We start from the raw sequence: 72,089 nt of genomic DNA on the forward strand, positions 1-72,089 counted from the left end.
TCTTTGATTGGTTCCTAAACTGCTTCTTTTTTAAATTTGATTTAATGATAGATTGCACCCTGCTCCTTTAACTTTGTCATCTGTTTTGTATATTTATCTATGTTATTTAAATCATTTTCCCCCATACATCTTTAATTTATTTCCAGTTAATATAAATTTGATGCTTATTCATAGGATCACAGGAAAGTAGGACTAGAAGGAACTTCACAAGGTCATCTAGTCTAGCCTCCATGTTGAAGATCATGTAGGAATAAAAAACTGAAAAATAGAAGTAGAATAGACCTCCTGTATTAGTGAGTCCAGTCCCCTTCTGTTTTAGACAACCACATAATATCCCTTAGAAATTAATCCCTCTAAAAAACTGAGTTACTATTAAAGCTGTTGGTATTTGTTATGAAAGCCAGGAGGTGTACTCACATATTCTTTCCATATAGGTACTCTGGGGTGGAAGACGGGGAGCTTTAATTAAAGTATCTCTGAGAGCCACTCTAATTAAAGCACTGTCAGTGTCCCATGCTTCAAAATGGTAGCAGGGGCATTTTAACTACAGCTTGTTCAATGAGCTTTAGTTATAGCCCCCCCCCCCCCCCCCCTTTTGAAATGCAGGGACGCTGAACACACATGACACAGAGGCTGCTGAAGCATGCTAATTAGCATGCTCAGCAGACTAACAGGAGACTTGATTGAGTCTGCTCTGGTGCTGCATGTGTCAAAGCAGAGCTCCATCACATGTATAGGTGCCCATAAATGCTCAGCAAAGTAAAGGCTCTCCTTTATTTTTACCTATTTCACATACTTTGTCGTCTATTATTTCTGCTGTTATAATCATTTTCCTTTACTTAGAATAGAAAGAAAATATCATTGCCAACATTTTTTTTCACCAACTATACCATTTCTGTAACTTTTTCTTCCAGGTACTGTCACACGTTGCTTAAATAGATTGATAAATTCTAATTCTTTATCATGTTTCCTCCAACTGGGCTATGCATTTTCCATGATAACATGAGCAAGTACAGGGAGTCTGAACTGTCTGCATAACCATGTATTTCTCCTGTTCTTTCAATGGAAAGCTAGAATGTCTCTGGCTCTGGAAGAACATTCTGCTTTACCCTGCAGAGTCACAGGATTCTCCCATTCATTTTGACGGGTGGAAATTAGATGTCTCCAGAAAAAAGATCTTGTTGTGACCATTTCAGGCTCCTAAGAAATATCCATATGGTTGGAATTCTGCTTTCTCTGACCATGTAAGACATAGATGTTGCATGAAATGGGCAGCTAGACATTTACATGAAGGACTGAATTTGCTGAACAGGCAATATGAGCTTCATTATACATTTTCTCCTCTATAAATAGTCTAGTGGCTTCAGTAAATAGGAGACCTAGGTTCTAGGCCATCCTCAATCTAAATAATTTGAATCCACATTTCTACTAAAGTGCTCTAACCACTGAGTTAAGAGCAGATAGGGCTAAGATATCTTGTTCTCTCCTACTGAGCCATGAACATTGCACAGCCAAGAGGGCAAAAGCGTTGAAGTCAGAAAGAGAGTAAGCAAAAAACCCCCAAAACAACCAGCCCCCCCCCCCCCCCAAGATAATGGAGAGTAATTGTGTGGCCTAGAAATGTGGTCACTACCTTAGAAAGAAAGGGGTATGGAGTGCTCCCAAGGTTGTGCATCATTAGGCTAATGCCATTGTAAGGAATTATATTATCCTGGATTGCATTCAGTGACTAGAGGGTAAGATTTGGCTCAATGAAACTGTATCAGTGTAAGAAAGATGAATACTTTGAGAGCATGTGTAGTACAACTAAGTTATGTAGGGCAAAAATGCAGACGTGTAAGAAATGGAGATTTGTAAGAAATTGTTTGGAGAATTCAGACTGTTAATGTAGGGTATAGAGCAATGTGGTTTCATGAATCTGGCACTGGAAAAAACTGGGACTTAAATATTATAGGGCCTTGTGACACCTTACATGGTGAGCTTCACAAATGTTGATCAGTGTTAGTGCTAGCTCAAGTTTGGAGCAGTCATACATTCAGGACAGTAGGGGCCTAGAGGACTGAAAGGTAAGAATCATCCCCTCCCAATCTGTGCTTCTCCCCCCCGTTCTCTACTCCTGGAGGTTCCCTGGTTTCCATCCCCCACACTCCCAGGGTTCCCTCACTTCCCCTTGGGGTTACCCCTTACTCCATTATGCCTGTCTGCAGCTCCCCCTGTCCCTCCCCTTCTCCTCTGCCCTTACTTGTGGCTGCCTGCATTATCTGTCCTGGGGAAGTAGGCAGGGAAGGGCTAACATGTGTGCCTGGCTGACACTGCTCAGCTTCTGTTTTTCTCTGGGCTGAACCCACCCAGAGAGCAGCAGCAATGATGGTGGCAGAGGCTGGGCAAGCAAGTTAACACTTCAGTGCCTGCTCCCCTGAGACAGACAGCATGGGTAGCCACAAATAAAGTGGGGCAGTGACTGGGAATCTGTGGTGCTGGGAGGAGAGGGGGTAGTGGGCCCAAACTGGGTCAGCAGGGGACGGGGTGGGTGGGGAGTTTTGTAAGGTGTAGCCTAGAATGGCTACACCTTAGTGTAAGATGAGCTAGATAACACGGATCAGAGATAATCATGCCCTGGAGTGGCACAAATTTTAGTCATATACCAAGTGCTTAAAACTGGTTTAAGCTGTTAAGAGCTCCACAAACTGCCCAATATTACCATGTAAAAAGCCTTTAGAAGCAAAGTACAATTTAGCCTGGAGTCTCCCCTTCAGCTTATGTTTTGCTCTTAGATTCTATCTTCCAGTATTGCTTCTTATTTACTAAGAGCTTTTTTTATAATCCTTACAGAAAAAAATAGATATCCTTGAACAAGGGCTTTACTAACTGCTCCATTATAAAAAACTCTAAAATCTCATGAATAGTCCATTGGGAAGATTTAATGCTCGGGAAAAGAACCTTTCACAAAGACTGAAAGATCTGTCTCAAATTGTCTATTCTAGTTTCGTTTCATATTAGAGTTTTAGCTGAGATAGATTTTTTTTTCCTTAATCCAAGAGCTCATCAAAATGGCCTCTTGTAAAAAATAAGTTCCAATCATTATTACCATGACAGCACACGTATCTTCTGCTTTTACTCATAGGGAACAAGCATATATTCCATATAGAAAAGGAATAATTAAGAAGTTAACTTATACTATGAAACATATACCTTTTAAATTCAGGAAATGTAAATGTCAAGAGTAGTCATGTAGCATCATACTTGATGATAACTTTTCACTGACATACACTTCACTCTGCAATTATTGGTATGTGAGGTTTGGTAGGAGAAATTGATTATTAAGTTCCCAGGTTATCAGTAATTTTGATAAAACATGCTCTCTACTTGCATATATGAACAAAGCTGAACTGTGTATTTTTTTCAGATGTCTAGTGTTCCTCTGATGTAGTGACTTCCTAGCTACAGAATTAATGAATTCCAACCTCTTCAAATTATATGCCTTTATTTCTCCATAAAGGTTCTTTTCTGGTGGCATAAAATAAAAGACTGCAAGTTTTCCAAGTCTTCCATATAAAGTCTCACTTACTCATAACATTTCTTCTGCTATTTATGTTGAAAAAAGAGTTAAGTTATATATATAGCTTCATTAAGCTTTTTTATGAGACACACAGGGTCTACCTCTCGATTCTTTTGCAATCATTTCATCCAAATTAACCCCTGACTTCCATCAATATATTATAATGCGTCATTATCTGAAAATACTAGACTACCACTGGAGAATGGAAGTATAAATAATGTACTTATTGACAGATTTATTCCACATTTCATGCAGAAGTATTCATTTCTGCTAAAGAGATAATGAGTGGGGAGGAATGTGATTAGTTAAAATTTAGAAACAGATTTTACAGTGAATTTAGCCAACAAAGTAGGTAAATTGGTGCCATTAGTTGCTCAGCAGAAATAGAAATAGGAAATGTGTTGCATGCTCAAATGAATCAAAAGATATATTAATCTCATGTCCAAAGATACCCTTATTCATACTTTCTTGTTTTACATTATATTGAACCTTGAGGGAATACCTTATCAAATGTAATAGAAAATTGTAACTTCACTCTAGGTAAGATTTTCTCAATGTATGTAATGATTTAGGAAGACCACAAGTGTCATTAACTTGAAACACTAATGGGCCTTGTTCTTCTAGAACACAAAATAGCTGATCTTTATATTTTGGGCCATTTTATAGACTTCAGTATTAAAAATATTTATCTAGAATAGAGTTTTTGAGCGGTTGCAAAACAAATTAAAAAGAATATTGTAATCTTTTACCTCCCATATGCTTTTAGCAAAATGTATGTAAAACATCCTACAAAGACTTTCCTTAATGAGAAAATAATGAAAAATTTAAATAAATCCTCCACTTGCTCTATCCTGAATTACTTTTTTCATTTTCAAATTTTTAGAAGTATCTTAAAATTATACAGCCTCTTCTGAGCCTGAGAGGATATAAAAATGGAGATAGAAAAAAACTCAACCCAGAACTGATCATTCTTATAGAATGAAGAGAAAAATCCCAGTAGTATCCTTGGAATATAATGCTACAAAAAATAAAGAGTATATTGCTCGAGGTGTGCAATCAGAATGAAGAATTTCCTAGCACCTGTGGAAGGCAGCTCTTCCTCTGAAAGGACTGTCTGGGAAGCTCGCTTTATCTTGATCTAAAACCCACAAATTCATGTTTCATAATTGTCATATTAAGTGTCTAAATACAAAATTAAGAATCTCAGAGTCCCTGTTATCAGCCACGTCACAAATAATCCAGCTAAAATCTGTGGGCATTCGGTTTCTGACATCAAGCTTCTGTAGGCACTTATGATTGAACTTATAGGTATACAAGGAAGCAACTCAGTTTTGTAACTGTTTGTAACTGAAATTCAACTATTTAAAGTGTAATTCCAGCAAGAGTCACAAATAAAGGATTTCTGCACCCATTTCTCCTCCAGGCATGATCTACTAGACATTCTCAGACCACAACTTTTGAATTGGATTCGGTAATAATAAATAAATTAAAAAAATAGAAGGAATTAGGTGACAAAAGTCATTGAGAAGTACAGGACTGATAACTTGTCCCTAGTCTCTGTATTCCTTGTGGTTAAGGCTTAGATGCAAAGATAATTTTGCTGCCTGAGGGGTCTTTATGTGTTCCTATTAGCACGTGCTAAATTTGGGGAATGTTAGGTCTGTGTTAAAGTTAGCACGTGTTATAAGCTAACACATTCAGAGTTAAAACCCTAAGGTAATGTGCACAGCTCTTACCTGATGCTAGACAGCTGGCAAGCAGAGGTGTACCTAGGAACCTACAAGACTACTCTATGCCTACCCAGCTAACCCCAGCTCTCTAGCAGCAACACACACATGCACGCACACAGAGTATATCAGTATATGCACAAACATATATACACTATCCCCAGCCTTTCCTTTGACTACGGTCACCACCAAGCAGCACAGCCAGGGCTCGGGGGTGACAGCAGCAGTGGAAGCATCCCTCAGTGCATGGAGTCTGGGAGCAGAAGGAGCTCCTCTGTTGGGTTGGGGGGGGGTGCGGGGGTGGAGTGCACATGCATGCTCTTGCTGCCACTGCTAGCCAAAAGGTAAGGGGAGGTCCCTGTGTGCTCCTGGGCTCTGCACAGCCCCATGTTGTCAGAGATGGCACCCCTGCTACCACCACTCGTACCCTTGAAGTACTGTTAGGCAGAGGCCACAGCCAAAAGCACCGTGTGTGTCCTGGAGCTGGGGGGTTGTGTGTATATTTACTGCTGATGTGTGGGTGTGTCTATATTCCACTGGGCTACCCTTCAGCCAGGCAGGCTCCCTGCCCCCTTGTCCCCCCTCCTTTCCTTACTTACCAGCTGCTGCTCTGCTGTCCAGCCTGTCATCAAAGTCCAAGAGGCTGGACAGTGGAGTCCAAGAGAACAGCTAGTCGACCGAGAAGCATTACCTCCTGGGATACTGTAGACCACAAACTGTTTGTTTTATGTCCATGGAACATTTAAGTTAAGCTAAATTAAGCTGTCTAGCACAGCTCAAAGATAATCCTTGCCTCAAGTGGGGTATGCTTACACATTGTAATTAGCACTGCTAACTTTAAGGAATGTTAGGTCTTGCTTGCTTGGAGCAGTGGCATGCTCAGTGTTAACATCCTTTGTAATGTGCACAGCTCTGAGCTGTGGCCAGAGGGCTGACAAGCAGGGACATAGTGAGGAGCTGATAAATCCGCTCAGTGCCTGCCCTGCTTGTCAGCTCTCTAGGAGGGGAAGTGGACAGAGAGAAAGACGAGGACAGAGATGCAACTGCACCTGGAGACAGTGAGAAGGACTACAACAGGGTCAGCAGCAATGGAAATGACAGCGACAAGGACAGTGAATGAACTGAGAATGTAAACCCCAAATCAGGGTTTGAACTAAAGGACTGTGATTTGGGTAGGTGAGGGTGGAGGGAGGGTGCTCAGGGGTGCAGGGGATTGGGTGAGTTTATTGTAAAGGGAAGTGCAGGTTTCTTAATGTGGATTCAAGATGTGTGATGGAAAGCTTATGATACAGGATGTATATATATAAGTCTCTCTATATAGAAATATATATATTTTTAAAGTCAGCTCTCTCGGAGCAACACCCTCCCCCAGCACAGCATAGCACAGTATAGTATGACCCCCCTAGTGCACTCCCTGCACATACACCTGCACACACATGTACACACACAGAGCACACGTATGCACAGACTTCAGCACACACATCCCCACCCCCAAACTTGCCTTTGGCTGCCACTAAGGAGCAGTGCTGGGGGATGGGGGCAGCAGCAGGGGAGGGGTAGCTGCTGACTGTCTGGCTTGTGTGGAGACCAGAAGAATGCAGAGAGCTGATGTCTAGAAACTGGTATTTAGAGGTTTGCTTTTGGGAACTGGCTTGTAGGTAAAGTAGATATTGTATTAGAACAAAGGTCCAGGGGAATGGCAAGGGTTAATTGATTTTAAAAATCCTGTTTGTCACAAAGTTTCCTTCAAGGACCAGCAGACACCATTCTGAAGCCAACGGACAAGTGGGCACACACAGGCAGGGAAGCTGAAAACATGTATCACCTTGTTCCATAACATGAACCTGTACCCAAACAGATACAAAGGTCTCTGCAGCATTGGTGCCAGGTCACAGTGCAAAGGAACAATTTTAAGGGAAAATGGAATAATTCCTTTAATTTTATTTCAGGTGTTTGTGTGAAATACTGGTCCCCACAGAATTAATAGAAAATTTGTTATTGACTTCAGTGGAGCCATGGTTTCACCTATGATAGTAAACATTTTTGGTAATTCAATTAAGGAAAATATTCAACTAAAAAAATAATGGTCTTGAAACTTGAGACTCCAAATATACGATAGGCTGCATCTATATTTTTTTATTTCTTTATGTTTTTTAAATACATCTGCTATAGGAAAACGTATTATTTAAAATAAGCATGTTAGTACTCTTTACATAAGATGTTAAATGTTAGGTAGTCCTGTTGGAAGAATATTCACTATAAAATTATTCCTAGATAGAATCGAAGGCTTATATTAAGCCTTTAGTTGATAACAGTTTTAGATTAAACTCCAGATATTGAAGAGCCAATTATCCCAGTTACTAAATATTATATTAAAGAAAAACAATATAAATTGATCCAAGCATCCTGAAAACCGTATTCAGGAGAGTAAGGCTTCTCTGTTCTAGCTCTATTGGAAGGGAGTACTATGCCTGAAACCTTGCGGTTCTGTCAGGCTTAGGTTCAAATCAAAACCTCATGTTAATCATCATACATATGGTTTTTTCATCTTAATTGTTACTGCCTTTTACAAAATGTCATTTTGCTGAGCCCTTGTAAAACAATGGATCACCTATAAATGACTCAAATTTTTGTTTAAGTTTCTTAAACTGAATACTTTTAAGGAAAATGTTTATGAACAAAAGCGATTAAAATGTCATATGAACATGAAAGAATTGTGTAACAAATAGGGATCCTGGTTTTCTGTGATTTAAAAAAAATCCCAGATTTTCAGATGAAAAAAAAATAACTCCAAATCCACATTTTTCCGTGATTAAAATGAAAGAGCACTATATCTATAAATTAGTGCAATTTCATTTTAATCACGGAAAAATATGGGTTTTGGGTTTCTTTTTCTTTTCGTCTGAAATTTGGGGATTTTTAAAAAATCAGATCCCTAATAATAAGTCCACATTCCTTCTAAACACATCAAGTTCAAGTTACCTACATTAATAGAATTTGCAGTTCTTTCACTGCTCAGTCATGGTCCCTTTGCATTAATGTGATATTGGCATGTCTGTTTAATTTGAAATTTCTATCACAGTGATGCATCGATAGACACAAATATCTAATTATGCACTTTAAAAAACAACAGCAATGGAGGCTCAGTATTTTTAATGTGCTGATGTGCTATTTTCTACGATGTCAGGAGATAATATGATCCCATTCCTGCTGATCAGCATAAATTATTGCTAGAACGTTGAAACTTGGTTCTGTGTAAACTCTATGGAGATTTCTGTTTGACTATGCCCCATTCTATGTAGACATTTCATATATGAGAATGTAGGAAAATGACTGCACACTATTTCATATGGGCTGAAAGAAGGAATTCAGTGTGGGTTTCATACTGGGTTTTTTTTTTTTAGGTTTTTCTCCTCCAGAAAATTCTAACATCTCCTTGTGCTATGTAGCCTGCACATGGTGACATTTAGGTCTGTTCATGGGACTATGTGGCATCTACAGTATTAGAAGGGCCCTTGAGAAACTGCTGATGCCTTGTGCATCTCAAAAGCATGAAAAGAGAAAATCCTTTTTGTTCCATCAGCCAAATATACCACGAACTCCAAAACTTGTGGATCTGAAACAGGAAAGGTTCAAGATCTATCCTCAGCCAACAAGGCAGAGAGGAGAGGTAGAAGGAGAACTTTGCTGGCTCTGAGCCATGCAGTGCCATACTCTTATTCAAAGAAGCAGGAACAGGATCCAGTAATGAATGTAGTATGGCAGCTTCCTTACTCTGTGCTTGGTGAAAAGGTGATGGGAGGTTTATGTCAGAGGAATCTGTTCAGAAGTAGAGATGGGTGCCTTGAGTTGATGTTAAGTGGCAAACAGGAATGATTTAGAAGATCAGTGCAGGAAAAGGACTTAAAATTAAAACCATACTGAAATCCAGGTGTCAGATGACTGACAGTCTTGGAAGTAGTTTTAGCTCTTCAGCACTTTACTACTTCCCTCTCTGGTCCTTGCTGCATTAAGTTAATGTATTATTATAAGTCTTATCTCACATATTTTGCACCCTAACACCCAGCCCCTTAAAATAAGAATTTGTTACTCTCTGGATGCTAGTAAATGGTGCACCTATGTGACATACAGGCAGTCCAGGACTTATGACACACTTGGTTCCTGAAAACCGCATCTTAAGTTGAAACGTTGTAACTTGGAACCAATTTTTTCATAAGAAACAATTTTATAAATGGGGGATTAGTTCCTGAGCCAAGGCCCGATACCCTATTTTCACCAAAAATACCCCAGAATTTTGTACTCTATCAATTATAGATGAGTAATATAGCTACATTAATGTATTTATATTGTAAATAGCAATCATATTGATTTGGAAGGACTTCTTTGAGGTGACTGCTGGACTTTTTTAAAGGCTTTTGGTTGGACTTTTTGAAGGGTTCTTGCCTGAAGTCTTCTCAGGAATCTTGGTTGAAGGTTTTTCTGGAATCTTGTCTGCTTTCTTAAAGAACGTGTCCCAGGAAGTTTAGACAGATGTTCCCTAGGGAGATGAGCAACGCAGTGAACTTGTTCACTGGTATGGCATAGATCAAGTATTGTAAAGTCAAAACTGGCTTCATAAAGTTGAAACAGAGTGTCAATTTATAAACACTGTAAGTGTGAAATGTTGTAACTTAAAACTTTGTAAGATGAGGACTGCCTGTATATGCTGAACACTAGTATTGAAATGGGTAATGGACTGCTTAAGTATAAAATTTAACAATAGCATTAATTAAATGGCTGGAAATTCAGGAATATAAAGAATGTTGTAACTGTCTATTGACCTTTTGATACATTACCCATTTGATATATGCCTCAAGGTGGAAAAAATAGGAAACATTGAAGAAACATTTTGACAAAACTAGAGGTAATTTAGGAAAGCTTTATTTATATTTTTTGTCAGTGCTTTATAAGATAATTCTCAGTGGCTACACATATTAATTTATATTCAGGCTGAGTTCTTATTGTGGAACATAAGAACTGCTATATATTGGGTCCAACCATAGGTCCATCTTGCCCATTATCCTGTGGCAGACAGTGGATGCTGCAAATATTGGGAATATGGTATGATAAGGGTTTTTTCTGATGTTCCTCCCTGACTTGCAGCCTCCAGCATTTAAGGTCTAGGAAGTTCTGACTCAGAGACTGTACCTTTAACTCCTGTGATAAATAGCTATTGATGTACCTTTCTCCCAAGAATTTATCCAGTCCCTTTCTGAATCTGGTTAAACTATTAGCATCTACAACATCTTGTGACAATGATTTGCATACTTTAATTATACAGTGTGTGGAAAAAAAACTTTCTTCTGTTATTTCTAAACTTACTACCTACTAGTTTTGTTTTATGACACCTAGTTCTTGTTCTATGAGAGACAGTGGACATGTCTACAATAGCTGCATTTCTATGAAGCTGACTCATTAGCTGTGCAATAAGGCATCATCATCTACACTTGAGATGCTATTAGGCTGCAGTAAATAATTAACTCCACTGTAGTACTGCCTGATAGTACTGACACAAGTACTATCCTACAACAGAGTTGTTATGTGTGGCAAAATGTATGTATAAATGGTGTAGATGGTGATGGGGCTGGCTGGGGCATGAAGGTGCTACATTGCGGGGGCTGCCTGCTGGCTAGCCTGGCACTGTCGCAACCTTGTGGCCCAGGCAGCTCCTCTGCAGCATGTTGAGCTGGGTTGGAGCAGCCCTGGGCTGGCAGGCTGAACTGCTCACCAGTCCAGCTTTTTATACTGTTGGAGCCAGCACCTGTGCTTCAGTCCCACCAGCCTTCAGTTCGCCCTGCGTGCAGATCAGGGAGGAGCTGGACAGGGTCAGTTTGGCCCAAGTGGCACAATTTGCCTCACACCAAAGAGCAGGTTCAAGCATGTATGCTAAGGCACAAATCTCTGGCACAAATTTTGCTGCTGCTATTTGAGCTGCTGGAAGCCCACGTGCCTGCATGTGTGGATGCAGCCCTTATATCTAACATGCAGTGTACAAACACCCTTGCTGCAATCATCATATGCTCTAAATTTAACTTTCTTATTTTCATAGTATACAGGTTTAGTTTTCTTTTTTTTTAATAATGCATTTTGGTATTATTGACCTGTGCCCTGATATCTAATTTAATAGTTACCTTTAGTCCATTGGTGTCCAGGTTGATTGTCCAATCCTCAGAAAAATGAACTTCTTCTTCAATTGTGCCAATGAGGATTTCTTCCTTTTTCCTGGTTGCATAGCACATGTGCCTGTTGTTTCTCATGTGGTGCATCCTGCTCCTTTCTGCAAACTCTTCTACAGTGATTGAACCTTTTGCATTTGCTGCAGTGCTTACCAAATGCAGGGCATTGCATGGGTTTGTGGTAACCCCCACAGCATCTGCAACTGACCATTGTTTCTTCAAGCAATTCTCTTTGGCCTCCAGTTGCCTGCTTCATAATGAAGTCTTCTTTTCTGTATAGTTTGCGTGTTGCCTTAGGTTTTTGCAGTCTTGTAATCCTGTCTTGTTCAGCTTGTTCTGTGTTTTTTCTCCAGCTTCTGCAGCCTAGCATTTGTTCTCTCATCCCCTTGGCACATTCTAACTGCCTTTTTGAAATTAAGCTCAGGATCCTCTAGCAGTCTTTTCCTGAGGCTTGTATCCTGTATACCCAATACTATTTGGTCTCTGATCATGGACTCTTTTAGGTCTCAAAAGTTGTATGTTTGTCTCTGCGGTCTGAGGTCTTTAGCAAACTCTTCTATTGTTTCACATTCTTTCTGCTGTCTCATGTTGAAATTATACTGTTCAAAGGTTTCATTTTGTTTGGATATACAATATTCCTCAAACTTTTTTATTATTGTGCCATAGCTTTTATGTTCTGCTTCTGAAAGCTGTAGGCTGTTACAAAGAGACAGATCTTCTGGGCCTGTTATTTGTTTAAAAAATAGCTACCTTGAATGGATCTTCCTTCTCTGTAGCTCCACTGGCCATCATATACATGGTGAAGCTCTGCTTAAATTTCTTCAAGTTTTCTGCTGCATTGCCAGACAGCTTTAACTCCTATGGAATTCTGAGATGCTCCATTTTTCTGCCTTTCTTTGCACCCCACTCCTGGTACCATGTGTTGTTCTCAAAATAACAAGGAGTTAAACTCATAGAATGATAAAGCTTGTTTATTCAGAGCAGAGCCAGTCTCAGTTCTCAGTTCCCTCCAGTTCCTTCCTGCAATCCTGGGGCAAATGTAATAATTTATACTCAACACACCTAAAGGTATCCACACAGTACTCATCCTTAACAGCCGACACTGTCTTCTTTGTTCCATATCCTTCACCATCTCATAACCCTGAACACCTAGCTCTGCAAGGCAATGACTGTGTATAAATTCATAGAAATGATGGAAGTTCTGAAGGTCCTGATTATGTCACTGGTGGCAAGCAGGACAAGTACATTGTAAATTCAGGCAGGTAGTGGAGGACCCAAACTGCATTGGGAATTACATTATGATCCCACCCACAAAAATTTGACCATCCATCAACAAATTGACCATCCACTGGGTGTTAGGGACCACTTCTCTGCCCTCCCCCGCATTCCAGGCAGGGAAGGTTTTGTAAGTGAAAGAATTGCCAGATTAATTGAAATTCCCATAGTATCTGGCCTTCATGGCATCTGGCCTTGAGTTTGAGGCCTATTCCCAGGGATTTCACAGCCCATTATGGCCTAAGTCCCTAAACACCAGCAAAAGGGCTCTCCTCAAGGCAGCTTGCACTGAAAAGCTAGCTGGCCTTGTCTTCTGGAGGGCTGAGCAGCAAAGCCCAAAGCTCCCATCCTTCTTCCCACACACACAAGGATGGACAGCCCTGCCTCGCAACCATGGAAGTCAGGTGCCTGTATTTCTTCCCATCCCACCCACTTACTGTATTTCTGGAGAATCCAGCCATCTAGGAAACACACTCCATCTCCTCAAGTTTTCAATCCCTACCCATCACTTAAAGAATCCAGGTGTCTGGGCTCCCAAAATTGTCCCTGTCCCAACCAAAAATGCACATGCTTTCTCCTATGCCTGCATAGAAGACTTATAAGTTAAAACTGGGGGAACTAGAAGCCTAGACAAGGTTCTCCCCAGCTTAGGGAAGGGAGCAGGGAATAGAAGGCTGGAGCAGTAGTGGGGTGAGAGGCCTGTATACCTGGATTCCTGAGAAGAGAATGGGGGATAATGAGATGGACCAGGGTGCTGGCTCTGAGATCCCAGATCTGAATACCCTATTCTTTCCCTTTCACCCTAAATTCTTTTCCCCTCTTGGCCCCTCCCACTTCCAGATGTAAGGTGGACCTAGTGGCACAAAAAGTAACACAAGGCCTGCAGTGAGAAACTACTGCCCAGATCTTTCTGCCTAGTGTAGGCTCAGCCAGCTCTATATGGTTCAAAGGTGTTGGGCATCCAAGGCCTTCTCCCCCAACCCTATCAGGGCAGAGAACAGGAACAGAGAAACACAGCCCTGTGGCTCCCCTGAAGATATTTTCCAGATATAGTTTTTTCGTGGTACTTAATGCTAAGGTAAAATCACTTGGATTAAATGCACTAAATCAATTGCTTACCTGCTTGTTCGCACCAATTAAAAAACTCCTTTGATTTAAAATGTGTTTTCTTCCACTCTGGGCAGGAGCCCAGAAGTGTATTAGGTGTGATTCTATATTTGTGGTCTGGGGGGCAGAGATTGAAAAGGTGCTAAGTGTTCAAATTTACTTAAGTGGCACAGCTACCACCACACAATGGCAGCCAAACATCAGCAAAGATGCAATCTCCAATAACAATGGGGAGTCTTGGTGGCCCAAGATGTGCCCAAAGTTTGTTTCAAAAACAAAAGAAGAACATGTGATGGGGTGGAGAAGGGAGAAGAGCAGATGCTTAATTTAGGTGCCAGAACTGAAAGCAGAGTTTTATTCAAAGTTTTATCTGTGTTTTCAGATCTCCACAGCCCTCATTCAAATGCTGCGAACCTAAAGCTTTTTTAGATTCCTGTTTGGTTATTAGGTGAACAGCACTGGGCCCCAATGACCAGCAGAGATGGGGGGAGGGGGGGAAGGCTACCCCCAGGGCAGTTTGCACCTGGAGAACTGGCTGCTCTTAGCTTAGGACTCCAGGCTAGCATAGATCTCTACTCCCCAGCCCCCTCCTACCCCCCATGCAGGATGGGAATATAGTATGGTTACAGCAGGTGGGTAGCTGCTGCCCCCCATTGCTGTGATTGGTGTGGGAGCTCCAAGCAGCTAAGTCCACTTCCTGCCCCCAACAGAGAATGCAAATGGCTGCAGGGAAGGGGAATTAATTAGAATTCAAGGAATTCTGTTAGAATTCTTGTTAGAATACAAGGAAGTTGAGGGGAAAGGGACTTAATGGTGAGGTCTACTACAGACCACCCAACCAAGGGGAAGAGCTAGACCAGGAATTCTTAAGTCAGCTCACAGAGGTAGTTAGGTCAAAGGACGTGGTCATCATGGGTGACCTGAACTTTCCAGAAATCTGCTGGGAAGAGCAGTCAGCCAGGTCTGACCACTCACATAGGTTCCTAGCTGAGATACAGGACCTCCATCTAACCCAGGAGGTACACAGCCCCACCAGGGGAGATGTCTTGTTGGACCTGGTCCTGGCCACGGGCAATGACCTGGTGAGGGGTCTGCAGGTGCTCGACCACCTGGGCGACAGCGATCATCGCCTGCTGGAATTCACCATCCAGCGCAAGGTGGCAAAGGCCTGCAGCAAGGCAGCAGCCCTGGACTTCAGGAGGGTGGACTGTAATGAGGTAAGGAGAATAGTTGCAGAGGTACTGAGGTGCTGGAGGGGAGAGGAGTCAGGTGTCCAAGAAGCGTGATGGTTCCTTAAGGAGACAATCCTCCAAGCCCAAAGGGAGGTAATCCCAACATGGATCAAAGTGGGCAAGAGGGTGCAAAGGCCCCCATGGCTCACCAAAAGCATACAGGAATGTCTCCTAGCTAAAAGGAGGCATACACTCAATGGAAGGGAGGGGCCATCACCAGGGAGGACTATACCTTGGTTGCTTGGGGCTGTAGGGGGGCGATCAGGAAGGCCAAGGCAGAGCTGGAACTGGGAATAGCTACCCAGATCAAGGACAAAAAGAAGTCATTTTTTAAATACATAGGGGGTAAAAAGAAGGTACCAGGTAATGTGGGGCCTCTGCAAGACACACTAGGAAATCTGGTCGTCGCACAATGCTAACCCATTTAACAATTTCTTTGCCTCCATTTTTCTGAACAGGGACTGGGTCACGCCCCGCCCCGCCCCCACCGGGACCCCCATAGGCCCAAGGGGAGGCACACCCAGACCTAGGGTCAGTGAGGACCTAGCCAGGGAACTTCTGGAGGGACTGGATGTATATAAATCATCTGGTCCTGATGATCTCCACCCCAGAGTGCTGAGAGAATTAGCAGATTTCATTGTGGGACCCCTGGCAAGGCTTTATGAGCACTCATGGTGCTCTGGCGTGGTGCCAGAGGGCTGGAAAAGGGCCAATGTGGTTCCTATTTTCAAAAAAGGAAGGAAGGAGGACCCAGGAAACTATAGGCCAGTTAGTCTTACCTCAATCCTGGGTAAGCTTTTTGAGAGAATTATCCTGGCACACGTCCGCGAGGGGCCAACAGGGGAGATTATGCTTAGGGGCAACCAACATGGGTTCATTAGAGGCAGGTCCTGTCAGACCAACCTGGTGGCCTTCTATGACCAGGTCACAAAAGCCTTAGACGCAGGGGTAGCAGTAGATGTAGTCTTTCTGGACTTTAGGAAGGCCTTCGACACTGTCTCTCATCCCATTCTCATTAAAAAACTAGGGGACTGTGGCATTGACACCTACACAGTCAAATGGGTCACTAACTGGCCGCACCCAGATAGCGGTGGTGGCTGGGTCTTATTTGACCTAGAGGGATATGGGCAGTGGGATTCTTCAGGGCTCAGTCCTCGGGCCTACAGTGTTCAACATCTTCATCAGCGACTTGGACAATGGGGTGAAAAGCACTCTGTTCAAATTCACAGATGACACTAAGATGTGGGGGGAAATGGGCATGCTAGAAGGGAGGAATAGGCTGCAATTGGACCTAGACAGGTTACAGGGGTGGGCGGATGAGAACAGGATGGGTTTCAACACTGACAAGTGCAAGGTACTGCACCTGGGGGGGAGGAACCATCAGCATACCTACAGGCTGGGGAACTCCCTTCTTGTCAGTGCAGAGGCAGAAAAAGATCTTGGAGTCATTATTGATGCCAAAATGAACATGGGCCGACAGTGTGGGGAAACGGTCAGGAAGGTCAACTGTACCTTGTCATGCATCCATAGATGCATCATGAGCAGGTCCATGGAGGTGATCCTCCCCTTCTATGCAACACTGGTCAGGCTGCAGTTAGAATACTGTGTCCAGTTCTGGGTGTCACACTTCAGGAGGGATGTGGACTAAATGGAGAGGGTCCAGAGGAGGGTGACTCACATGATCAGGGGGCAGCAGGGCAGGCCCTATTTGGAGAGGCTAAGGGACCTGAACCTGTTCATCCTCCACAAGAGAAGGCTGAGGGGGGATCTAGTGGTCGTTAACAAACTAATCAGAGGGGACCAGCAGGCATTGGGGGAGTCCCTGTTCCCCCGAGCACTACCAGGAGTGACTACAAATAACGGTCACAAGCTGGCAGAGGGTAGATTCAGACTAGACATCAGGAGGTGCTACTTCACTGTCAGGGTGGCTATCTGGAACCAACTTCCAAGAGAAGTGGTGCTAGTTCCTACCCTGGGGGTCTTTAAGAGGAGGCTGGATGAAAACCTTGCTGGGGTCATTTGACCCTGGTACTTTTTCCTGCCATGGCAGGGGGTCGGACTTGATGATCTGCTCAGGTCACTTCCAACCCTACCAACTATGAAACTATGAAACTATAATTGTGGCCCCTCTCTACTCACTTAGCACTACAAGAGTCCACTTTACCTGAATCGGTTGCAGCCAGGAACTGGGGAAAGTTCCAATTGCCATAACATAACCCCCATTAATTGAAATTTCCCCATGGTTTCTGGACCCCAGTTCAAGCCTTACACCTGGTGATTTCAGAGGCCTCAGAGGGGAACCTGGAGCCTCCATTTACTGGTGTAGGGTGGTCTACCTGAGGCATCTGGACCCAGGAGAGATGGCTAAAAGCCCTTGATACCAGCTGTGAGCTGACTGCCATAGTCTGCCATGCTCCATGTACATGGAATCCAGGTGATTGGGCTCACCCCTTCCAGTCTGCATGAATTCACTAAGAGCAAGTCATTCCTGACCAACCTGATTGCCCTCTATGTTGAAGTGATTGGCTTTGTGGATGCAGGAAGACCAGTGGATGTGCTTTACTTTGTTGTTAGTAGGCTTTTGATGCAGTCTCCCAAAACCTTCTGAAGCTGCTTTAAAAGTTCAAGGTGCGTTTATCACTGTGGCATTATTTCTTTACTACAAGACATGTTGCGACACAACCTGAGCTGCGACAACCTTCATGATTATTTCCAGTTTGAGATCCACTATCTTTGCACCTGACAGGCAAGTCACCATGAGGTCCTCCTGGATGTCACAAACCCAGCTAACTATATGCCTGATTGAATCTCTCAGTACTACCACTTGCTTCTCCTACCCTGTGCAGTACCCCGCACTGGATGAGTAACCTCGGTGTAAGATGATACCATGACATCTGCCAGAGGTCCCATGTAAGGGATTGTTCTACTCCTTCTTAGCTTGATGCCCTTTCCTTGAAGCTTTCATCCCTCCCAGCAGCCTGTGGGCTCCTATAGTGGAGGTGGGGATGCTCCTCAGTGTCCCAGAAAGCCTCCCCTATGACCATCTCAGCCCTAGTTCAGTTACCCTTGTCCTGAAAGAACATACCTGTTCTCTCAAAGCTAGTAACTCTTTGTATTGGGTGCACACATAAGAAACCTGCTGCAAAGGAAGATAATCATAAATTCAGCACTTGGTGCAATAAATTATGTAGTGTCCACCCTGCTGTTGGGTTTCTATCTGCATTTCTTTTATTGTATTGTTTTGGCTTTGATCTTCCCTATGGATTATGAAACTTTATTTATTGGTGGGCCTTCTATTTACCTATCTCTGTCCGAATCAGTGTCTAAATAAACATAGCCTAACTAAACAAATTTAAAATATAAACCCTAAGCACTTAAAGTAAAAGGAAATGCATTTTTTAGGGCAACTTCATTAAAAGTAGAAGTGGATTTCCAATTTTAGTATTATCGTTTATTGTTTTCTATTGTTGAGTTCATCTATGGGAATGTGTTTAGGAATAAATGATATGTTGACCTTTTAATTATAATACTTCTTTGGAATTTTATAATATTTTTATAGCACCTGCAAGAAAAAAAATCTCCAATTTTTGGGTTTAAAAAGTATCCCAAAGTCCATATTTTTATGTGTGTGTGTATATATATATTTCTCTCTCTCTCTCTCTCTCTCTCTCTCTCTATATATATATATATACACACACACACACATATATAGTAATGTTTCATTTTAGTCATGGAAAAATGTGGGTTCAGGGTTCCTTTTTCAACTGAAAATTGGGATTCTTTTTAAATCAGATAAAACCAGGATCCCTGGTGATCAGGAACAGCTAACATGGATTCATCAAGAGCAAGTCACACCTGAGAAATGTGATTCCCTTCTATGACAAGGTGATTGGCCTTGTTGGAGGGAGGGAGGGGAGAAGAATGGTGGACATGATATACTTTGAATTTAATAAGTCTTTTAATACTGTCTCCCATAACATTCTTAGTAATAAGCTAAGGATATACAGACTAGAAAGTACTATCAGGGGAATATGTAAGTGGTTGGATCACCATGCCCAATGAGAACAGTGACTATCAATGACATGGCATCTAGTTGGGAGGAGGTATCTAGTGGGGTTCCTCAGATGTCTGCCTTGGATCAGGTATTGTTTAATGATTTGGAGGATGGGATTGAGTGCACACTTAAATTTGTGAATGACATCAAGCTGAGTGGAGTTGCAGATACCCTGAAAGGGAAGGCTAGAATTCAGAATAATCTTGATAAATTGGAAAAAATATCCAAAATCAATCAAGTGAAATTCAAATAGGACAAGTGCAAAGTCCTGCACTTAGGACAGAACAATTGAATCTACACATGCGAACTAGGAAATGTCTGGCTAGGCTGCAATACTGCAGTTAAGGATCTAGGGGTCACAGTGAACTACTGAATGTGAGCCAACAGTGTACTCTTGTTACAGAAAGACTAATAGTATGCTTGTCTATTTTAACAGAAATGTTGCCTGCAAATCAAGGTAAGTGATTTTCCCATTCTTTTTGGCATTATAATTGTCTCACCTGGTGTAGTGTCCAGTTGTAGGCCCAAAAGAAGTGGACAAACTAGAAAGAGTCCAGTATAGAGTGACAAAATGATTACAGGCTTGGCAAACATGGCTTATGAGGAAAGGCTGAAAGAACTAGGATTGTTTAGTCTGGAGAGGAGAAAACAGGGAGATTTGATAAGAGTCTTCAAATACCTGAAGAGTGGTTACAAAGATAATGGAGATAGATTATTCTTTGTAGTTTCAGGGGCAGGACTAGAAACAATGATCTCAAATTGCAGCAAGAGAAATTTAGGTTGGTTAGTAATAATTTTCTCGCTATAAGAGTAACTAAGTTTTGGAACTGCCTATTTACCGAACCAATAGAAAACATCCTGGGTAGTCTTCGTGAACAGGTTTTACAGACATTTGACTGGAATAGTTTAGTCAGCGATAACCCTGCCATTAACAGGGGATTGGACTAGATGACCTCATGAGGTCCCTTCCAACCCTACAATTTTGTTATTCTATCATTTGATCTTTAAACACCATTTCATGTGGATTTTATGTTGTCAAGGTGAAGGCCCAGAACAGAATTAAAATGGAATTGCATTGAGTGCATCTGTTCCATTTGAAAGCCTTTTAAACTAAAAATTTAAAGTCTAGATTTTTTTTTCTTCACTTTTCTTCATTTGTGATGACTCATGCAAAAGTCAGAAGAGTCATGTGGATTTTGGGAAGACAGTAAATTCTCACTATCTTTTAGTCATTTTTCTGTTTTTTTACTAAAATGTTGGTGTTGCCCAGAATACTGTATCTCCCTCAGAAGGGAACACTCTTAACAGGAATAATAGGCAACTGCTGATAGCAGAACTTAATTACCATTTGAAATAAATATATAAAACTTATTCCATCAACACAACTCTTGTAATTAATTTTTCAAGTTCATCTCTGTACCATGCAGAAAAGTTTACCTGGAAGCGTTGAATCTCTAAGTATGCTGTAGTTTTTGTAGCTTCCGGAACTAGTATGTCTGAGTGATGATTACTTTGATTAGGTCTTTTTAAGTAAAAGGAAATTAAGGAATGCCAGAGTTCAAAAGATTTATCATTTGAAATATATTTTAAGCTATAGTTGGGTTAAGGAATGGAAGTGTAAGGCTGCATGTAGCTTGTAAAAAAAGATGTTTTTGCTGTACTAATTTAGTTACTTTGTGCTTACATTGTTTTACAGTTCTGAGCCTCTAGAAAAGTCATATTTAAATTAAAAGGTGTAATTTGACTTTGGTAACTATATTTTTTGAAGCAAGAATCATCTTAGAACTTGAGGAGTGAAAGGCCTATAAAAGCATTAAAAAAAAGCATTATTGGGTAGATTTCATTAGTGCATAAATCTTTGCCCATTAGAGCCTTCAGAGACTATATTTCAGACATGTCCTTGTTCTACCAGTGGCTGCAATTTTGGGTTTTATATAACAGCTTTGTGGAAACAATTGAGTCTCTTGGGAATTTAAGAGGTTTAGAGTTTGAAACTTGTCAATACAGTTCTGGCTGTGAATGAAATCAATTTCTATCTTTCTCTCTTTTTTAGATTGCTTTAGTGAGGTGTTGATTAAACTATGATGAGAACTGCTGTTGCAATTAACACTAAATGAGATTTGTTAATTGGCTTCTTTTGAAGCAAAATCAGGATTTTTCTTTTGTTATTCACTGTGTTTGATATGAGTTGATATGTGGAGCAAGTGTAGTGAAAATTGACTGTGGACGGACTGGCGCTTAAAAATTCAATCTGTTTAATTTATGGACCTACAACATAAATTAGAATTTAAATAAATGGAGTTAAAGGAAATTATAAATGCTGGTTATAATGTCTGTCGTTAGCTGAAATGTCAGTGATATAATTTGGTTGTTTGCAAATGAGATTATTTGAATTCAGCCTTTTAGAGCTGGAAAAAACCAACCCAACAAAATAATAATAATAAAAAAAATCCATAAACTCTTTAGGGGACAAATGCAGAATGTGAATCTAAAATTATTTTATTCAAGAGAGTGGTTATTTTTCTTGTACTGGGTATTGCTCAGTTGTTGCAATGTCTTGCTGAAAAGAACTTGTCACAAACGGTTGTGGGATTAAATCGAGCAAATTTGTTGAAATGGGGATAAAAGCTTTTGTTTGTAAGGAAAGAAAAAAGACTAAGGCTCACTATGCAGACTCTGCACAGTTTTTAGGCTTTCCTCTAAATAAGCATTAACATAATAATGGAAAATTAATCCATGTATCAGTTTTTGTCAGATCAGGGATCAGGGCCAGGTTCTGTTCCACACACTAGGTATTAAAATAGATTTAAATGCTTGAGTAAAGGTCTAATCTACCCTGCTTTTTCCCATATCACCAGGGACTGTATCACTCTTCTCCTTACATGAAGGGGGAGGAAATGAAACTGTTTCTGTTGCGTCCCAGCAATAGAAGCACAAACCCCCAGAAGCAAATATATATATGCTTGTTTGTTTGTTTTCTGGATATCTATATATCTGGGGATATATACCTATATCTTTTTCTGGAGATAGATAGATAGATAGATCTAGATCTAGATCTAGATCTATCTTTGTATCTCCAGAAAACAGGCAAACAAAACCAGAACGCAACAACAGCACAAACCCACTAGTACCAAAATAGCGGGTACTCTAAAGAATTCAGTCACAACTAGTGAATAATCTGAAAATGATGACCCACTACCATGTTCACTCACTTGTTTTATTCAAATAAAGAAAACTATATCAGTGCTTTCCTCTAAATCAACAGTTACTTTAATGAACTAATGCCTCCTTTTGGAGTCTTGAAATTGCATTCAAACTGCATTCAAAACTTCAACTGAACATGATCAAATTGGCCTGTTTTGAACATAAGGGAAAAATAATGTGCCCTGAAGAAGGGGCATCTCATGGTTATGCTGCTTTTGGGAGCGGACCCAGAAGCAGATCAGCAGTCCAAATGTAGAGGGTTGCAATCTGTGTGTAGGTTCATCTTGCTTGGCTGGTAGATATCTTTGCCAATTTTTAACCAGGTGCACAGATTCCATTGTGTTAGTTATGTGTGCTACAGGCCCCATGGTGGCTGCTCTACCCTCTGCACTGCTAGCCCTTGTTATAGTAGCTGGCATAGAGGAGTATGAGGCAGGTCCTGTAGGCCCACAATCTGGCCTTTGGCAAAATACCCATTTGTCTAATTACAATCTTTCTGGCCTTCTGTTTTGCCATGGTCAGTTCATGACCTTATCTACCTAATATTGAGGTGAGAAAGGGATTTAATTAAGCTCAATGCACTGTTGGATACCTCTCAGCCTCACCAAAAGGGCCAGTACAGTGTGAAAAGAAAGATAGGTCTGTTGTTGTAGAAAGGCAGGCAGGGAATCATTCTTCATTAAAACAGTACTGAGTCAGACAGAATTGCTCCTGGGGAAATTATTTAAAGCACAGTCCTTTTGCATTTATTTCAGTGCTTCTGATGGGGTATAAGGCAAAATGACCCCCAGAGGCATTTCTTTTTGCCTGGAAGTGGTCTACATTCCTTTTTAAGCACAATATTTTGTACCTATTTTGTACCTTTTTAAGCACAATATTTTGATCAGAGGCATAACCACAGTAGAAACCCCGCAGGGGAGAGAAAGAGTGGAGGTGGGAGGTGGTGGGAAGGTGCTGTTGAGGATTGGACAGTTCGAGATTTTGAGAGTTCGTTGGGGGGACGGGAAGGGCACAGGCGTCTTATCTACACTGGTGACTTAGGGTACAGACAAAAGTGCATTTGCCAGCTCTAGCTTAGAAGCATTCTGAGTTATAACATTACCCCAGACCAAACAGAAGTTCACTTGTGGGTTCCAGGGGGAAGGGGAATCTGGATGTGGTTGGGGGTCTGCAGTCAGGTTTCCATAGTAATGGCCACAGTTCTCTGCCAGTGTTTGTTGTTTTCATAATGTAACAAAGGAAGAGCAACACAGAGAGCTCATTCTTGGGGTTCCTCAGTTGGTGGTGAAGAGTGGGATGGGTGAATTGGAGCCCCCCCCACCACCTTGTGACCCACCTGAAAACCTCTATATTGAACTCCCTCTGGTCCCTTTCCTTTCACCCATTCTGAAAACAGCTACAGGCTGGGAGCTCCACAGACACAAGTTACAAAAGACACTACATTTTGAAACATCTTTATCTGATACCTCATGCAATGAAGGGTCAGATTTTCACCTGATTGGTCATTTTTGAAACTGTCTTCATCCCTGCACTTGTGTTGGGTCATAACACTAAACTGCTTTCCGTGTCCAGATCAGGCAAAACTGTCACTTCTGTCCACACAGAGCCAGATCCTGGTGGCTTCCTCTGCTGTAGGTATTGCCACAGTGTGATCTGGGGGCAATGCATAGGGGATGCACAGAGGTGCACATACGCCCCCTGAGAGAGCCAGTGCACCCCCTGTCAGGCTGCACTCCCTGTTTAGCTGACTGGCAGGGGTGTCAGCAGGAGCACCAGTGCCCCCCCACTGTGAGCACTGGCCGGGGTGTGGGGCCACCAGCAAAAGTGTCTGTGCTACTTCTGAAAGTGTCCACAGGACTTCCAGAAGTGGTACAGGTGCTTTTTGGTGCCCACCCTGGCTCAAGAGGCATCAGTCACCCATGGTGTGTTCTGCCTGCCCCTGTTCTTGCTCTTGTAGCAGCAGAGCAATGTTCATATGCCTGGGTGCTGCGCCAGAGTAATGCCATGAGGTTGTTTTGCTGCCGGACATGGGTCTGCAGGGGTGGGAGAGAGTCTGAAGCCCCTCTTAAGTTGGCACTGGGCACTGGTGCCCCACTTGTGCACTGCTAGTTTGCTACTGCCTATGATGTTCTGAAGTATTTGGTGCAAATCAGTTTGGAGTCTTGATACGTTTTCTGTGCCACAATAAACTAAAGAGCCAGTAACTGCTATCTTATCCAGAATCATTTGCGTTCTATTTTATTGCTAGTCAATAGTAAATGTTATGCATATTTTCATCTGTTTGCCTATTTTGTTAAGATACACAATAGTCATGATGAGCTTGGGTCTATATTTTGCTTAATATTGACTGTTTTCCAGTTTCCATTCAGAGTCAGTTTGAGCAGAAGGGTGTTCAGTACCTTCTGAAAGGTTCAGAATCTTGCAGTATCATTGAGGCTTTCTCTCTTTCGATCATTAACGTCTTAACTCAGAGTCCAGTAACTTTTTCAGAGCAGCAGTCTGGTGCTTTCCCCTTCTATAGCCACTTCTCTTTACTATTACTGCTGATGTGCTTGCAGCATGTCGCAGAAGCTAATCATTGCCAGAATGTCACTGATACAGGTTATACAGGACAAATAATATTGTGAGCCATAGATTACTGACTCTTGTCCTAAGTAGTCAGGATTTTGGAAAATACAGTGTATAGTTATTCTTAATTCCATTAATTCTACTGTATGAAAAGATCTTTAGGAGCTTTTCTATCTCAAAGGCTGAAACAATAATTAATCTTTGGTTTCAAACACTCAGTATTTTCATATGTGATGAATAATTCATGTATCAACAACATGCAATGTAATGTTAATACAAAGGATAAAAACACGTATTGAGAAGCAGAAAGTTCATAGCCAGTGATAAATGAAAAAACTATATTTGGATTAAAAGGTAGCAAGTATTGCTGCTATATTTACTGATAATTAGTCTCTGTTTCACTCTTTCAAAAGAAAAAGGCTACTTCAGGAGCAAGTTTTCCAAAATTGTAACTCCCTCTCATCCTCCAGAACTTGGGCAGACTCAAAGACAGTGAATCTAAACAAGTTACTTTCTCATGTTATCTCTGAACCATTACATATGATAATTTGACTAAGTGTTCCTGTCTTTTTTCATTTTAATTTGACTCCTCTCACCATACTGCGACCTATAAGGCTCTTCCCTTCCTGTGATTTTCAAATATTCCTGCCTTTGGAGTGTCCATTTTGGGATAGAAACTGCATTTCCTTTGTGCTGTGCTTTGTAGAAACATCAGGTAAAAGAACTATGCACTAAAAAGCATTGAATCCAAATTTCTTCTAAATAAGAAACAGTAGTGTCAGGTTGTAGCCTTGATCCTGGGGTCTCAGCCTGCCTGGCACAGCTGCTCACCATAGTCTACCACCTCCTCAGGGGAACATTGGGAGGGACACGCCCATTCCTTACCAGCAGACTGGCCAGACCGGATCAGGTGATCCCTCACCCCAATATAAACTTGTAACCTGGAAAAGGAAGTGTCTGGGCAACAGGGTTCAACTCTATACCCAAGCTGTACCCTGGCTTATGCTGCTGATGGTTTCCTGACAGACCCTCTGGATATCTGACCTGGCTTGCCCACAGACCTCAAGTCTGGCCTGACCCTCTGGATATGTGACCCAATGTTGGTTTGGTTTCTTGGATCCAGCTTCCCTCCTGACCCTGCACCCTGCCTGACCCTTTAGATCTCTGACTCAGTTCTCTGGATGGATCTTCTGGTTTCCTAGTTTCCTTACACTCTGAATTGGCACACTCTCCTTAGACTTCAGCTGCTTCACCTGACCCTGGAGTAACCCTCAGACCTGCTGCCTATGACCTGGCATGACAAGTTAGTGGGTATATGTGGAAAGAGAAGAATCATGAAAGGCAGGATACTTGAAGCTGTTTTGTTACTGTGGGGATCAATAAAAGGATTTGAAGAGTGGATAACATTCAGTCTTTCTGGACAAATTCTACTGCATTTGGTAGCTTCTCTAAGTCTATTCCAACCATGCAATTGGCCCAATAAAACAATGCAATTGCCCCTACAAAAATCCTTGCCTCTTGCATATTTCCTGGTCCTTCACAGCTGCAGCATCACTCCAAAGCAAAGATACATATGTAAGATATTTAAACAAAGATACTCAGAATTGAGTGAAGAAACTAGAAAGGTATAAACCTAGCCCAGTGGTAGTTGGGAAAAGAAAAATGTAAACAAGACAATGTCAGTGAAATTAAACCAATCCATTTTTGTCTCAAAGTTAAAAATATATTGATCAGGTCTGTTAAAAACAAAAAGAGCATTCATAGTTATTACAAACTTGAGCATACCTGAAAACAAGTATACTTCTTTTGGATATAAATAGCTACATGTCCAACAGAGAATAAACCCTATCAGAAGTGAATGGAAATCAATCAACATCTTCTGAAACAGAAATACAGTATAATTTTTTAAAACCCATCTTGCCACCAAATGAATAAAGGAAGCACATATTATTAAGATAACAAAGACAGAAAACTTCATGTATAAGCAGTTTTTAAGTTCAGTGTGGTAAACCTTATCTCAAAGTCTCTTTAGTCTCCCCACCCCACTGCCTGTCCCCAAATTGTACCCAAATCATTTAATGGCTCAATTTGATGGGGGGTAGTAGCCTCAGTAGATTTTTACATTTTGGGGACTAATTTAAATTATTTTTTGTATCAGGGTTTTGTTTTTGTTGGGGGGGGGGGGGGGGTGTTACAGATTTTAGGCCAGACCCAGAAAAGGACTTCAGTGCTTAAATAGGACTAAAATAGATGCAATTTGCATACCTTAGTCCAAACAAATTATATTTCTAATGAAGTGTAATTTCCAGTCCTCATAAGGTACGTAGCAAGATGAGAAAATGGTGATGGGGTACCACATGCTCCAGGGGGGGCACCTTTTAATTAATGTGGCTCTTGGGAGCCAGTCTATTAAAATGAGCTTTAGGTAAAGCAGACATTTGATGAGCTTCAGTTAAAGCACCGCCACTGTCATTTTGAAATACAGGATGCTGAATACATGAAATGCTGCAGCACGCTGGAGTTTTCTAATTGGAGCACTCCAGCAGATTCGATTAATCTAGTTAGAACACTTCAGAGCATATGTATAGGCACCCATGGTGTCTCTCTATTATGCAGTAGGCTAGTTGGTAGAGCATTTCGCCGATTTCAATTCTCTCCCTTTCCTATGTAGATTCAAGCACACATCTCCCAACTCTGTGGAGAATTCATTAACCAGTGGACAGTGAGACAATCTGAGCGAAAGTACTTTGCACCCTTGCTATTGGAGGTTTATTCACAAGGCACCGTACAACAACAGGATTTTAAAACAAAAGGCTAAAAATGAATAAGAGGTAGCTGAGATAAATTTACTGTCCTATTGAAGGTTTTCTTCTAAGCAGACTAGAGGAAACTGGAGATTTGTTGGGCTAGAGAAACAGAAAGAAAGTGAAGGCCTGCTTCTCTGCCTGGTGGTTAAGGCACTCAAGAAATTCATGTTTCCTGGTCTGTTCTTCACGAATATATATGCATTTTAAACAAAAAAAGTGGGACCAAGTGGCAGGTTTCTAGCTATATAAGTGGCAATTTTTGCACTTACATGTAAGTAATAATTCTATTTCCCCTCTGCCTTGTGGCCACACAAACCAGTTGAGCATGCACACTAAGCTAAACAGTAGTTGGGCAGATATGCAATTATCTATGCAAGCCCATTATGAATGTATCAGTGTGTAAAGAAAATGAAGCCATTCAGAAATCTATGACTGTCAGACTTTAGACACAAGAAAAGTGTGACTCTCCCATGGTTTAGCCCCCATTATTGACGTTTACACAGGTTGAGGATGTACTTTAAGTCTTTATGAAGAAAGGCAACATCATACATAAGCTTGAACTCACCAGTCATACAAACAGACACACACAAGCATGCATACAAACAGACATACAGACAAAACCACTCCAATAAGATGTTATAGTTACCAGCAGAGGTTGTTCAATGTTAGCACTAGGTGGCCAGTCCAGGCTCATTGAGGGTGATGGAAGTGGGGGTGAACAGATGTGCCTGTGCTCCAGGAGCTTGCAGAGAGTGGATTCCCCATCATGGCTTGTCTGCATCTCACTCTTATAGGGATTTCAAGTCTTTGTTCAACATTGTGGTTTTTCCATGCTCAGTTTTTAATTAGAAGTTGTTTCTTATACATCTTCTGGTTACCTCAACTTGAAGTCATTCCAGTAAAGTTGGTATCTCAGAGTTGGTATTTCAGTCTTGAAGCATTGTGTAGTTGGTATCTCTGCCTTGAATCATTGTGTAGTTCAAATGGCAGGATATGCAAAATTCCTTCTTCTCACTATCTTCTTTGCACCTGATTGCAGATGAGTTCTTCAGCCACCCATTAATTAGCTTAATTAGTTTACTGTCTGAGTGATAACTCATACATTGGTGCCTTGTTGCTTACACAATCAGTTCAATCTTCTTCTGTTTTCATGCAAATAGTTACCATTCTTTCACCATTCACCCTCTCACACAGACTGTCATGTACACAGGGTATACAAGGTTCATTTACTCATGTCAAGCAGGGAACAAGCACAAAATGGAGTTTTAGTTGTTTATAAAAGACAAAAATCAAGCTGATACAATCATAGAGGTTTATCAATTCAATATTATTATCATTTAAGCATAATAACTAATATGCACAAATTCATACTACAGGAGCATCACCTGCAAATCAAGGGCAGTTATTCTTCTGCTTTATTCAGCTCTAATGAAGACTCACCTGGCGTACAGTGTCCAGTTTTGAGACCACACTGTAAGAAGGATTAGAAAGAGTCCAGTGGAGAGCAACATAATGATTAGAGGCCTGGGAAACATGGCTTATGAAGAAAGCATGACAGAACTAAGATTGTTTAGTCTAGAAAAGAAGACAGATTTAATAACAGTCTTCAAATACCTGCAGGGTTGTTATAAACACAATAGAGACAATCTATTCTCTGTGGCTGCAGGGGTCAGGACTGGAAGCAATGGCTTCAAACTGCAGCAGAGGCAATTTAGATTGGATATTAGGAAGAACTTTCTGCCTATGAAGGTGGCCAAGCATTGGAACAGGAACTTGTGAAATGTCGAATTTTAGAAATTTTCAGCAGCAGACAGAAACTTGATTGTGATTGTTCAGGGAGGGACAATCCCATCATGAGCAGGGGGCAGGACTAAATGACCTGGTGAAGTCCCTTCCAGCCCTACTTTTTATGATCCTATGAAGCACCTTTGATAATAATTACCAATTATTGTTATGCTTTATAACAATTTTAGCTTTACCTTTAAATCCTCGTGAAACCAAGACTGTATAACAATAATATATGCTATTTAAACTATAGTGCCTGATGCTGTCATTTCATTGTGCTTGACTTAAGTACCTAAAACAAAGTCCAGACTATTTTGTAACTATGAAAGTTATGATATTGGTGTTAGAAACTTGATCCTTTTTTAATATAAAAATATAAATATTTGTTTTAAATTGGTTTATAGCAATTTGAAATGCCCAATATTTTAGGTGATATGAAGTTCTCTCTTAATTTTTAAAGCTGGTGCTTCCTTGTCAAGAAGTTCTAAATTCAGATTAGGAAGCAAATGATAGCTACTATGAGCAACAGAGCTAACTTCCCCAATAACAATTCCTCCTTTATGTTAGTCAGTTTCTTGTGTTCCTAGAATTTTTGTTAGGATTTAAGACAAGTGCAAAACTGAACTATATTACTATATTCCTTGATACATTTAACCACAGACTTCAGTTGTATACCAATTCAAAATGGGAACTTCCTTCAGGGAGTAATTAGTAGGCCTGTGCAAAGTGGCTAGTATTTTCTTCAGATTCAGCCAATTCAGGAGACAGCGATTCGATTTGGGCAATCCCCTCTGCCCCCTGTTAGGGTGACAGTATTTGGATCTTATGGAGTATTTAATTTGCAGCTGAATAAAAAGGCTATGACATGTGGCCTAGCAAGCTGCTAACCACAAGGCAGAATGTTATGTTAAAAGTAACATTGCAAGACACTTAGGCAAGCATTTTCCTAACATTATAGTATTGTGGTAATATATATAGCTCATTGTGTAAAAGAAACAGGATGCAAACCACCAGCTATCATTAGAAGATAAAGCAGATTTTGCTTATGAATGCTTATGCTAAGCCAGCCATTCGCCTATGCTAAGTAGCCATCTTAATAGTGTCAACCATTTTCAAGTGAGTCTGTAAGTCTGTGTGCTGTAAATGAGGTGAAGTCTTAGGAATGTGGAGATGGTACAACGTGGGACTGAAAAAACAGACTGGAATGTGAAAGACAACACTTAACTGGTAACAGAATCCAAGATAAACTTGTACAAAAAGGTGAATGGTGATTGGTAAAGAAGCCTCCAGAAGCTTCCAGGCATTGGTCGAAGTCCACTCAAGTGACTGAAAGAAGCAGGGGTCAGGGTCGTAAGCATGCACTCATAACAAAAAGACATGTTAATAAATGAAATGCATAGGCAATTCCATGCTAATGAAACAAGAGTAAACAGAGGTGAAGTTTAAAATGGGAAGGACTAAGAGTGGAACAAAGGAAGGACAAAGGTGGGGTAAATGTTAATGAGTATAAACCAAGGCATATAAATATGGAAAAAACTAATGTTCACTGCAGCTCCCTTGTCCCAGCCACCAGTGGGAGGGTTTGGGATTGAGAGAGTGGTTGGGGGTAAAAAGGTAAGAAAGGTTTATTAACTTAAACACACAACTACATGTAATATAACAAGACAACAATGACAGACAATAACAATTCACATCGGCAACTTATCAGCAGTCCCCTGTGATGCCTGATGTATGAAAAGTTCCTCTTCTATAAAGCTCAGTGAAGTCAGGCGTCCCTGATCTGTGCTGTCCAAGGAGTACCGGGAAGGACCCTGGTATTCAGTCCTCGGCCTCCTCGAGATCCACTGGCCCACCGAATCCAGGTCAGCAGTTAATCTTTAAATTGGTAGCTTCTCTCACAATGCTGTGTCTCCCTTCTGATCATTTCCAGATGTGCTAGCCAATTTATAACTTCTGAGCTATGCTGTGGACTTACAGTCACTCATGATTATCTTTCCTTATGACTGACCAATAGCAGTGCAAGCCTTTGTATTTTTCTGAAAAGTTTAATTTAAATGCACCACTACATACACGGCCTTACTAGTCTTATAAGGCCTCACTACATACAAGGTCTCACTTAATCTTTTAACTTTAATTAAGCTCTTAGTGGCAACATACAACTCACAATACATGAATAAATTACAAGAAACACCTGGTCTAATCCTCACAGAGCACTCAGCAAGCACCTTAGACCCAATTTTCAGCTGTCACACTCCCTGGTTTGTTGGAAATGGCCCAAAGCTATCTCCATTTTGAATAAAGCTGTTGACAAGCAATGTGTGTAGGTGATACATGATGGCATTGATCCGCTGTCTCCCTAGTCAGTCACATGGAGTTAAGGTCTAACACCCCCCCACTGCCCCACGCTGCATGAGGGGCTGTGCCATGAACCCCCAGAAGCCCCAACGGCTGCTGCAGCAGCTGGTGACTGCAGGTCTTTATTGTTTTTGTTTTTGTTTTTTAAGAACAGGGAGCTGGGGCTGGGTGGGGCAGCCATGGGGGGGGGGAGAGCAGGCAGGGGATGGGGGCTTATGGCAGAACCCCCCACACAACATAGGGAGGTGGGGGGCAGCAGAGATCACCCCCCCCCCTGCCTGGCAGGAGCCAGTGAGTAGGGGCATTTTTTTCTGTTGTTTTTTTTTTAAACTAGGAGCTGGGGCCAGGCAGGGCAGCCATGGGGGGAGCTGGGACAGTGGGCAGGGGTCAGAAGGCACTCAGGGGGTCTAGGGGAGCAAGCAAGGGATGGGGACTGGCAGGGATTCCTCCATGCCCTCTACTCCTCTCCAGCCCCGCCACCCCGCACTTACCGGCACAGAGTCTGGGTCCAGCACCCTGCAGTGGTGAGCAGGGACTACCTGAATCTCTAAAGGTCTCTGAATCATTTCTTAATGACTTTGGAGAGCTTCATATCAATTCAAATCTTTTTATTGATCTCCTGATTTGATTCAGATTTGGAGATTCGGCCGCCAAATCGTGCCAAATCTTCTCCTAATTGAATCAGCACCCGAAGCTTCAAATAGCTCTAGTAATTAGCAAAGTAAAATATTTGCTGAATTTGAGAAACCTGGTTTCAAATCAATTTAGGGAAACCATAAGAACTTCCACTGGTTTCTTTTTTTAAACCAAGTGAGCTACATAAATTATTTCCCTTGTGCATCCATTTTGGAAGAGATGAAGGTAAAGCATGTGCTGTGATTCTGCTCTTGAGACTCTTTGCTTAAGTTAGTGGTACTCACTCTTTTTAGATTTAAGGAACCCCTCATTAGATTTGAGACATCCCTCCAAATTGAGTGTTATCCCATTTCAAAAATGAAATGTATCATAGTGCTTACCTCCTTGCAGTGGAAGTATGGAAATGACCAGGCAGGGTGAGCCTGAGCCTGCCCTTACCAGCTTATCTCCTCACACTTTCTGCAAAACCCTTCTAAGGTTATTGCAGCACCACAGGGTGCCCTGACATGTTGGCTGAGAATCACTGGCTTAAGTGTTGCTTTGCCTTTTTTTAATAAACAACTTGATTGAGCTGAGGTATCCAGGGTTCTGGATATTTTCAGCATTTGAAATGTAAGTTGACTGGGATGATCTAGTTGGGGATGGTCCTACTTTGGAAGATTGGGCAAGGTGACCTCCTAAGGTACCTTCAGACCCTAACTTTCTATGATGCTATAATTAATATATATTGGCTGGGGGCAAGATTTGATATTACTTTATATACTTTTGTCACGTGATATTTGGATAAAACCTTTGATTACTAAGTAACAACTACTGATTTATACAAGTGGATAAATTGAAAGCATAATCATGCCTTGAGTCTTTATGCAGTTTTTGGTGTGGAAACTATTGTAATTGATCACAGCATTAGTCTATTTATCTTCCTAGTATCATATGCCTTATAGGAAGATATGAAAGTCCTCATAATGGAGAATTTGGTCATAACCTGCCTAAAGGGAAAGCTTCTTCTTATCACTAAGCAGTTAGTGCTTGACATGTGCCCTGAAACATAAGGGCTTATATCTGTATCCTATGTGATAATACTGATTTTTTTCTTCACCTACATAAATGTCTAATCCTTTTTTGTATGAATCCTAGTACTGTCTTGGATTCACTGTGCTATGACCATGGGTGATACAGGTTGATTATATAGTGTATAAAATACATTTATTTTCTTTCATCAGTTTTAAATTTATTACTATTTAATTTCATTGTTTGTCTCCTTGTCTTTCTACTGATGGAAGAAATTATGGCTAGGTACAGATATTCAAGAACCTGAAGCAGAATTGATTTAAATTATGTGGCTTACTCTAAGCACCCTAAGTTAGATTGGAATTGAACAGAAGACATATTCATCCTTTGGTGCAGGGCTGGGCACACAGGATCCCTTCATTTGTCGAGGCCAGCAGCTTGGAGGCACTCATGCATGCCTCCTTAGAGGTCTTCCTGGGCTCCCAGGCACTGCAAAGAACAGCTGAGTGGCTGGGCCACTCCTTATAGGGTAAGCACACCTCCGCTTCTGCCATTTCATCTGTCAGCCACAGGCATGTGTCAGTTGCTGGCAGCCAGTGGAAGGAGATTGGGCTCTGGATCCTTGGGGCTGCCCCTGCTTATAGCAACATGAGGTCCCTGGAGTTTGTCCAGGGTGGGGGCACAGGGGTTCATCCCAGGCAGGGCAGAGGCAGGGGGCAGCAGGTCTCATGAGTTGCTGGGGGAGGAAGACAGTGCCAGTAACACACCCCACATTCCTGTCCCAGGGGAGTGACAGAGTGTACCTCCCCTGTCCTGGTTCCATCTGAGCCCTGGAACCCATATGTTGGAGTGACTTCTAGAAGGGCTAAGACAGTTCCCCCCACCCAGAGCCAGTGCAAAGTTCCCAGCTGAAATCCCTTCCCTTGAAGCTGTGGGTCTCCAGTCTCTGGGGAGGGTGAGGGGGTAGCCATGCCCTTGCAGCTGAGCACTTGTGGGGGGTGGGCAATTCTATCATGGAGATTGGGGTGGGGGCAGCAGGTCCCTGTTCAACGTGTTGGGCTATGTTTCACTCACCCTTTCCCCACCCCCTGGAGAGAGGTGCCACAGAGAGCACAGACTGGAGCTGTTGGAAGTGGGGTTGGCAGAGACAAAGGGAGATCTGCAGCTGTGCCCAGCCAGGTGAGTCCAGGAGGCAGAGCTGGGCTGTAGTGCCAGGGACTGGTAAAAGACCCCAAGAAAAACTTTGCCACATATACACTCACACACTTTTTAAACATTCCCTAAATCAGGGCTTGGGACTCTCCAGGCAGGCAGCCACCATACACTACAGAGAGCTAGAGACCCCCAAGATATGTCATAGTATCTTCAGGAGCAGGGCAGGAGGGGGCTAGTAGCTGCCCTAAGCCTGTGGCCCATGGGGAGTGGTGCTCACTTGGGTCCAGCCAGGATTTTGTCCTTTGTTCCATTGATTCACTCACAGATTGATTCACTCATTGATTCCCAGGTTCTGCCACTGCTGAGGTTGGGGAGGGGAGCTGGCAAGGCTGATGATGAGACCATGCTGGAAATGGAACCACTTGAGCCAAGCCAGCCCAGCTATCAGCAATTGGTGTCCAAGTGGCAGGTGGAGCTCAGCAGGGGCTTGCCCACCTCCTCAGGCTATGGCCCTTGTTTCGACACTGGTATTGCCCATAGATGCCCCCACACCCTGCCCTCCACAGGGACCAGAGGCCTGCTGCTGCAGGGCTTCATCCAGGAATTCGGTGTTGGCTCCAAGAGGGCAGAAATCCTCTGAGCCCTTCTTGCAGTCACACCAAGGCATGGTGTCTGGGGCCTGGACAGAACTGGGACATTCGGCACATCTTTATATGTGCGTTGAGGGTAGGGGTTAGGGTGTTCATTAATTAGAGCAGCTCCAAGAGCTGCTGTAATTTAAGAACCTGCAGTGTCTCATGTATCAGTGTCCCTGAACTTCAAAATGGTAGCAGGGGTGCTTTAACTACAGTTCATTTAACGAGCTGTAGTTAACATATCCCAACCGCAATTTTGAAGTGCAGGGATGCTAATACACAGGATATGGAGGGTTCTGGTCCATACTAATTAGCAAGCTCCAGCAGACTCAATTAATTGAGTCTGCTCTGGCGTGGTGTTATTACATGTGCATGTAATTACATATGAATGTTATTACATGAGTCCCCACATATCTACAGGCACCGTCTGTGCCCCACCAACCCAGGTCGGGAATGAGGGGTGTGCTGCTGGCACTAGCTTCCCTTGGCAGCTTTCAAGGCCTACTCACCTCTCCATGCCCCTGCCCCCCATGCCCACCTCTGTCCTTCTTGGGGCTAAAAGCTGGCTAGAAGCAGAAGGCAGGGCTTGAGACAAAGACTTTGTTAATTTGGCTCTCTGACAGACCAGGGCCAGGGCCCACTTGGTGCTTGGATCAGGCCGAGTTCCAGAGCTTCACAAAGAGTCTGGGTTGCTGATAGACTGTGACATAACTTGATTTGATAGGGGATCTGGTACAGAAGTTTTTTTCACCAGGCTAACCTAATTTGCAAAAGTTTGGGTGCACGTCAGGCCAGGACTATCTTAGATGGGGCTCCACCATTTTTAGCCCAGTCTATGGACATTTAATGTGTCTGGGAGGCTGGGGGGTGGGGATCATGCTTTAATTAGCACAACTCCAAGGGCTGTGCTAATTAAAAGCACCCAGAGTGTTATGTGTAGCAGCATCCTGATGAAGAGATTGATGCTCAAAAATGGCAGTGGGGTGCTTTGAACTGAAGCGCATCGAACCAGCTGTAGTTCAAATGAGCCCCACCACCATTTTTTAGCATGTGGACACTGATACACATGACACTGAAGTTGGCTAGAGTGCAGTAATTACCATGTTCCAGCAGATTCGATTAATCGAGTCTGCTCTGACACTGTAATTACAGCACATCAGAGCAGCATCCCTCCACATGTATAGGAGCCTTATGTGCCCTGAATTTCTGTACAGTTATGGGTGTGGTTCAGTGTGTGGTTTCTGAGCACTTAGTCTGTGTGCTAATTAGTCTGTGAGCTAATCCAATACGCTACAAAAGTATGGGTGTGGTTTCTGAGCACTTAGTCTGGTTTATGAATTATGTCCAGGGATCTTGGTTTTCTCTGATAAAAGAAAAATCCCCAATTTTGGGGTTAAAAAAGTAACCCCAAATCCACATTTTTCCATGACTAAAATTAAATGTCACTAAATGTGGATTTGGGGTTTCTTTTTTAACTTGAAATTTGGGGATTTTTTTTTTTTAATCAGAGAAAACCAGGATCCCTGGTAATGTCTATACCTAACCTATGAGTCTGAACTTTTCTCTTTGTCAAGATAAATACACACAATGTGTGTAGCTTTCACATCATATAAATACTTCTCTGACCATTGCATTTGTTTCCATTAACCTATTTCAGTCTTATTATGTTCTCACTCAAGAGTTGGTGGGCATCAAATTAGGCTCCATTGGGCTTTGTCTCTTCTCTTCTCTTTTCTTTTCTTTTTTTTATTTTTGACATAGTCTGACCAGAAATAAATATATTATTTCATATGAAGATATGTGTCTTCTACATATATTGAAATTACATGGCTTTCTATCTTTTCCATTTATATTTAAATACTATATTAATAATTATATTTTAATTAAGATTGATCTCTCTGCTCCTGAAAGGTTGCATACTGCATGTATGTTATGAAGACATTTAAACTTGATAGAGAGCCTTTACCTCCTGTCAATGAGGTGTTGTGAACAATTATTTTTAACACTCCATAGTAGTTTCTATTGGCATCTTTAACCCTGCAGGACTTCAAAAATTGTACAAACAATATTTATACATCAGAACTAAATTACACAATTGCCTGAGTGGAGGACTCTGACTAAATAGTTCAAATGAGGCAAAATACACATATCAATTCATATTACAAAATATTAAATATATGTCAATGAAATAGGTCTATCAAATGATCAATGCTGGTTGGTTGTCAGAATCCATTCTTCAATCTCAGGTTTAGAGGGAGACTGACTGCTACATGTTTATTTATGCCACATTTCTTTTTCCAGACTCAGAGAATTATTTAATGTTGGCTGGAGGCCTCTACATTCAGAGTAACCTACACACAAACTGCTGCATTACAACTTCTACATCCTTAGATTTCTCATATTTATGAGCCACCCTTCCATTCTGTACTACAGTCCCTCTTTGTTACAACCCAGAGGGGAGTGGCATAACTTAAAGATTTATTTTACATTTTGTTTTTGGGAATTCACAGTAGCAACTTAGTTGCATACTAACAAAGTATCCTATGCAGTGCCATAGACTGAAATCCTCCTCAGTCCAAGTGGACTCCGCAGTTAGATTGCCCAGAGTCCTGTTAAAGAGAAAACAGTCATAACCATCTGTCGCAGGGCACGTCAGTGCCTGGCTCCTAAGGAGTGAAAACTGCCAGGGAGAGAGCCCTGGCCGAACATAAGGGGGACAGCTGCAGGTTGCTGGGGCAACTAATGGGAGTCAGCTGGCCAGAAGGGGGCAGGGCCTGGCCCTTATAAAAGCCCAGGGCTGAGGCCAGGCTGGCAGTTCTCTGCCAGCAGCTGGAGAGGCAGGAGCTCACTCAGCCAAGCTATGGGGAGAAGTCTGAGGGGCAAGTACAGCTCATGAGAGGCCAGGGGGCTTTATGTTTGTGTTACAGCCAGGAGGCTTGTGTTTGTTTGGCTCTGTTATTACACCCGGAGGCTTGGGCAAGGCTGTAGGGGTTGGAGGAGGCCTCAATCACAGGGACCCCAGAGAGTGTGGGGTGCCCTAGTGCCATGAGGGCGCATTATTGTCATAGCGCCAGGGAAGGCACAGCTCGCACGCCAGTGCGTGAGCGACTGGTGGCGAGGAGCGTGGGTCGCGGGCACAACCGGTGGGTTGCAGACGGGGGACCGAGACCCCGGATTGCGTGCGGGGTACATAGACCCCAGCCCCAGAGAGGGGTGATTGAGCCCAAGTGTGGGCATAGGACTTATAGGGACCTGCAGCAGTGTGCGGGGACCCTGGCACCCAGGAGGGCGCAGCATACGGGGTGTATAGACCCAGCCCTAGGGAGGGGCATTTCTGAAGCCCCAGCGTGGGCGGGGCGAGCTCCCAGGACGGGGGCCATTTTGTAAGCCCAAGCAGGGCACAGCCAGACGCCAGTGAGGGCGCAGTTTATAGGGACATAGACCCCGGCCCCAGAGAGGGGCTATTGAGCCCAAGTGTGGGCATAGGGAGCCCCAAAAAGGGGGCAGCATAGTGAGTATCCGAAAGGGGGCAGAAGAGAGATGACAGCAATTACATCTGCGAGGCTTGGGCTGCGGTATTAGGGGAGGTTGGAGCCGCAGAGTGCCCCCCCCCCAGCATCGGGGCATTATAATGGGCAGCCTCCCGCTAATTAATTAATTAACATCAAGACGTGGCAGGCGAGAAGGCGGGTGGTTGCCGCACGAACAGATGAGCGGGCCGCAACTTGGCTCGGAAGCGATGCCTGTTACACCATCACATATTCACAGCACCTAAAGAAAGACATAAAAATTCCCTAGGATAAATCGTGGTATATCTGCATTCTATTTGCTAACAAAACAAGGACTAAAACTTTATTTGAAAATGAATGATTTATTATGGTAGGGGTCATTATTTGGTCTTTTTACTTTCTTACTTCTGCTCATACTTCTAATCAGAAACAAGTATTTAGTAGACAATGTCTGCCTCTATACAAGACACTGACTGTGCAGTAGCCCATGACTATTGTACAGTAGCATTGCATGTCAGGAAGTTAGACACAATGCTGCTGCACAGTAGTCATGAGCTGTTGCACAATAGCATCACAAACAAAGCCACTTCTCGGCGAGACTGCATAGTATCTTCAGTTACTGCGCAGTCATTTAGTACTTGTTTATATAAGTACTAAATGACTGTGCTGTAATGATTGTTCAGTCTGCATCTCATGTAGACGCAGCCAATTACAAGATATTAAAAAGCAGGTTGTTGCCTAAAGCTAAGTAGACAGCATAGGATTGATTTGAAAAAGCTAACTGTGTTTAGAGAGAGCCATTAAATGAAAAACCAGGAAAAGAGCATTAAACATTGTGAACTCTTGAGCTAAACTGAACTGAGAAGATCATATTTTTTTTGGACGTAAGCTAAAGCACTGACACAACTTCAGGTAAGGAAGCTATTATATTTGGCCACAGGAACTCAATTTATATATGAGTGGATGAAAGCAAAAATGGTTGTCAGAAGAAATAGGATTCAACTTTACATAGTGTGGATAATATAGAAGGTAAATGAGAAAAAGGAATAAGTAATCTTCATAAGGAAGGGCACAGCTGTCAGGCATAACTGAGGAGGAGTGACGTATCTACCTCTGGAAGACTGCATGCTCCCTATATGAAATGGGTAGATTTAAATCTGATGGAAAGCATTTAACCAGATAATTGGAAGCTTGGGTTTTGTTTCTCTTTTTCTTTTTATGTATTTATTTTTCTCCTACTACACATTAGGGCTCAATGGTAAATGTTTTTCCTGTCCACAGTAGTACTTTTGCAATTTTAAACTCCTTGTTCAGCATCAAGATAGTTTAACGTTTTTGGATTTTTTCACAAAACACAAACTCTAAGAGCATTTTCTAGGGTATGAGAAATCCACCACAAAGCCTTTAATTGGAATCAGGCAAAGAAAAGACTAGAACCAGGGTGTCTCATAGCATAAGACAGGAGTAGGCAAACTTTTCCATCTGCAGGCTGGAAAGACTCATCATAGTCAGAAGTGACCAGACATGGGGACTCTAGGATCCAGCCTCTTCTACTTCTTGTCTCCATGGTAACTTGGGGAGAATGCTCACAGACGGTTCTTGTCTATGCAGTGGCAAAAGGAGAGCACCTGCAGCCCCCACTGACAAATGCCACTGAAGGCCTACATCCACAGACCAGATTAAATGGCTCCATGGTCTCAACGCAGCCTGGAGGTTGTAGGTTCCAGATCCATATTCTAAGGGATATCAGAAAGCATGCAATATTGAAAACCAAACGTCTAATCATCAGGCCACTTTTTGAAAAGAGAAATTGGTGGGGAGGGGAAGAAAAATCTCTTATACCTGAAAAAAAATGTTTTGATTACAAACGTTATTAAAATGATACAGTAACCTCATTAATCTGGCATGTATGGGACCAAACTCCTGCCAGATATCTGAAAATGCTGGCTTTTTGAAATCCATGCAGCAACCTGTCACAGAGCGGAGGGGTGGGGGGTGGGGAGGGTGAAAGGTTAGCAGTGGGTGGTCCTGGAGCAGCCGCATGTGGCGCACGGTAGTTAACGGTGGTGGCAGCCACCAGATGCAAGCTTTCTCCTCTGCATCCGGGAGGTGGGGGTGGGGGAAGCAACGGTTGGTCCCAGAGCAGCCAGTCCAGTGCTGGATTTCTGAGAATGCCAGATTTCTGAGACTGGATTCATGAGGTTTTACTGTATATTTGTATGTAGAGAGTGGGAGAAAGATGGGAATAGGTTTTTCCAGCAAAAAACAGTTGAAAAATTTCTGAACAGCTCTGCTATAAATGGATAATGTCAATGAGAAGAAATACATTGTTATTGTCGGCAGTTCCTTGATGCTAGTCTTCCAGTAACTATGGAAGTGATTAGTAAAAGTCTAGATGGCTGAAGAAGCCTATCCAAGATTTGCATTTTTGACTGCAGATGTGGCAAATAGTTCTAGAAAGAGGGAGTAGATCCTGGTGATGTCAGGTCACAGTTATTTCCCTCTGTCTTTCTCATTTATCTGTTTCCATTATGAGGCAGTGTTGCTCAAAAAGATTGATGCCTTGTCATACATCACAGCACCATTCAGTGCTTGATTCTCCTAGGTTAAATCACATTGCCTCAGATTGGCCTTCACGATGTCCTTGAATTTCTTCTTTTTCCCACTTCTAGACAGGTGACCATCAGAGAGCTAGGAATTATAGGACCAAGTTTGGGAGCTGGTTGTCAGATATCTGTATGACATGTCCTGTCCAATATACCAGGTGCCATATGAACATAGCTTAAGGGACATAGAGCAGTTGCCATACCAGGGGAGACCATAAAGACTAGGACTATTCAGTTTGGGAAATAGACGGCTTTGTGGGGATATAATAGAAGTCTATAAAATCATGAAGGGTGTGGACCAAGTGAATAGGAAACTGTTTTTCACCAAATCCCAGAATACTAGAACTAGGGTACATCTGCAGAAATTAGTAGGTGGCAGGTGTAAAACAAATAAGAGAAAGTACTTTTTTATGAAACCAATAATGGTGGATACCATGGAGAGTACTGAATACGGGATAGATCACTCTATAAATATCCAGTTCTGTGTTCTCCGACTATAGCATCTATATTTGCCACTATTGGAGACAGGATACTGTATGGCACTTCTTATGTTCTTCCTTTCTTACGGCTTCAACACTGGTATTTGCTTCAGCCAGAACACATTCTTTTGTCCTTCCAATTCACATGGAGGATTTTCTGAAGACATCACTGACAGAAAGACCACTAAGGAAAGAACCGCATAGTGAAAAATGGACACACAATATGTTAAGGAATGCATTTAAATGACTCATTTCAGTTAGTATTTACTATTTTATCATTAGACAAATTGTATTTGCTCATAACCTAGGAATCAACATTTGTTTTTAACCATTTATTTGTATTTGAGCAACCAAATATAGATGTCTGTTCCATCCCCTAGGGACTCTTTCAGCCAATTAAAAGTGGTAGCCTTAGAAACTTACAGACAGCAGGAAATCCACACCCCATGACAAACCACTATCATTTTACATAAACAAATTCAGAAAAAAAAATTGCTCCGATCTCTCTTTCCCTAAAGAACCAGTAAAGACAACATGAGATCATGTAACAGTAGAAGAAAGCAAATGCTTTAAATTTCACTGTGGGGGTAATAAGCAGATAAGGCAGAACAAGCAGCCTGCCACATTCTACAGTATGACCCAGAAGCAGGGTGTATTTTATTTGCCTGAAAGAGTGAATCTATCTGTTCATGTGGAGCAAAAGTAGTACGTATGGAGGGGGTGCCTTCCAGCATATTTGGCAGCCCTTGGGCTGAAAAAACTGAACTGTATTTCCTCTATTTCTTTTTTTTTTGTGATGGCTTATATGGAGTGAAAGGACAAAAGACCACTCTCATCTAAAGCTATCATCTCACCCTCTAACCCCCCATGCTCAGCGGCATCTCCCCTTCCTCCCTTCCCCTGCTCGCTGCTTCTGCTTTCCACACTGTCCTTTGGTAGGGGAAAGCTTCAGAGCAATTCCTGCCTAGGAAGTAGGGAGAGTGAACCACTCCATGCATTGCAAGTAGGAAGCTCTGAAGCTTCCCCAGCATCCTGAGGCAGTGGAGAAAGCAGCTGTGGCAGGTGGGGAAGGGAAGCAGAGGGGATGTGCCTCTGAACATGTAATGGAAGGAGGGGATTCTCACCTGCTTTAGGGATTGTATATTATGCAGTCCAGTCTGAAAGCAGGGTGCTGCCATTGTACCCCCTCTGGATCTATCCCTGGCCTCCAACCAAGAAACATGACAAAATCAATAACTTACAATAAATTAATTATCAGAAGTCCATAGTAGCATTTAAACCTGGAATGTGTTTTGAGCATCTAATTCAGTCCATATTTTACAACTGAATTAAACTAACTTTTAATTAAGGTTGTATGTTTTTAATTCATTGTATTTGTGCATAGAGATACACCTATGATCTATGGCTTTATATATAATATAAAACTTAGCATTCTACAACTTGCACTTGATTGTGGTAATTCAAAACAAGAATTTAATCAGTTTTGGGGGAGTCTCAAGTAATTACTGGAACAATTTAAAATCAGTCTGTTTTAATGTACGTTTTCCCTGTGTCTAATGCAAGCTAGTCTACTAAACATGTATCATTTTATTAGTTAATTTTATTAGCTGTATAAACTATGGGCAGTCATTACTAGCTTTTAAAATATCATTACTGGTTGTTGTTTTTTAAAGAATTTTCTTCTAATAATTCATTTTCTTAATATGACCTATGAAGAGTTTAAAAGAATACTAAGCAGATAAACTGCACACTGCATGCTGCTGTGGATATCTTTGGATTCTGCAGGTATCTTTAAGGCTTCACAGTGATTGTACAAGCTTTCAGCTCACAAGAGGGAGTTCTAGTTATCTCCAGCAGCAATGTTCCCTGTCCCATTTGTTCTGTCTTGTGTATCTGCACATTAGAAGTTAGAATATGGTTTGTAATCTATTAAAAACATATTAAATGTGAGATGGACTAGCCTTTTCACCTTCTGTAATACAGGATCATAAGGAACCCTTTGTCTCTGAAGGGAGAGCTCCTTCTCTTTGTACATGTTTCCAGGCAGAAAAAAGTGTTTCTGGGAGGGCAAGTCTGTTACTTCCCTGGCAGAATCGTAGATGCAGGATCCTGGATCCCAGTGTACTGGAACTTGAAATCTTCACCTGGGAAATGGAATGCAGAAGTATCTGTGGTCAACAACCAGTACATAGTTATATTAATGATAGAGGTTCCAGTGTAACCTGAATAATTGTTTCGTAGTTTCATAGTTGATAGGGTTGGAAGGGACCTGAGCAGATCATCAAGTCCGATCCAGAATGCTGGGGTCAAATGACCCCGGCAAGGTGTCTATCTAGCCTCCTTTTGAAGACCCAAAGGGTAGGAGCGAGCACCACTTCCCTTGGAAGTTGGTTCCAGATCCTAGCCACCCTGAATGTGAAGTAGTGCCTCCTGATATCTAGCCTGAATCTACTCTCTGTCAACTTATGGCCGTTATTCCTTATTACTCCCAGTAGTGCTCGGGGGAACAGGGTCTCTCCGATTGCCTGCTGGTCCCCTTGGCAAGTTTATAGATGGCCACCAGATCCCCTTTTGGCATTCTCTTGTGGAGGCTGAACAGGTTCAGGTCTCGTAGCGTCTCCTCATAGGGCCTGCCCTGCTGACCCTTGATCTTGCGAGTGGCCTTCCTCTGGACCCTCTTGATGTTGTCCATATCCCTCCTGAAGTGCGATGCCCAGAACTGGATGCAGTACTCCAACTGCGATCTGACCAGTGTCTCATAGAGGGGAAGGATCACCTCCTTGGACCGGCTCGTGATGCATTTGTGGACATGGTGGCCCATGTTCATCTTAGAGTCTATAACAACTCCAAAATCCTTTTCTGCCTCTGTGCTGATGAGAGGGGAGTGCTCCAGTCTGTAGGTATGCTGCTCATTCTTTCTCCCTAGGTGCAGTACCCTGCACTTGTCAGTATTGAATCCCATCTTATTCACATCCGCCCACCCCTGTAACCTGTCCAGATCCAATTGCAGCCTATTCCTCCCTTCTAGCATGCCCACTTCACCCCACATCTTAGTGTCATCCGCAAATTTGAACAGGGTGCTTTTCACCCCCTTGTCCAAGTCGCTGATGAAGATGTTGAACAGTGCAGGCCCAAGGACTGATCCCTGGGAGACCCCACTGCCCACATCCCTCCCGGTCAAAAATAACCCATCTACCACCACTTTCTGGGTGCAGCTCTCCAGCCAATTGGCGACCCATTTGACTGTGTAGGCATCAACACCACAGTCTTCTAATTTTGTAATGGGAAAGGGGTGAGAGACAGTGTTGAAGGCCTTCCTAAAGTCCAGAAAGACTACATCCACCGCGACACCTGCATCCAAGGATTTTGTGACCTGGTCATAGAAGGCCACCAGGTTGGTCTGACAGGACCTGCCTCTAATGAACCCATGTTGGTTGCCCCTAAGCATACACTCGCCTGCTGGCCCCTCACAGATATGCACCTGGATAATTTTCTCAAAAAGCTTCCCCAGGACCAAGGTAAGACTAACAGGCTTATAATTCCCTGGATCCTCCTTCCTCCCTTTTTTGAAAATAGGGACCACATTGGCCCTTTTTCGATCCTCTGGCACCTTGCCAGAGCACCATGAGTGCTCATAAAGCTGTGCCAGAGGTCCCGTACATTGTGTTCATGAACCTCTACTACCTTTCTCTTTTCCTTCAGGTTTATCCTTCAGTCACTGAAAGGGACAGGGCATGAATGCAGGTGGTCTTGTATCCTTCTATACAACATAGATACAGGTAGTATTTCTTCCTTCATTTGTCCATACACCTGAATCCTCTTACGCTTATCCAGACAAGCATGGGCATGCACTATGTGGCATGCAGACATGTCTGCAGTGCCACATACTGCACATTCAGCTGTTCTCCCTGCTGCAAGGGAGCAGCATGAGGAGTTTTCTTGACCCCTGGATATCCAGGTCAACAAAATCTGCACAAAAAAAGTGGAGCAGAGCATGTGGGGCAGCGTGTGCCTCTCAAAACTGGAGCCTGGCTGGCCAGAGCTACACCCTGGCTGCCAGTCAGACTCTAAGTGGCAGGATCACCACTGCTGCAGCCCCAGGAGGCTCTTAGGACCCCAGCTAAAGCTTCTGGGCCAGCCTCCCCTACCCCACCCAGGGTAATCTGCCATGTGCCAGAGGGTGCGTGGCATAGGCATTCCCCGAGGAAAAGTATCAGTGGCACAAGGTATGCCGCTGCTAGTTGTCCCCAGGGAACAAAACATCTGTGCTTATGTAGACCCATCCTTAATATCCATACCTCATTGCAGAATATGAATTGTATGAATTGATTACTGACTATCCATATGTTTCTTTAACTTTAAATCTAGAAAGAGCATATAAGTGCAGAGAAGGTCTTTCAAATTTATCATGGATATTGGAAATTCAATTTGCTGATGACTGAGCCATGCTTGCATACACTAAGGAAAACCTCCAGACTTCTCTGGATCTTTTCAGAGAAACTTACTCAACTTTGGGCCCCTCTCTCAACATCAAGAAGACTAAAGTGCTCTATTAGCCTTCCCTGGCCCATGAAAGTGATCCCCCTTCTTAAATTACCATTGAGGAAAAGACCCTGGAGGGAGTTGAACACTTCCCCTACCTTGGTAGCCACCTGTCTCAAAGAGTGAACATTGATGAGGAGATCCATCACAGCATCTGGTGTTCAAGTGACTCTTTTGGGAAATTGCATTCATTGTGATCTCTGGAAAAACACAAAGATCCAGGTATACAATGCTGGTATCATTCCCACCTATACAGATTTGAAACATGGGTGACCTACTTTCGAGGTCTCAAGAGCCTGGAAAAGTTTTACCAATAATGCTTCTGGGAAATCTTCCATCTCAAATGGGAAGATCGCTTCACAGAAGCCAGCAGCTTTGCTGCAGCCAATGTTATCAGTATTGAGTTAGTAATCCTCAAGTGCCAGCTTCTCTAGACCAAACAACCATGGGTGGATGCCTGACTCTCGACTCCCGAAACAAGTGCTCTACACCCAGATTAGTTATGGCCTGAGATCTTGCAGTGGCTAGAGGAAAAACTACAATGACACATTCAAGATGGCATCAAGCTGTGAGGAGCTGGCTACTAACTGACTTCAGTGGCACTGCAACCTGAATCAAGTAGAAGTCCATTTTGAAGTAAAGTATCTTGCTCTCAAAGCAAAGAAGAGAGAGAAAAGGAGAGAAATCCTGGTATAAAGCCCTGCATCTTCGAACTGCAGAAGTCCTGCATCTTCTGTGGACAGATCTGTGCCTCAAGGACTAGACTCTAAAATCACCTCAAGATCCATCAATGATTTCTGTTAGAGATCATCCTCAAATCAAGGGATTGATGACAACAATAGATATTGAAAACTGGATCAAAAGTTAAAATAGATTAATTGCCAAAGTGGCTGTCAGAAACAAAAGGATTCTTATGAAGATGCTTGATACCACATGCAGTGCTGAAATAACATACTACAGATTCCTTTTTTCTGGGAGACTAACAAATACATGTCTATGTTGACAAGGTTTCAAATGTAACCTCTCCCCCAAAATCTTCTCATTTGCCTTTTTAAGAATTTATTTTCTGGCCCAACATGAGTAGGCAATAAGTATAACAGTTTGGGAAATGGTCAGGATTTTCACCATGGAAAATGCTGAGTTTTATCAGCAATACAATTAAAATATAAAATATTTTAACTGAAAATCAAATGTGTTAATCAAAACATACTGACAAAAATATTTTGATTCAAAACACACCACATTCATCCTTGAGATTAACCAAATGAGATCATAATTGCTTGTAGATTTTTTTTTTAACTCAATTGACCCAAAACCCTCTGAATTGGCATCTGTCCTTCATCATTAATTAGACTGAAATAGAATTCTTATTCATTTCAGGAAACTTCCCTTTCTCTATCAAGGTTGAAGACCCATCCAGGATATATCTAATGCATAACTACTGCTCTCAATAAAAGCCCCCTATTTCTAGGCAAGCTTAATTTAAAGCTATTTCAAAACTCATATGCCTGAAAGGGCAATAATTGCCAATATTCTAAATGTGACAAACCTGGAGTCTGGCACAGTCATAGAGAAGACACAGCTTTAGGGTCAATAAGGGAGAACTAGCATTAGTTCTCATACTGTTAGATCTCTTTTGGTTTTCCTTACAATTGATCATTATATATTGTCTATATATTGCCTGAGTTCTTCTTGGAAAGACACACCATAAGGGAGAATAGGATGTGACATGGAAATAAGGGCGGGAATAGATAAAAAATGGAAGTTGAACCCCATTTTTTTTCTTTTTTTAGTACCTGTCAGCATCTTTGCTCTCTCCAGAGCTGTTCTGCATTCAGCTACAAGGATATCTGATGAGACCTAATGGACTCAAATCACTTATAGCTCTCTAGCCATCATTCCCAACATATAATAATGCCACTGTTGTAAATTAGGCTCAGTCACTCTGAAACTAGACCTGAGCAAGACAGTAGTTTGAGGAATTTGTAGTCACAGTTCCATTTCTCTTGATTACAGATATACAGTTCAAGGTAGTCAAATGACCAAGTAGCTCATAAGGACTCACTAGGTACTTTGTCGATATTAGTCATTGTCATTTTGAGTTTCTTATACTTGAGAATGATATAGTAAGAATGGTGGAGCAAAATATGGCAAGCGCACAATTGATTACTCTTACATTTGTAAAATGTTTGGTTTGGGATGTCAGTACTGCTGCTGATATACCCTTCATCTTGTGTGCCTTTCCTAGACAAGGAGATTCTGGTGCCACAGGTGCTGCAGTGCAACTCCGTGCCCAGGGCAGATGCCATGCTAATTGCAGCGTTATGATCAGCTGCTCCTGCAGTGGTGACTATTTTTGCACCTCCTCCCAAAGGCAGTGCCCAGGGCTGTTGTCCCTGTCATTCCCCTCAGTTGCATTTTTGACTGGTGCTATTCAAAGACAGCCTTTTTTTAGTTCCTTCTTTTACCTTAGCTGTCCACTACTGCTTACTTACTACTTTGAGCTCAAAAGAGTTAGCCAGTAGGCTGTAGTCCAGAAAATGTACCTCTCAATGGGTGTGTCTACATGAGATATTTAATACAGAGATGACAAATTAGCTCCACAGTAAAGTCGAGAGGCTCTGACTTTTATTTTTGCTGGGAGGGGGCATAAGATAATAGACATGTGCCCCCTGCCCCGAGTCCCCCAGTGTGTGGGAAACAGGGTAAGTGTGTGGGGAACGGGTGTGTGGGTACAGGTGACACATGGGGGGGGGTGGGAGGAGGCACAGACAATGCAGCAGAACAGTGGGGGGCATGTGCCCCCTAAGATTTCTGTAGCCACAACAGGACATGAGACAGAAGCCGGGGAAGACCAGCTCCTATCAGGAGCCACCTCCATGGCCCAGTGGGTGGGACCCAGCATGGGAAAGAGCACTGTGCTGCCATAGATGCCAAGACGAAGCATCCCCTGCCCACCTAGCAGCAGGGAAGGGCAAAACTCCACACGGCTGCTGCTGCCATGCCTCACCTTAGTGGCCATGATGATGCAGCGATCTCTCCGATGCTGGGCCCTGCCCACTGGGCTGTGGAGGCAGCTCCTGCCTGGATCTGGTCTGGGCCTGCCTGCAGCCATGTGGACACAGAAATCTCAGGGGGCACATACCCTCTGTGAGCAAGTCATAGTCTCTCTCCTTGGAACTGCAAGATATCCCCCAACACTTACTGTCATGATTTGATGGCATTTATGTCTGGTAGGATGGATGCTCTGGCTTGCGAGTCCATCTGATCTCATCACAGATCTTCTGCAGGGCTCCAACCTACCCTATACTCTGCCCTTTTCCTCTCAGGTGGATGTTTACTGTTTTCTAAGGATGGTGAGTGGAGACAGTCCAGGCCTCTCTGTCTCCAACCCTCAGGTTGTGGTAGCTCATCCTGGTTCTTCCTAGCTCTGTTGCTCTATGAAGATTCTCCTCAAATCAAAGAAGTGTTATCTCTCCAAGATCCCTTAGAGTTATTCCTTTGTAGGTCCTGAGGCCCCTGCCTCAGTCCTCTTCAGTTATACTCTCCAGGGTTGTATGTTCCTTTCCCCTTTTCTTTAAATCAAATCAAATTGACTGACGGAGGGTTCTTCCCCTCCCTTCTTGCTATTATTCCTCCTTAGTATGGAGGGATTTAAATCAAAGGTGGGGCCCCTACTTAGGTCGTTTCTCACTAACTTAAATTGTTTCCCAACTCAAAATTAACTGGTACCTCTCTCAGGTCTCGTCTCCCCGTTCTGGGTCTATTCTGCCATTGGCATCATGCTCCTGCTTGGCTCTTTGCTTGCCAGCAAGATGCCTAGGTTCTATTCTTTATGCTGGCAGCCTTAGGATAGCCTCTGTCCTGGCTTGCTGCAGCAGCCAGTCCTCTTTCATTCCCTCCTTTTCACTCCTTGCTGGGCTGTCCCAACCACTTCCCATGGGGTTTCTTCCCCTGGATGACCAGCTGGGTTTCACCGAGGACTGGATTTCTGTCCTCCCCACTTTCACCTGGTTACTTATCTCTCTCAGGCAAAAAGCTTGATCTCTCTCCTCAGGGCTTGTCTTACTCTCTGCAGTTCCTGAGGGTCCTGAATGCTGGGCTGCTCCTCCAGGTGTCTCCCCCTCCCTACTGCCTCTGGTGAGGTTTCTTCCTGGGAGCACTGAAATTCCCTTGGTGTCCTCTCTTTAAACTGCCTGCCACCTGCTGTGGGCCAATCAGGGCCGGTTCCCTGGAGCCCGGGTTTCCCGTGCTCCTGGAATTGCTTGCAGCTGTGCTGTCCTGGCTGCCTGAGCCACACTGCATGTCTGGACCCAGACAGGTGAGTTCTTCTGCCTGCGAGGCTGTTTCTGTGGGAGCTTGGTAGGGGCTGGGACTCTGTCTCTGCCACATCCCCCCTGCCGTGTCACCTTGGCCCCCCTACCCCTCTCTGCTGCATTGCCTGTGCCCCCAAACCTCCCTGATGCAACGCCTGTTACCCCTCCCCTCCTGTCCCCATAGACTTACCTGAAGGGAGCTGCAGGAGCTGCTCTCCACCTGTGCTTGGCTGCCACATGCATATATATGTATGTGCTCATGCAAGTGGTGTCCCCTGCCTCCGATCAGCCTCCCTGCTTGCCCCAGTCCCAAGTAGCACCTTGTAGGCTGTAACTCTGCCCACCTGCAGAGGGAAACAGGTTTCCTGCTGTTTTGTCCATTAAAGGAGAAAATCTGTCTTCTTGAATAGGACCCAGGGCTTGAGGTTGAAAGGTAAAGAGGACAGAAGAAACAACAGGAAAAGGGTTCTTCAGGGAAGCTAAATGCAGGAGCAATGCCTGCTAGAGGTGGGGATTTAACCCATAACTGTGGTTTGGTAGACCAACAGTCTACCAGTTAAGCCACACTGGGCCATGGAAAATCTGCCTTTTTCCATATTTTTCTGTGGTGAATGGAAAACCTAGATCCCTTGTAATAGCTCAGAGAACTCAGTCATCTTTTCTAAGCACATCACCTTACATCTAGTGCACTCAACATAACTGAATCCATCTTTTACAACATAAAATAATATAGCAATGTTATGTAATTTCCCTCAGGTTTAGGGTCCCATCTTCCTGAGGGAGGCCAGGGCCCTCAGGCCCCCATGTACTCAGTGCTAATGGCAAAGTATCTGTGTCTACATGTGCAGCCAATTAGGCTGCAGTAAACTAATAAACACCACTGTAGGACAGTACATGTACTGTACAAGTATTATTCTATGGTGGAGTTATTTAGTGTGCTGAAGCTCATGTGTGGGGCTAGCTGGGGCACAAGGGTACCCAGATATGCCAGCTATTCCAGCTCTGCCAGCTATGATAACTCTGGAGCATTCTTGTGCCCGAGCCAGCCCCTCAGCAGCATGTTGAGCTGAGTCGGAGCAGCCCCAGGCTGGCAGGCTGACCTCCCAGAGCCTTGCCAACCAGGTCTCCCCCAACCTGGCTCAACATGCTGTGGTCCTGGTTGCACATGGAAAGTGGTGCCCAGGAGCAATACATTCCAGCATGAACTGCTCAAGAGTTTATTGTGTTGCACTAATATCAGGTGTAGATATACCTTGTACTTAAAATGCTTTTTTCTGGTCCATACTTCCTCCTTCCACATTATGTACTTCACCATATAGCAGCTGGTGGGCCATTTATGTGTTGTCCATCTCAGCCAGAAATCTGGCTGATTGCAACTGGAACTTCATTATTAATATTTGAATGGACATACTGTCAGCATACATCAGGACTTTGTCAGTAGTAAGTCATTCATAAAACTTCACTCAGCATACGTTTTGAAGGTGCCTTTGGTAGAGATTTTCCAGTTGATAGATTGGCCTTTTGTACAGTCTCCTTGTTTCTCTACTTTACAATAGTGTGGTAAACACGATAGCTTTCAAAAGCAGGGAAGCGTGATTCATATAAATGAGCCAGCCATTCCATTTTAGGGATTTTTTTTTCTCTGCTGCTTATACACATCATCTTCTCCCTGTTCTCTTTTACAAGGCCAACTCCAGCCTAAAACTTGCTGTAGTGGGGAGCTTGACCGTACACTGACTTTAATCCCTTGTGTAACAGTAATCTATATTCTATGGCTAGCTAAAAAGTGAGTCCTTTCTTCTGGGATAATGACATGGCTTAAGTATTACGTGCTTTTTGTGACCTACTAGCTGCACTACAGCAAAGTAATCCTCCTGGACATGAAATGGTCAGGTCAGAGGATACTCCAGCTATTGCAGATTGCAGTTCCTCAGCAACACAAGCTGCCAAAAACATCAAACCTGTTCTCTGCTTTCTGTGTTTGTTTTCTATAAAATGCTTGTTACATTAATGTTTTTGCCCTTGACTTTAAAATAATTAATGGCTGAGGTTTGTTTGTTTTTTTGTTTTTCTTGTGGGGGGTAAGATGGAGGAGGGAATGGTAGAGGAATAAAGTATATATGCGATGCAAATTGTATTTTAATTGCATGCGTGTGTGCGCGCACACACACATATATATATATTTGAGATTTTATGTTATGTATATGTGTCAGGGTGTGTGTGTATACACACACACACACACACAGAATAAATGAATCATATGACATTTTAATACACAAAGAGCTACTGAATAGATATTGTGGTGAATAAGAATATTGAAGACTTAAAGAAAATATGAATATTAATCAAAAGGAAAGCATGAGAAGAGGAAAAAGTCTCTGCAAATGTGTATACAAACACACTGTGTGTGTATATATACTGCATGTATATACACACACACACACACACACACACACACACATACATATAATCTCAAGCTTAGATCTTTTCTTAATTTACCTCATGTGATTAATTCTATCCACTTTTATGAGCTGTTGTGGAGTTCAACTGTTTGAACTTATTTTGAAGTACCAGATGAAAGACACATAAAAGCAAACTGCTCTTATTTCTAATAAAGTATCAAGACCTTCCAGTGTACAAGGTTAAGTATTGCCGACTTGAACTTAAATCTTACGAGGCTCTCATAGGATTTCTTTATAGTTGATATATCTTAAATTGCTAACTGACAGTTGCAGATAGGTTTCCCCCCCCTTCTCATGCTTTACTTTTGATGTATATTCATATTTTCTTTAAGTCTTCAATATTCTTATTCACCACAGTATCTATTTGCTAGCTCATTATTTATTAAAATTGCATCTGATTCACTTACTTTGAGAAATGTCAAAGCAAATTGTTTTAGTATTTTCCTACCAGTCTTAAGAGAAATATGACTCATAACTGGAGCATGAAAGTAAGCACCTTGCTCCTATACAGATAAATTATTTTTCACTAATTTTAAACCAATAAGCATTTAATTCTACAGCTATAAAGTAGATAAAATACCTCAATATTTTTTTTTAGAAAAAGGCAGAACTAACCACTCACATGCAAACCTTATACATGATCTCTACCACAATTTACACACAGGCAGTTCTAATACCATATAATGTTTCATTTCAGGAATATTGAAATAGTTTAATTTTATTGGAAATATTAAAGTGTTTAGATTTAAAAAAAAATCCCACTGTATAAGAAAAGAATTCTGATTTTGTTTTTTGGGTTTGTTTGTTTGTTTGTTTGTTTGTTTGTTTGTTTGTTCTGGGGGGTGGGATTTGGAATGAAATAAAATATCCAATGGCTTTAGGTCCAACATTAATGGATCCTATGACCCCAGCTGACTTCCTGCCCCTGGGGCAGGGGCTTGGACTCGATGATCTTCCAGGCCCCTTCCAGCCCTAATGTCTATGAAATCTATGAAATCTATTAAATTAATCAGTGTCCAGCTGACCTGGGACACTGCCTCACTGTAACTCTACTTCTATTGCCTTGAGCCCCTATTTTTCTCCACTGGTGGGCTTGGTGGCTTGACTACATTGTTTACGATGCATCATTTGCATGTGACTTTAATACCCAGCCTCTTGTTAGGCTCTTTTGTTGTCACACCCTTCACTCCAATTTCAATCCATTTTTCCTTGAACCATTTTTAGTAATCCATATGATGTCTCCCCAGCCTTGTTCAATAGCATAAATAGTTTTCTATCTCTCATGGATACACCTTGATTGAACTCTGCTAGGATCATATTTGCCTTTTTCCATAGTTGCATTGAATTGGTAACTCTCAGTCAACCTTATGGTCACTAACACAGCCAGATCCTAATCTACCTTCTCTTCCGTCTTACTCTATACAGATCTTGATATATATATATATATATATATATATAATCAGTATAGTGAAAAATCTCTTAAAAAATCAACACAACTGAAATATTCCATTTTCCTTTGTTTTGTAACTGCAGAAACTGTCATTTGCATCTCAAAAAATGATAAGTTTTGAGGAGTTATATATACAAGAAAGAAGTTGTCTATAGCTCATAAAATATCAAGTTGCACAATAAATGAAGGTTCTTTTTCTTTCTATCTAATTCAATACTGCCCTCAAGGACCAACTCTAAGTTTGCAGACCAACACAACAAAATGTGAGTTTTAGGAATGAAAGCAATACAGAAACAAGGTCTCTGCAAGCTGGAAATGTTTCATTTTATGTAATGGAATTATAGGCTAAAAAAGGAATGGAGTTGCTGACTATTTCAACATCTGGTGAACAGTGCATAGGAAGAATTAAATATTGCAGAATGGCAGCCTCAAAATAGAATATTGAGTAACGTGGCTGATAGGAGATGCTGAGAAAAGAGACTCCTAAATACAACCCCTTTCTTGGTTTAGGCATACTACTCTGTGCTACATGGAGATGTCTCTTTCTAGCTGGAAATCGAAACCTCAAACTCTTAGGAAAGTAGGTACCTGCACCTTTCTTTAAAAAACACACTCTTCACTTACATCTTGCTGGAGCAGGAGGAGCAATATTACCTTAGTATATACGACAGATAAAATATTAGACACTTTTAATTAACATCAGACTCTTTAACTTGCAACTTAAAAGGTATAAATACTCTCCTGTCCTTTTACAAAACACCTGCTAGCAATATTGCAATATCGCTTTCCACCTGCAACGTTCCTACCTTCTCCAGATCTTCCTTTAAAAAAATAGAAACCCCCCCTCTGATTTGAACCTTCAAGAATATAAAACAATTAGGGCTAGATCCTACTTCACTTTATGTGCCTCAGTGAAGATTACCTAGTTGCACAAATATCACATTTAGTACTTATACATAATCTCCAATTCTAATTCAACCCTTGCAAAAGTGAATCTTACTGTGTACCTACCACATATAAACTAGAGGTTGCCCTGCCTATGTTTTAGCTCAATAGCTTAGTGGTTAAGGTTTTTTCACCAAGACACAAGGTAAGTCAAGTTCTAAGCCTCCCCTGTGGCCAAAGGGAGTTTGAACCTAGTTCCTTTGCTTCCTATTATAGTGTCTAATTACCAGGAATCTGGGTTTTCCATTTCCCATGGTAAAACAGGAAAAAAAAAACACATTTTCCCCTTTTAACCAAGAAAAAATGTGGATTTTTCATTTTAATGAAGAAATAAATGGATTTTGCACTTTTGCAAAGAACTTTCTGCAAGGGGATGGGAGGGACAAGTGGAGGGCAGTCAGGCAGGGGGTGCTATATGCATGCATGTATATGTACAAGGCTATCAGGCAGCCTGGAGAGCAGCTCCTACAGGTAAGTCTGGCAGGGGGGAGGGGGAATTGAAGCGTCCATAGAGAGGGAGGGAGTGAGTTGGGCAGGGCTGGGGCTGAGGCTGGGGCTGCTGCCCAGCCAGGTGCTACATGGAGCTTGGGGCCCAGTGCTGGGATGTTCAGCCATAGGACTCCAGCAGGCAGTGGGACAGAGCTTCAGGTGGCTTGTCTGGGGGATCTGGGAGGATGGGACTGGCTTCCTGCCACTTTGCACACTCCTGAGGGGAGGGGGAATGGGGGAACCATGCCCCCCAGATTTGTGCATGGGTCAGGGATGGGGGCTGACTGCTCTCTGCGGGCTCAGCCTCCCCACCCAGCTGTCCTCCCCTGGGGCCTCTGCAGCCCAGTGGGTGGGACTAGCAGGGCAAAATGGGCCTGGGTGGGGAAGCTTCTTGCTACTGTGAGCCTCACATCACCCCGGTGAGGCATCCCCTCCCTGACCATCTGGCAGCAGCATGGGGTTGTGCCCCTTGCTGCTGTGGGGCAACCAGGGGGTGCATAGCCAGGACAGCACAAAACTTGCATTGGCAAGGAGCTTCCCTGCACAGCCCCTGCTCTGTCCTGCCATGCCAGGTCCCACCTGCTGGGCTGTGGAGGCCCTGGGGGAGGGCAGCAAAGAGGGGAGCCTAAGTCTGCAGTGGGTAGCCTACACCTGCCCCCACCTGCCCCTGCCCTGTGCACAGATCTGAGGGACACGGATCTCTCCTACCCCCCCAGGAGTAGGCATGATGGTGGGGAGACAGCCCACCCCACCCCCTCCATGGGCTCTGCTCTGGCCATGCTGTCCATGGGGGCGGGGAGCTGGGCTCTACACTCTACTACACTGCAACTGATACCATCTCCTGCCCAATCCCTAGCTGCCACCAACTGCTTTGGTGGACAGGGGGCTGTAGACCTGGGTCCCCGGCCCTGTAGCCCTGGAAACTGGGAGCCCCCTTTGGGAAGGCTTGCGGGGGCAGGGGGCTGTGGGCAGGTGGTGAGGAACACCAATAGGGCCAGGGGGCTGCAGGGGAGGGAGTGAGGGGCATCACCAGGACTGGGAGGCTGTGGGCACGGGGAGAGGGGTGGGGAGTGAGGGGACACCAGCAGTGTTGTTTCATTTTGAGCTTGGAAAAATGTGGATTTGAGGTTACTTTTTTAAATTTGAAAATTGGTATTTTTTAAAATAAAAAAACCTCAAGATCTTTGCTCATGTGGGATAGGGCTGTCACCAGTCTGCACACATATCGCAGAAAGAAGTTGCAGCCACTGGCAGGAGGTCTCCAAAGGCAGGCAGTGGAAGAGGGGTGAAGTGATACTGGGGGGGCTGGTTTCTATAACCAGATCTCCAGGGATTGAGGGGAAGTGGGTGATGCATTGCAAATGGAGCTGGATCACAGCTCCCTCAACTTCTTCCTGGGCAGCCAGGCCATGGTTCCCACCAAGAGGCAGGACACAGGAGACAGCTTTAACAGTAGCAGTGGTCACAATGCAGGGTGTAAATCTTGATCCCTTACCATCCATTTTGCAGGTGGCCCTGGGTGAATATCTGATCCCCAACAGACCTCAACCCCTCTGAAGCCACATGCCCAGAGACACCATTTCTTGTGTTAGGTCCAAGAGTGTTCTGTTCCTTTTCTTCCAATGGCTTCCCTGAGTCAATGACTTAGAGACGGTGAGTCCTCCTACTTCCAGCACAGGGAACCAAGGAGCTGCATCTCCTCCCCTTGAATCTACTGTGGTGGGGTCAAAGAGCACCCATCCCTCCTCTTCATCCCAGCACTGATCTTGATGATGCCAAGGCAATAATTGCTGCATGGAAAGGTAGGGGGTCAATGGTGCACTGTGCAGACATAATGGGGACCAGGGTGCAGAAAGAACCCTACACTTCCTGGGGAAGTGACTAAGCACAGTCCACACCTGTGTATGGAAGAGAAGACTGGTAGCAGGGCATGGGAACTCCACTGCTTATAACCAGGGATCCTGGTTTTCTCTGATAAAAAAAATCCCCAATTTTTTGGTTAAAAAACTAACCCAAAATTTGCACTTTTCCATGATCAAAATGAAACACCACTATATACACATCTATGTATTTTGATGACAGAATACTGTGGGTTTTGGGTTTCATTTAATACTTTGAAAATCGGGGAGGGAGGAGGGGAAGGTCTTTGTCAGAGAAAACTAGGATCCCTGCTTATAATCCACCATCCAAGACTATCACTTGAAGGTATTTGTGGGCTCCTGCCCTTTCCATGTTGATGAGTGGCTGCTACTGAGTATCCTCATGGTTAGAACCCACAACTGGCTCATTATGGTGCAAAATCCAAAAGGGAATGTTTTGGTGTCTGGGGAGGATGGAATGCAGCTGGTTTTATGCCTCCAACCTGCCTGGTCAACACATGGCCGAAGAGCTAATTGCTCAACCATTCACTCAGTACTGATCAGATCATACGTCTGCTCCTGCCATTTTCTCTCACATGGATCTGAAGTGCCCAGCCCACTTCATTGAGCATCTTGAAACTTATGAGTCAACAAGTTTGAAAATAAATCTGGCTTACTCACACAGCCTTGAGTTTCCCTCAGGATTATCCTCTGTTGCTGAGAGATTGAGAGATGCTGACCAATCCTTCCACCAAGGGTTGGAACAACACCACCACTTCACTCTCTCCCACCCCATCACATCCCACTCTTTTGTCCACTACAGTGGCAACCGGGACTGCCCAGAAAACTCTGTCAAGAGTCACAAACAACTTCCACATTTAATCGCAAGATCCCATGCACCCTGCTGCCTATTGCTTCTTGGCTGGACCCTAATGACAAGTCTGTTCCAAGTATCCTTGTAGCAGAAAATTGAACCCTACAGCCTGTACTGCAGCCTGCAAAACAAAACCAAAAGTCATTTATACAGAAGGTATGATTGAAAAACAGTGTCAGGTGTTGATGTTCCATGCACTAGGCCATGCCACTGGTATGGGTGGCTGATAGGAAATGTAACTTGGGCATATGTGACAAGATAGTGATAAGAATTATGCATCATGGTGGTGCATCAGGGTCCAGAACGGGACCCCCACCTTCTCACTAAACACGCACTGTTGAGAAGGTAGGAGTCCCACAAAAAAACCCAAGCACAGCTAGGTGGTGCTGGACAAAAGGTTTTTCCAAGGTTAGGGTCTCAGTGAGGTTTTCAGGCAGCAATTGACTGACCCAATTCCCAATTTCATTACAAAGTCCATGGCTGTGAGGCTTCTCTGAGTATCACAGCATAAGTCACTGTACTGAATGATCAAGACCCTGTGAAACCCCAGTCCCTCCTGGGAAAGTGTGTTTCCCCCTCCCCACTCCATTTTCTAAGGGAAAGCATAGTTCACCCCTTGGGCAATTTGTTGTTTCATAGTAATTGGCAGTGGCATGGACTGCAGGGAGTACACAGTGTCTCAGTATGGGGCACGGGTGTGGAAGAGAGATCCAGGCCAGATAGCTCCTTCCACTGTTGATGCACAGGGAGTGCATGCAGGTGCACGTGCATCCCCTGAGCGTGGCAGTGCACCCCCTACAAAAAGGTTGGTGGCACCTGTGGGCAGTGGCCGCTTGCCACCCCTGCCATCAACACTGCTGGTGGCATCTGCGGGTGGTAGCTGACCCCTGGTCAGTGCTTGCCACCATTCCCCATACCCCGACACCAACAGCACCAGAGGTGCCTGCAGGAGCTCCCCACTTACTGCTGCCATGCTCCTGCTGCTGCCATGCTACCTAGCTGCTGGAGGCACTCATTGTTCATGGTTCCTTCTCTTTTCCCTCCATGTGTAAGCATAGGAACCAAGAATGGCAACTAGAAGCAATACCTGGATGGTGGTAGGTGATGGAAAACCTGCTCATCTGGAAGCAATATTGTATAAAAGTATTAAATATTTTACCTTATGTTGAACAAAGTATCCAGCTGTGTATCTCAGTTACTTGCTTGTTTTTTTTTTTTAAAGAGCTAGAGTAAATCACTCTGGGTGCATCTACATGCACAGTAATTTACTGTGCAATAAACTCACCATAGGTAGGTGTCTACATGTATAAATACAAATTTTCTGAATGACTCTCTTCATCTGACAGCAGGTTTGGTGCAAAAAAAAATAAAAAATAAAATAAAATCTGTACAGGGTAAGATTGACCATATATAATTTTCCTATTTGAGATGATGACCCTGCAGTCATTTCTGTGTGCATGGTATTTGTCTCATCTATTTTTTTTTCAAACTTAAACATTACAAAGAAAACTGACACTATATATTCAGTCATCTACAGACGTGAAAAAACATGTTTATAAGGAAAAGTTCATTGACCATCTAGTGTATATTGTTAACACAAATACAGAGCAGATGCGTTGCTAACATTCATAACTTTTTTTCAGATAGCCTGACTACTATCACTTAATTGATGCAATATATGTGGTTGTAATTGTCAAAAATATTTTTTAAGTTTCTGATGTCTTCCAACAATGACTTTTGCTTATTATTCTCAAAATACAGATTGCACATAAATTGTGTATTTGTTTTTAATGAGTATATATCTTTCTATAGATATTGGAAAGAGAATAATGAACATTGACTGGTCTAGCACAACAATTTTCAAATTCTGGTTTTCCTGATATAATGTATTTAAATTTTAGGAGAAAGGAATAGATTGTTTATGAGCTATGATTTAACAGAAACAAAAAAGCCTCACATCTTACATCCATGATGTCAAAAAAGTAAGAGAAAAAGTTATGGCTTTGATATGCACCATGAGTGTATCAGATCTATATATCACACATGACATTTACATGAATATCTGAAACTTGTACTTAAGCAGTGATTCACAACCAGGGATCCTGATTTTCTCTAAAAAAATTAAAAAATCCCCAATTTTTGTCTTAAAAAAAAGTAACCCCAAACCCACGCTTTTCCATGATCAAAATGACAAACCACTAATATATATATTTATATTAGATCTATATTAGATGTATAGTGTTCTGTATCTATATATTTAGATATAAAAAAAAGTAACTGGTGGTGTTTCATTTTGATCATGGAGAAATGTGGATTTTGATTTTTAACTCAAAAGTTGGGGATTTTTTTTTTATCAGAGAAAACCAGGATCAATGCACAACTATTGAAAAACACATTGGTGTATCTCAGGGGTGGGAAATTATATCGGGAGGAGGGCCGCTTACTGAGCTTTGGCAAGCCATCGAGGGCCACGTGACAGGCAACCAGGGACAGATATATATTAATTTTCTACATTTTTTAGGGACCCTGCGGGCCAGATAGAATGGTCTGGTGGGCTGCATTCGGCCCATGGGCTGCATTTTGCCCACCCCTGGTGTAACTTCTGCTGTTGCCATGGTCTTATAATTAAATTTAGTTAGACATATTACTGAAGTTCAGATTGCTACACCTTATTTGGAGGAACAAAGATTACTGTTGTGCTGCTGAACCCTGTACTATAATTCTGGGAAACAGAAGACATTTTAAAACTACCATGATCACACTAACATAGATGTAACTGAAATCTGTACAAAAATGCCATTCAAATTATTCTGCTGCTTATTAAACTCTTATTGCATCTGCTATAAAATAATGTTAAAATCTTTATTAGCTTTAAGATAATTAAAAATGTGCCTATTTTTAGTTGAAACAGCAAGTCACTAAAAAGATGGAAAAACATATACCCTAAAATATGCCTCTCTAGAAGAGAAATATTTCTATTTTTCATGTTTTATTGCAATTAAAAAGGGGGAAAAAAAACATTACTACATAAGTTAGTGGCCCATATCTTAATGAGTATTTGTATCTTTTGAGACATCCTCCCTTAATAGTATGGGACCTAATACATTGTTAATGAGGTACCTATTTGACAGGCAGTAGAGCACCTATCCTGGGCACATCCAACTTTAGTTTCAAGGATCCTATTACATGCCCTGAAAAAGCACTGAAAAGCTATGCAGGATGGTTGAAAAAGTATGTTTCCTTGAAAAATTATTCCTTCCTTGAAAAATTATCTAATTATAACAGAGCTCAGTAAACTTCTCTTGCCTTCATGCCTTGTTATTGCTTGCCATATTGATTTTCAAGTTGAAAAAAGAAATTAACACTAAGGACTTGAATCAAACTAAATTAATAAGCAACACCAATAGCAGTAGCAGCAACAACAAAAATCATTCATGCACCAAAAATTTGAGAAGGTCATTATAGATTTAAAATGCTTTTCAAAATACGTTATAGCAGTAATGAGATTTAATGTCAAAAATTTAAAAAAGGGTGCATATCACCTGACACTTTTTCTTTGTCTTCTTTTATTAGCTAGAGATTGCTTTATATATTTACAAAAACTTTGCATCTAACCAATGAGTATTTGCATTTACAATGAAGGTGGCTGTATCTGTGTGGAGGGTGGGAAATATGTTCAATTTCCTTTTATAAATGCCTACATAGTAGCCAATCTATATATAGAGAGCATAGCCAACTCCTTCCCATAATACCATTTAATAGTTTGTGCTGATGTTTGCTTCAGAGAGAGTTGTAGAAAATGGTGTAAGGGTATAAACACTTCGTGCCAGTCTGTCTAAATAAGCTCAAGGATGCCACTTTGGCTATCACTCCTAACCAGAAAGAGGGACCTGAAGGCGGTTTTGATCCCTTTCTCCTCCTGTTAGCTAGGCAGAACACTTCAACAGTGAGCTTCATGTAAAGTCACCTTAATAAGTGATATTTCATGTGAACCCAGAGCTGTCAGATAAAAATTATCATAAGAAAACCTGACACACTACATCTGCTTTCAGTCAAGAAGAGTCAAGCTAAAAATATATATCTCAGCAAAGGAATTTACAAAAATGTTTTAACTTTCACTCTTGTACTTATTGTAATTTTTTACTTATTGAATGATAGCAGAATTGCAGATGACTACTTTGTTTACCTATTTCCAAAATACTACAAAGCCCAAATTGCCATACTTATCTGAACTACTAGAAAAGGTTAAGTTTTTGTCCAACTGAGAAAAGCTTCAAGCTGATACTCATAAAATGACTTTCTGAAGCTGAAAACAGGGCAAGGAAAAAAAAATCATTTGGCATTAAGGTGGTAGTAAACCATTTTAAACTACATGGCCGCATGTAGACGAACGCAGACATTTGGTTCCCCCAGGGACAAGTAGCAGTGGCACACCTTGCACTGCAGGTACTTGTCCCCAGGGAATGCCCATTCCATGCATGCTTTGGTGTGTGGCAAGTTACCCTGGGGGTGGTAGGAGAGTCTGGGGCCATCACTGTGCTGGCCCCAGAAGCCCTACCTGGAGTCCTGGGGACCTCTTGTGGCTGCAGCTGCAGCGATTCTGCTGGGTGGAGCCTGGCTGGAAGCCTCAGCATGGCTTCAGGCGGCCCAGTGCCACTTTTCAGCTGCACACGCTGCCCGTGCCTACGCTGCTCTGGGATTTTTTTTCCCTTTTATTTTTACCCTCGGATATCCAGCGGTCCAACAAACCCTCAGAAAAAAAAAATCTGGAGCAGCTCACGCATGGACAGTGCACCCTTGCAGTGCAGAGAACAGCTGACTGTGCGGTATTTGGTGCTGCAAATGTGTTTGTGGCACATGGTCACACTTGTCTGGATGCACCTCATGATTTTTAAATTACTTTATAAACCAGTTAATTTAATATTTACAAATACATTGAATTGCTTACTTTTAAAGTGAGAATAATTAAAATGTGAAAGTTGGTATGATTTTGTTTGCTACACATATTTGATAGAGATAATAATTACCAAAGAGGATTATTCAGTTTCAAAATATAAAAGGATCAGAAATAAACAACAGTAAAATGTGATGATTTCACCGTATTTGAAAGGGAAATGTTTTCTTGGCTTGGATTGCTGCTTTAATTACTGATTCAGAGCTGTAAGCTGTTATTTGTCTTGAACCAAAGCTCTTTGAGTTCTACAATAAAGTACAGTAGTCTTTCAGGACTATTTGCTTGTGCTTAAATAGATATTGCATTATGTATCTGTAAAAGTTTTTCATGCAGTTTAGTCCACTGAAGCCAAGCTGCTAGCAATAACTGTTGAGATTTCTTAAATAAAAATACTACTAAAAGTCAAGGTCAACTGAACTGTGTTGTTCAAGCACTTGACAGTGGATTTCTAGTTTTTATTTAAAAAATCTACAGACATCTCAAAGGCATTCTTACAAAGACTGTGCTAAAAAGAGTTTGTTATTAGGGCTACAATGCATTGCTAAAGAAAATTATGTGAAAGCAAATGCTTTTAAAATGCCATTTTTATGGGATTATTATACTCCAATCACTGCAATTCCCTTACTACAAGGGAAACATCAGAAACATTTGTTGCATTATCAATTGACCAGCAGGGAAGACAAATTAGAACAAATTGTAGAACTACTTTAATTGATCCATTTGTTGTTATGCATCATCAATTGTAGATAATAGCCTCGATTGTAATACTGATTGTTCATTATGAAACATTTTGGATTAGGACTCTTTGAAATGTTTTCTTTCCAATAAGACTATTTTGTTGCTGTTTTGAAGTTAAAATAAAGTAAAAGCATAATTCTATGTCAGATGGTACACTAAAGTAAAGTAATGTAAATAAAAGGCAGATTTAACACTTCAGTGATTCAGTTTTACATTAGAGTAACCCTTGCAATTCTAAACGGTCTCTCACCCTCTAATCTTCATAACTCTTGCCATAAAGCAATCAGGGCTCATGGACAGAGGTGATATCTTTTATTAGACCAACAAGATTTTTGCGAAAAAAAATCTCTAATTGTAAGCTTTACACCCTTCATCAGGCATCAGATAAAAGATTGTAAAAGTTCCCCTGGGTAGAAATGAAAGTTCGTATTTCATAAGATTTCACAGAGGGGTCAATAGTTGGAAAAATCCTCTGGGCAGCAGTTCTTAGCTGGTAAGGAGTCTCAGCTCTCCTGTGAGGCTGTGATGATGCAAATTACCTTAGACAAAGCCAGGAGCAGGATCTCAGGTTTCAGGTGGTCACAGTTGTTTCCTGCTTGGGAAAATATGAAGATTTCATTTTAAAAATTGGCTAAAATTTGATATTTTCCAAGTGTCAGGTATCCAGGTTGTAGCTGTATTGGTCTAGAGGAAAAAGCAATCAGGGTTTGTGGACAGAGGTGATACCATAGCTCTTGCCATAAAGGGAAATCACTATATGCAGAAACAACCATTACTGGGGGCAAGAATTTTGCAATTAGCTAGTAGAAAGAATCCTTATTTTAATCTTCACATATAAGTGTGCCCTGTGCTTTCAGGAAATTGTTAATTAAAGGAATCTGAAATTGCCACTTTAAGCCCTTCTTCACAACTAAAAGCAACAATATCCAAAACACCAAAAACACCCTGTAAAATCAGGGGATACAAAATTACTTCTGAATCTTATTATCAGTGTAGGTTTATATATATATATATATATTTTTTTTTTGGCTGCAGCTGGTGCACATTCTTGGAACTACCATGTTCATCTGCATACAGGGAAAGGTGGGGCTCAGAAATGGGGAACGGTGAAATACCCATGTAGAAATTATTAAAAAAAAAAGTCTCTGGCCCTCGTGGAAAGCCAGGAAAAATACAATACTTTATACTTTTACAATGTTGTTCGTCTTTAGTGTCTGTGGCCACATCTGCATGAGACACTGACTGTTCAGTAGCTTATTACTACTCTGCAGTAGTGTCACATGGCGGAAAGCGTGACACAACACTACTGCACACTAATAGCAAGCTACAGCAGCCAGTGTCACCTAAAAGCCATTCAGTGATGATAGAGCACAGTAACTCCAGTTACTGCACAGTCATTTAGTACTTTTGTAAATACTAAATGTAGAGCAGTCTCATGTAGATAAAGAGACGTCTCATGATGCTACCGTACGGTAACTCTGGTTACTACACAGTCATGTAGTACTTGTATAAGTACTAAATGCAGTCAGTGTCTCATGAGGATGCAGCCAGTGTAACTTAAATATAGCCCAAACTCAAATGCTATAATATAGTTTGGTCTGTGAAGGTATGTTTCAAGCATACATTGTGTTCATGTACCATGTAGGACAACTTCTGTACACTTCTGTGTAACAAAAGGGAAAAAAAAAAAGCTTGATCCATACTGGAGTAAGTCCTACACCTGTTGCCCAGACTCCTTAGGACCAAGTAGATTAGTAGAAGATATCAGCTGTGAGAATTATGTGAAAAGTGGAGGGAGAACATATCGTCTGTGTTAGGTTTTTGGACTTTCTTCACTGAAGTCAATAGGAAAAAAAATCAGTCACTTAAATGGTTACAGTTATGTTGTAGTCAAATCCATACTTTCCAGCTGGTATACTCAACATGTCATTCAGGCAAGCCCAAGTGGATCGTGTAATCCAATAACCCAATGGTCATTTTTTTGCAAGCAGCAGCAAATCCAGGTTGGGGGTACACTGGTGTGGTTGCACCCCACTTCCACATCCTGGTGGTTTCATTTCCCTGTGGTCCCCTGAGGTGTCTGAGGTATGGCAAGATCCTCAGGTAAAGGAAGTGCAGGCCCACCCACTACTTCTGTTGTCCACAGCTGGCCTAGGTATGTGGGAAGGCCCAAGACCATTCCTGCCTCACTCCATGTAGGGGTTGAAGGGAGTGGCTACGCAGGATGCCAAGTTCCTGCTTCTTTCCCTTCCACCACATTTTGCCCACTGATCCAAGGGGTCTAGCTATATGGACTGCTGGGCATGTCTGGGATGAGTGTCAGTAGGTGGTCTCCCCACTTCCAGTACCTGCTTCCAGGGGGTGCCCTTGGATCAACAGGCAACACAGTGGAGGGGGACAGAGCAGGGACTTGACACCCTGTGCAGCTGCTCCCCATTGTCTTTGGATCAATCTCAGCAGGAGAAGTCCTGGTGTTGTCCCACCTCTGGGTCAGCTGGGAACAGCAGGTGCAGTGGGTTCCTGCCCCCAACATGCAACCCCTAGGTAATCCCTGTTGGACAGGGGGGAGAGGGAGGGGAGGGCAGGTGCCTGCGCTGGAGGGAAGGGGTTGCTGAGAGTGGTGTGGGGAGTTTTATGTGCTTCCCTGAAATCCCCCATGGCATGCACTCCTCACCTGAAGGGGGTGGGGAGGGATGGACTGCAACCTCCCCTGTAGTACTGTTGATGTCTCCTGCACCCTCTTTTCCAAATTCCTGGATTCACCAGTGGTTGCAAGTGTCATTCTCTATTTGATAAACAGAGGATGAATGCCTGTTGCTAATCAACTAGGCCCTTTAGTTCAAGCTGTAACAGCTCATGCTTTCAGTTTTTGAAATTCCTGATTAGTTCTGGTGTGTGGCCACTAGCCATTAGACTTATATCACACTGCTCTTTACTTTAAATATGCGTACCCTTAGGGCACCTGGTTGTGTAAGCCTTACTTTTGTAGCTGTTAAATGGATAAAAAGTGTGGCCCATGTAAGATACGTATGATTATATACAGGCATATCACTTGTTTAGCCTAACAAATTGAAGACTTGGAGCACAGAGAATTGCTTTCAAGCATCTAAACCCCTGGGACAGAGAAGCCCTAAAGGACAAATCTAGTGCAAGAACAAATGGCATAAATGACTCACAAGTACATTTAGGTTGGACATAAAAAATGATTTCTAACCCTCAAAGGAGCAAAGTCTGGAACAGCCTCCAGTAGGATTAGTGGGGTTAAGACAACCAATTAATTTTAAGATAAAGTTCAATAAATTATGATGTAGTTGCTTGCTACAGGAGGGACTGGATTCAATGACATCAGGTATTTCCTTTACAATCACATATTCCTAAATCAGTTGAAGTACAGAAATGTATGTTTAGAATGAATTTGGAGCAAAATCCTCATACTTCTACAGACTCATGCTAATGAGGGATCTAGCCCTCTAATAATTACACTGGAGAAGAGAAAGTAGGTTACAGTGTTTCATGTGGTTACTGTGACTGGCATTTTGTAGCTGATATGGCACAGTGATAATTATAGTTGGATTACCCAAATATTGTTCTCTAAATTATATATTATGTGCTTTCAATTTATAGCTTCTAAAGTGTTGCTAATATATTTCCATAATGTCAAATTAAAATGACTCACTTAAAAAATGTTTTTTGAAAATTGAAAGGATAGCAAATGACATTTCTATAAATAAATTGGGGGGAAAAGCTAGTGCTATGTAAAATATTTGTATTGAAACTGAAAATACTTGAAATGTGCCCATTCAAAAGGGAATGGGAGACTGGTCTGGAGATAAGAAATATAAGTGTGCATCTGGGTGTTAAGATGCATGGGTGATAAGACTTGTGAAGTGAGGTAGGTTTGAATATTAAAGTTAGTTTAACTCATTAATTCTTTGATATTTGTAAATGATTGGCCCTATGAGTGAAAAACTTCTGGGAAAGTTTAACTATTAACTGACTCTATATATATCAGACACTAGTGACACTGACTGTTGAAATTGACTGATACTTCCCATTATGAGAACTTGGTTCTAATTAAAACTTTGCCAACTGTGAACCATTTGGAACAAAATTTTCAATGGTGAGTCTCTACATGAGACTACATTTTCAAAAATCCTATAGCACTTTAGGCTGTTTCAGAAAACTACGGCCTGGGAATTTGCATATTATTTAAAGAGCAATAGATCTAGAAAATGAAGAAATAATAGACATCATAGAAGATGTATTTCTGTAGTAGAGGCCTAGAAGAGAAGAGGGGGAGGCAGGATCGAACGAAGCACCATAACAAGTCAGTTGGACCAAGTAAGTATTAAATTAAGTTGAAATAAATTATTTGCATACTGGAATGATAAATATACTGTTTTCATTTTTTTTCTTTTAATGCATGAACTGTTCTGACATTACTAAGCCAAATTTCTCTGGAATGTTATGCCTGAAGAATATTGAACATTTTCTTTCTGTTTCAGAAATATTGAAAATTCTTATGAGACTACATTTTGACCTGCTCTTTTATTGATCTTATCATCCAAGGGAAAGTAGTGTAACCCTTCTGCCAGGCACCAGACAGCAGTAACAAGGGCCAAGTTCAGTTTAGGGGTTTTACACAAATTGATTGTCTTGCCTGGGAAAATAATTTCTCCCTGGCTGTTCCAATGTCAACAAACTTCCACACTCACAAGCAATATCAACCTATAGCAGGATGGGCAAAGGAAAATGAGACAACAAAGAGATTTAGAAAAAGCTTAATAATCAGTAGCCAAGCCCAATCATGACCAGTTTAGTACAATCAGGATATTCAGAGTTCTCTCGCAGTCCCAAAGAGGGTACAGTGCAGCAGTTGAGCCACTGGGGCAAGAAGAAATTCCCCGAAAGTTCAAATTCAAAGGTTTTAATCTAAGGGGAGTCATAAATATTATCATTATTATCATGACAGATATATGTGTGTGTGTGTGTGTGTGTACACACACACACACACACACACACATATAGCAGCCAGCAGCAGCACCAATCTTACCGGCGTTGAGTGTGGCGCTGAGTGCGGCGCTGTGTGCGGGCTGCTCAAGTGACCGTGAGGAAGTCACACATTCAAGCCAGCAGGAGCCTTGAGGACTGAAAGGTAAAAATCCCAGCCCAGAGGGTGACAGCAGCAGCAGCAGGGTCTAAGCAGACAGATTCCCCTTCCCTGTCTGCTCCCCCGGGACAGCCTGGCAGCCAAAAGAAAGCAGGAATCTGGCGTGCTGTGGGGCGGTAAGGAGAGTAGGTTGGGAAGGCAGGGAGGCAGTGGGCCAATCAAGGCTGGGATGGGATGGGGGTGGTGGCCCAATTCAAGCCGGTAGGAGAGGAAGGCAGGTGGCTACACATCAGTGTAAGATGAATTGGGTAATGCAGATCAGAGGTAAACCTGCTTTGGAGTGGTGTAAATTTAATCTACCTAAACAGTGCTTAAAACTATCTGCATGTGTTAATATGTGGACAATCCAGGGGTGAAAAGCTACAGGAGTCACTAAAATGATTGTGTAACAAGGCCCTAATAATGCCCTTAGAGCTCCACCCCAGTCATAGTGAGTACTATGCCCTGAGCAACATTTACTTATCTTATTTTACAACATCCATCCCCTTATAAACTTCATAATTTTAGAAGGTAGAGCTAGTACACAAAGTTTGACTCTCTGGTCTTTTATATTCAAATGGTTAAAAGTACTTAACATGTGTTAGCAGTCACAAGCACAAACTGTTTTGTGGAGGTATGCAAACAAAAAACCAAAATAAAAACAAAAGCAAAAAAATGAGCACACAGTAGTACAATTGCAGCAGCTTCACAGTAGAAATCATATTTCCAGCACCAAAAACATCCCTGGATACATAGAGATAATACCACCACTTCCCCACCTCTCCCAAATACAACAAGTCTTCATAGCCTTCATGTTTTAGAGTTTAATCTTTCTTTAGTTTAATCCCAACTCATCCTGTGAAAAGCTCATGTCTCCCTAACCATTTAGTTGAATGTGTCACTCTAGCCAACCTTTGCTGTTTACCTCCTGTCCTCTGTGGGTACACCTTGGTGGAGGAAGGTGTTTTCCCTTTTTTCCATTCAAAAGTAAACCTTAATTCTCTCTTTGACTCAGTGTCTTCAATCTGTTTTCACACTTTTGCCTGTCTCTACATGAACCTATGACCACATGCTCTTTACTCAGCTGCTCATTTGCCATTGCATTGATCTGATCAGTTCTTTCTGAAACACCAAGTTTAATCTTTACAGTCATGGTGCAGACTTCAGTACCAGTGTGCTGGATTTTATGCTTTAAAATTGGCATCACAATCTAGAGCTAAGTTTAGAGCCAAGGTGCTCTCCCTAAGACCAATTTTTTTTTCTCTCCAAGAGTTACCAGCATTTAAAAAAATATTGGGGAATTATAATTCTGCACAAACAGCAGTCTTAAAGAGAAGCCTAGTAATTGATCTTCCCTTCACTGTATTTTGGGCCATTCATTTAATCAGCTTGTGATTTCTGATTTTTGTATGGATCTGATTTGCCATCTCTTAAGGGATATCCTATAGTTTAAGATCAGATAAAGCATAAGTAAAGGCCCAAATTGTTTTGGCTTCTGTTTTTTTTTTTTTTCTTTTTTCCACTGTCAGTGGCTATTTTGTCTTTTGAAATTTTCTTTTTAAATGTTGTTGAATTTATAGTAAAGCATGCTCATATTTTAATTTACATTTCATTGGCACTGAGAGCTGAATGTGCTGTTTGGGGATCACTATGTCTCTAGGAGGCTGCTACACTGAGGGTCTGAGATCTAGCAGGCAGCTGTTGCCTCTTCATAACTCAACATCTGATACTAAATGGCTTCTATAAATTGCTTAAGATACAATTTCACTCATCTATTTCTCCAACCAAACATAATAATCAATTAATATAATGTAGAATTTCAAATATGTTTAAACAACCTGAAGTTAACAATATTCAGTCAGTCTCCAAGGTGTCCTGTGCTGTCACAGACTTGCCGGTCTCCCTTCAGACATAATCATTGCTCTTGTCAGGCAGCATTAAGTCCATCAATTCTGCCATGTGACATGCAATTCAAATGAACTGCCTGGTCAAGTCTGTTCATTTTAGTGTCCCTTTTGGGAACTAGAAGCTATTACCTCTTCCTCCAAACTGAGAGTCTCTGCCATGGCAATCTCACATGATCACAGAGCTAGCAATGGCTCTGTGATCTAGCAATGGCACTTTTCCTTTTTTGGGAATATTCTTTTCCACAGTTGGTGTGTACAGCATCATTTTATGAAGTGTGGGTGGATACCAGGGTCTGAAACTGTAGTGTCCGATATGTCCTTTTTTGTCCCTTTCTAGTTCTGCAAGTTCCAGGGACACTAAGGGTGCCCAGGGTATTCCAGGGGTGGCAAACTTGCGGCACATGTGCCATAAATGGCATGGAACAACCTGTGTGTGTGGCATACTGTAGATGGGAAAGGGGCACAGCAGAAGTTCAGGAAGGCAG

This window comes from Alligator mississippiensis, chromosome 1, assembly GCF_030867095.1.
Source record: "Alligator mississippiensis isolate rAllMis1 chromosome 1, rAllMis1, whole genome shotgun sequence".
Lineage (NCBI taxonomy): Eukaryota > Metazoa > Chordata > Crocodylia > Alligatoridae > Alligator > Alligator mississippiensis.